Below are 71,688 nucleotides of genomic sequence, written 5' to 3' on the forward strand. Positions count from 1 at the left end.
AATTTCACTGTAGCTGCCAGCTCTGTCATCCCACAGACAACCCACCTCAGACCTTGTGCAAGTCTCTGGGAAATGCAAATTGTATGTCATAGCATTTTCAAGTGGAGAGTAACCATAGAGATCACAATCCAACACAGATACGTTCTACCTATTTTTATGAGAGGATAATCCTTGTAGGTCAGTCTTTCTTTGTAAAGCCCTTTTCCTAAGCAAACGACATGCATGTAAGATGCAAGGGGCTGAAGCAGACAAGGCAATAGAAGAATTGTAGAGAATGGGTTCTTCTGAATGGCATGCATCCTTTGTAGGAGGAACTGCCATTCTGAAGTAAGCAGGAGAAGGGAACTCTTCAAATTGGACACCGCTTTCAGTTTCTGGGTCTCATTCTCCTCACCCCTCCTGCCTTCAGAGGGTACTTCCTATCTGTCCCTTCCTCCTGGCCTGTCAGCCTTCACTAGCTAGCTGTTGAACGCAGACAGCCTCTTGGCTTCTGAGCTTCGTTTATCTCATCTGTTCAACAAAGGCCCCATTTAAAGGGATGATCTTAAAGGTCCTTTGCAGCTCCAATACGTTTTTTATTCCATAATTCCAAAAAGCCAACGGCAACTTTGTATCATCAAGACCTAAAAGGCTGCCAAACTCATACTGATGATGCAATGCAAGGAAGAGGAGCCAGTAGACAAAGAACATCCCAGAGTCTCATTTGCTAGCCTTAATACTGTCTCTCCCAAACAGCTCTCCTTCCTCCCCCCCCCCCCCCCCGGTACCCACCCCTTACAGTAGAGGGCGGGGCCAGAGCAGCAATCATCAGAGAATTAAGGACAGGCAGAAGGGGATGGCTGTGTTGCAGCAGATGGAAAAGATGGTTAATTAAAGGACTTCGGGACTTAATCCCACATCCCGCCTACCCCCACCTAACTCACCTCCACACCTCCCTTACCCTCTCCTCTCTAAATCCCACTTAGTTGATAGCCAAGGCTAACGTCTCTTCTAGCTCAAATATAAGTTAATCCTTATCCATCAAGAACTTTTTAACCAGAAAAGGCCAATCCTTCCCACCAAGGCTGATAGTCTGTTTTGTTTCACTTTGCTTTGTTCTGTTGTTGGGTTTTGTTTTGGTTTACCACACCCCTTCCTTTTCTGATCACAACCAACCTCACACCAACCTAGTCCCACCTCCATCAAGAAGTGTAACCTCCCTACAATCTCACCTCACTCTGGCCAGTCTCCTCTCTCTGTTAACATCCGTGTCTCCATGTCCCTGCAATACATGTTACTCCATCTTCACTGCTCAGATCTCAAGGAGGCAACTGTTGGAGTCACCAACGCAGGTCAAGTCAGACCTTGTTCAATATTGTCTAGGAAAAAATAATAACCACCCAGATAGTCAAGAAGTGTCCAAGAAGCAAGCAGATTTCTTATCCAGAAACAGTAAGAGAAAAATATTAGAGCATACCCAGACCAACCTGCAGGGGTTCCCTGAACAGTACACTCTCAGCCTCAACCTCATTGCCTGTCATTTAGGTAAGACTTTACTGGTTACAGAGTATATTCTGCAGGCTGTCTTCAAGTTCTTAGATGACAGGGGCATTACCTACATCACCATCAAGAGTTAAGAAACCTTGACATAGGGAAGGAAAGATTACCCAAACATTAAAGACTAGCCCAAGAAGGCAACACAGAAGATAGATGGACTGGAGGTGTTATTAAAGCCACCCACCAACATGCCACTTCTAGAATGAAGCACCACACACTCTTCCACATGATGCCCCATGCTGTGTCTTCTGCATCTAAGTGAATACGAAACCTGACTTAGATCTGCTAACTTCCTTTGGGTCAGGTATTTTTTTTTTTTTTTAAAGAACTCTTAACATACCTAAAATTGGCTGATTTTCAGGATTCTAAAATTTAGAAACTTATTCCCCAAAGCTAAATTCCAACAAAACTAACCCAGAAAGATCCTTTTCTGAAACGTACCAAAAACTCTTCCAGAGACAAACTCGAAGAACAGCAAACACTGGGGACTTGGGACCCTTGAGTGTAGCAAGCACACTATCTTCTATATAATCTTAAAGATAAGAGCTGAATTCTTTACAACGTTTCTTGGTCTATAAGAGGATTTGTGGGTCTGTCTTTCAACATGGGTTCTTACTAGCTAAAAGTTGAGAAGGTAAGAGTCTCTAAAAGACTGAGAAGAAGGGGTATTGAAGGGTAGCTGGGGGTAAGGGGCCCAAGAGAGAACACCAAGTTACTTTGCAGGACACTTCCTTGCTTTAGTGTTTGGGATGATGTCTTTGAGGAAGGCTTAAGAGAGATTGAGTTCCGTGGCTTCCTTGGGTCTGCTTTGCAAAGGAGGTTACCTGGAGTCACAAATTGTTGCTGGATAGATAAGTAAGAGGATCTTGAGGAAGAGGAACTGAGGAAGTTAACTCTTAGGAGAATAGCTTGAGTAAGGAGGTACCCTGGGGAGGTATCCTTGGTCACAGTGCTGATAGGGGTGTCCTAGCTTTGGGGATCCCGGTTGCCTAAGGAGAAGGCGGGGCCGGAGGATCTCAGGCTAGTGGGCACGCCCTTGCCCAGGCCTGCAGTGGACGCTCTCGCCAGCTGGCCCACCGCCCTGCCCACCTCCCCTCTCTCCACCCCAAGCCTAAGAGGGGTGCGCGTGGGGTCCTACTGCTGAGCCAGCTCCCTCCCTTTGCTCCACACCCGAGTGGTGCTGGAGGAGCTCCCGGGGGAGAAGATGGAAGGCACCACAAAAGCGCGGAGGGGGTGTGGGAGTTGGGGGGGAGTAGGGAATGCGGCATCCAGGCCCCCCCGCCACCAGCCCAGCCCCCCGCCACCCCCCCTCCACCTCCAACCGAATGGTTTGCTCCGAGCGCCCTATTTAATCCCGGCGACTGCAGCAGCGCCGGCTCCCTCCCGGTACCCGCCTCGGCCCCGGGCTTGGAAGCCGTTCCGGGGGCGCCCTTTTGGACAGCGACGCCGTCTACCCAGTGCACCCGGCCCCAGTCCCCGGAGATCCAGGCTTGCCAGCGCCCAACCGGGGAGGTGGCCAGGAAGCGCGATGGGGGCCCCTTCCGCCCTGCCCCTGCTCCTGCTTCTCGCCTGCTCCTGGGCACCCGGCGGGGCCAATCTTTCCCAGGACGGTGAGTGAGGGAGGGGGCGGCGCCAGGGGAGGTGACCAGTGCCCCGAGGTGGGGGTTCAGATTGGGAGTCGGGCGCAGGGAGCCTGTTGGCTTTGTTTGGAAGCAAGGGTTCAAGTCGCCAGCCTCTTGGAATACCCTTGTGTCTGTCTCTGAGCATCGCTGTCTCTGAGGACCGTGGGGTGTGCCGGCGTGTGCACCCTCCTATGTATGCACACGGCCGACTGTGTGTGTCTATGTGTGCAGCAGGGGTCTGGATCTCGGGGGGTTGCTGTCTATTTTGAGCAGCCGGGGTCTGGATGTGTTGATGTCCGTGTGTGTCTGGGTGTGCGCGTCTATGTTGGTGTCTGGTGCTGCGTTTCTGTGTCAGAGTCTGTGTGTATGTCTGTGTCAGTGTGTGTTGGGGGCGGAGTGAGATTTGTCGCTGTTTCAGTCAGGGCGTGTGTTGGGTGTTTGTGTATGTATGTCTGTAGGGGTTGGGTGGCCAGAACGATCCCCCAAACTGCTGTATGCAAACATTTCTGCTCCCCCGCGCGTCCCCCACCCGCCGCGGAGCTCTGAGTGGGCAGGGAAGGGGGCCTGGGTGAGGCTGTCGAGGGGGGCGTGGGCAAAGGAGAGGGGGCTTCTCCTTGGAGCAAAACAACAACACTGGGCGGAGGGGGCCCAGTTTGGCTCTAGTCCTGGTGGTGGCAAATGTGGGAAAGGAAACCTATACTTGGGTGCGGGGCAGCAAAAGGAGAGAGCAAGATATTTGGGGAAAAGGATCGATGGAAGCCCAAAGCTTTCCTGGGCTGAACATCAATTTCTCCAAATTTAGGGTGGAGTAGCAGATTAGCCTCTTTGCCCCAGTCTGCAACTCAAACCTTTTTGGGTTTGTAAAGGTAAAGAGGTGAAGGAAGGGAGTTGGGGGGTGAAGAAAGGAGGCGGGGCCAAGGGAGAGGGGACTTGGGGAAGAGCCCCTCCCGCCCCAGGCCAGGCTATGTAGGTCAGCGCTGTGGGGGCACCTCAGCCTTCTTAAAGGCTGCTGGTGGTTAATGGAGTGGCTTGAAGAACTGTGTAGAAATGAGAAGAAGGGCGCCCCAGCTCAGAGCCTCAGGTCCCCGGAGGAGGGAGGACTGAGGGACTAAAGGAATGCATCCTCCTCCTCTCTTCCTGGGCCTGTCAGAGGTGGGCTGGGTGGGGGAAGGGGAAGGGTACCGGAACCGGACCTCTGCGGAGCAAGGGGAAGTAGGGAGAGTAGAGGGAGGGTGGTGGCTATGCCCGGCCAGATGCCAACGGGGGAAGAAAAAAAAAAAAAAAAAACAGAAAGAACCGCAGGGGAGGAGAAAGGGGAGGTGGTTCCTGGGCGATGGACCCAGTGGCCAGCAGGGATGGGCACAGGGCGGGGCGGGGTGGAGAGGGGAGGGGTTGGAACTGGGGAGGATGATGTAGAGAATTTCATCTCAGGAAAGCCGGCTGGGAGCCAGGGTGCTGGAGGAATAATAGCTCCACCTTGCCTGACCTCCTCCCCTTATCTTGTCTCCATCCTGGTAAAGGAGCTTCCCCTGGTGTGGGGACCCTGGGGATCCCCTCTCTATAGTTGGTTGGCTGACTCCTTCCACTCTGTACTCCCCAAACTCCCTGAAGGGAGTTCCTACTGTCACCACAGAGATGGCAGTCTCTTCCCTTGTACATGGAATCCCTGTTCCCAGAGGACTGCACTGGTGACCCTACTCACAGAGGAGATGAGCAGTCCTGGGGCACCGTGGGCTTAGTGTAAGGCAAAAAAAACAAAAACAAAAAGACACTGGATGTTTGTGCCTCAGTAATGAGTCTCCTATAAGGCCTTAACTTTCAGTGGAGCCCCTGGCTTCTCCATACTCACAGCTGCATCAAAGAGGCAAGTGCCCAAACTACCATCCCTTAGCAATGGGAGCTAAGAGTGCCAACCTAAGACCTGAAAAGATGAAAAGGTCATGTCAGTAAGCTTCAGGCTTTTCTCCTTCTAGAACATGAATAGCAGAAACTGGAGTAAACCTGTTCGGTAACCACATCTTCCTTCACCCAGTGCATGATGGCTCTTTCTTGGTCTTCAACTTGGGTGCCTAGCCCCTAACTGATCTTCAAGTCCAAGTACGGTATTTCTCAGCTTAGAAATACCGTAAGAACAGAAGCTTAGAGGAAAGAGGGAAAAGATGTAATTTCTGTATGAAGAACTGAAGAGAATGGGGCAGGAAAAGGGAGAGAGAGTTAGGATACCCTTTTCAAAGAAAAATCCAGTGAAGCCTCCTTAACATCTGTGTAGAGTGCATACTTGCACTGATGTCTGAAACATAGCTATCAGGTATTCTCTATTAAATTAATTCTGTACCTTGAATTCTGAATCTAAGAAGTGAGCCCCCAGTGATGGGAAATAAGTGCATAATTATACACTCATGAATGCCAGTCCTGAAGGCCATTCTGATTAGCATCATGAAGATGTGTCTAGCACCCCTGAGTTCCTGGGGCTCCTGAGCAGGGTGCTAGGTAATATTTAACTCAGCCTGTCATGTTTGACCCAGACTGGGAGAGATTCAGAGTGAAGACTTCAGAATAAGATAGTCCAGCACACTGAAGGTTAGATGGTCAAAGGTGCTATGACTGGAAGGCTAATTCCACTGAGAATAAGAAAAACAAACTTCATGTGCTGTTGAGGTGTAAAGCTCCCTTGGGCACAGCATAAATATTTAAGACTCATAAAGATGAGCGGGATTGAGAAGCTGAAACAAGGCAGGGCCAGCAAATGCTATCTGAACCTAGCCATTAGTGCTATGGCCACAAGCTGAGGAATTTGCCACCTGCCCGCCCTTCTGGTCTTTCTCCACTAGTACTGGCAGACGTTGGCAGCTACAGTTTGAGAAACACAAGGCCTGTGAACTTAAGGCACCCTGTGGTCATGTCTCTGGTGAGCAGTTTGACATTCAATATTGTGACCAGCCTTCTTACGGTTCTTTATTCCCAGGTTATTTTCAGTACAGTGATTTAACCCAGTAGATAGACAACCATGCTTTGCTTCAGCCCAGGTTATAGAAACTTAACCTTTAACTGTCCCACACACACATTTTTTTCCTTCCCAATGACCTTCTGTCCACTGCCATGCATTCTGCAGCCCCCTGGCCAGATGCCCAGTGTGGAGATCATGCCCAATGTGCCGGAGAAGCCCAACATTCTCTGTAGTGCTGCCCACGGATCTGCTTGGCAGATCTGCTCCATTGAGTTTCTGTTCCTTGTTATAGCTGTAAGAGTTCTGTCTGTTTTTATTTCTGTTCTCTTCTTGGTTCCAGCTAGAACTCTTGGGAAGGACACACTCTCCCTTAAGTTTTGTACCTCATCTGACACAAGGAAGTAGAGGCCATCAGAGAGACACAAACGTGACATAGTTAATTCATTGAATATTCAGTTTGTCTAATATAGGATGCTGAAAGGCTACCCAGAAATTATGACCAGACACCTTATCCTAAGTTTGGCCTAGGCCTAGGTGGCACTGTTGGTTTTGGTAGTTTTCTCTGGGACCCTGATTTCTCATTCATTAGCCTTTGACCCATTCTTGGGTTCTCTGTATTCTTTAAGCTACACCTGGCTTTTGCTACAGTCCAAAATTCTCTGCCCTCCACTGAAAGTCAGCTAGGCCATCAGAGCGCTCTTGGGCTTCCTCTCTTCTCTCTTCCAACTGAGGAAAGAAGACATGGTCCAGTTTCAGCACTGACATGCTAGAGATATTCAGCATCCACTTGAAGTGGGTGACTCATAGTTCTGCAGCCATAAAATTCCACAGATGGCATCTTTTTGGTTTTCTGGTCATTTTGAAATAGCAGACGGGACATGATGCCATTGCTCTGTGAATCCTTAGATTGGTCTTAGACATTTCTGGCTGCTACTCACTGTACTTTTTTTTTTTATCTGATATGTAGAATGGTGTTTAAAGCTGCTTTTTCTTAAGTCATGTGGTAGGGTAAGAATCTCACAGTTGTCAGAGAAAGAAAACCCTTGGGGCTGTGCCTAGTCACATCCTTCACTGTTTCCTACTCTGGTGGAGCTGCCTACTGGCTCCACAATCTTTTTTTTTTTTTTTTTAATCTGAGTCTCAGTAAAGAAACGTCATCTAAGGATGGCAATCTAAGCTCCTGATTCTCCTGGAAGCAGTCAGTTTTTTGCTGAATGAAAAATCCAGAGTATTAGAAAATTGGAGTAATTATATCTTCTCTTTTTGTTTGTATTTTTTTCTCTGTAGTTTGGGGGATTTAAACTGTAGACTCGTGAATTCCAGACAAACTCTCCACCACTAATCTCTACTCTAGCCCAAGATCTTCTTTTATTTTTATTTTTAGAGTCTAGGGCTTCCTGTTTAACCATTGGCTACGGACCAATATACTGGAACATTTTGCTTCCTGTATGGGGTCATGTCCTAGATGTCCATCCATAGACTGTGAGAATAGCAATCTCAATCCCCATAGGGATGCATATAAGACAGAGGGAGGAAGAGAGGGAGAGAGGGAGAGAGAGGTGGGGGGAGAGAGAGAGAGAGAGAGAAGTCTGGTAAGCCACTAGGAAAAGTTTCAAGTCTCTAAGAACTCAGTCAAATTAAGGATAAACATGATATCATTATAAAATGGAGAAGATCATGTCTCGAGAGCAAAGGCCCATCTCTGCTGCCAGGATCAGCAGAAGGGATGGGGCTCTATAAGGTCAGAAGCAGCTGGTGCTCAGGCTCTTACAACTATGCAAACAAAATCCCAACCCAGCTCACTGTTATACATGACAAGGAGGTCCATTCATTCTGATCCTGGGGGAAAAAAATCTCTGGGGAAAAAAAATCTCTCAGGAGTAGACCCCATACAACTATTGAGATATTTTTCCATACATAGTGGCTCATTAAAGCTACATACTCATCATTGAACCAGCAAGTATTAAAAATTCACTCATTAATTCACCAAAATTACCTTAAGTATAAAAGCAAGTGACTAATTTCTCCAGTAAAACAGAGGGCTTTAAGCCCTGTTGACACCATTATCATTTTGTTTTGTTTTTTGAGACAGAGTTTCTCTGTGTGTCAGCTCTGGCTGGCCTGGAACTTACTTGGTAGCCCAGGCTGGCCTGGAACTTATGGCAATCCGCCTGCCTCTGCCTCCAGAGTACTGGGATTAAAGGCGTGTACCACCACTGCCCAGTGGGCACCACTTATCTTAAAAGGCCTGGTCCCATGTCTCTTCTCCTTGCATCATCAAATATTAACTACTTAGAGAAAATTGGAGATAATCAAAACATTTGGGCATGCCATATAACATATCTGATGCTTACACACATTTTGGCTCCTTTGTATCCTAGTGTTTCTGGAGGTCATGGTTCACAGGAACTGTATGTTATTTCCTTCATTAGACAACAGTCCTAACTATATTTTTAATAACTTGTAGCAAATTAAAACCTCCTTCATCACCACTAACACTTACTTGCTAATGATCAAAAACTAAGTCTGCTGGTGGTCCTCGAAATCCTGAGTGCATACAGCAAACGAAGTCCTTTAGGGGGAAAAAAATGATGGATGCAGCATGATCCTCACAGAAATCGGGCGTTAAGTTCTGTGAGCACTAGAGCCTTAACTTGTGATGCCAAGTCCCAAGTCCTTTTTCAAATACACTACCTGTGCTTTGAGCTCTCCATGGTGCTGGCCCCTCATGGCGACACTCCAGGCACTGCTTGTTGCTCTCCATGGTCCTGCTCTACCTTTCGCTTTATGATCTCTGCTCTGGCAGTGCAGTCCTCAGAACTGGCTGAACTATTTATTCCTCCCCCTGTCAGAAACACATGTGGCCCTGATATTTTAAAAGGGAGTCCAAACCCTGTTACAGAGATATGGCAAGTCCTCATGACTAATCACCTCTAGGAAGGAGCCAGAAAAGTAATTCTCAGGTTATGGATGTTCAGGAAAACTGGGGTCTACAGTGTCCTCAGCTGGCCTTGAGATAACTGTTTTCCTGTAGCTGGAACTACAGTTAAAAACAGAACTAGAGATGTTGTGTTTTAGGTTGAAATGGCATTGCTCCTGTACAATGGTCACGTATACTCCACCAATGTGGAGTGTAGAATGAGTCCTCCTCAGTCATAAGCATGCAGTCCTCAGTGGCACCCTGAATCTGATGTCAGATCTACCTGTCCTGCTATAATGCTTGCTTTCCTTCTGTCCTGGACCTCAGTATTACAAACATGACATGTAATAACATTTGAAACTAGGTAATAGAGAACCCTAACATATGTGAGGCATAGAAACTAAATATCAGAACCCTGAGTCATTTATTCCACTTTCATAGCCATCTTTTATGGAGAAAAATTGCCTTAAACATAAATATCCCATCCTGCATTCATGTCCTTTGCCAAATCTCAGTAGCTGCATCTTTAAGATGGACTCTCCTACACATCTGCCAATAATTTGATGACATCAAGTGCCACCCACCTAGCCAGGAGTCTAAACTATCTCATGTCAATTTCTACATGAATGACCTAGAGAAGTGTCTAGGAAACAGGATATCCAAATGAATTTCCAGGGTGTCTCCTTCATTTCCTCACTTGAAGCAAGAAGAGGCTTCATTCATCAAGGGCAGATAATGTAAGTGATTTATCTCTATGAGCCAGCCTTCTGGAAGATAGGGCTGGGGTTACAGCAACAGCTGGAGTATCTTGCATCCACTCATTTCCCTGAGCACTCTGCCCTAGTGAAGAGAAGACCTGTTTCAAGAAGGATTCAAATGCAGAGATTTTTTAATTTTTTCAGTATGTCCTTCATCTCTGTGTGGAATCTTACATCTGGGAAGGTGTCCAGGAGAAATATATATATATTAGCCTGCATTTGCTAAAGACTTATGTTTCTCTTCCCTAGCTAGACTTGTACTAATTGTGTATTGATTGCTAATTATAAACACCTTTAGCTCATTTACTTTTAGCTCAGGGTCAAGAAGGTCAGGAGTATCACCTTGCCCTGGGGAAAAGAAAATGTGATGGAAACCTGTGTCCCAGCCGTTTGTCTATAAGTTGACCACTACCTCCTGTCTCTCTTCCTTGTCTTCTAAATGGTCTCAAACATTAGCAAAGTAGCATGAAGAGCTAGTACTTTAAATATCAGGTGATATTCAGAATAGGCAGCACCTTGCTCCATGTGTTTGTTTGTTTAGTTTACCTTCTATGCCTTGGCCCTTTGCTTCCCCCAGAGCTTGACCCAGGTTAGGAAGTTCCTAAATATGAATTTGTTTATGGAGCCTCTGATTTAAATATTTCATACCCTCTAGACACGCAGGAAAACTCTGAGTGCATCAGTGACAGGCAATGTGGAACTTGCCATCATGTCCATCCTCTCAAGAACCTGAGGCCAAGTTCTTCCATTATAAAATGAAGGGCCAGTTTTGCCATCTGCTCCTAACCATTTGTCACTCAACAAATATAAAATTACAGTGGGACAGTGGCACTCACTAGTTCTTACACTTCCTAATAATGACATTTTTCCAAAGAACATAGTATATGTTCCCCCTCCAACTTGCATCTTATAATCTCACACAAAAATAAAACCCAGCATCACTAAGCCCCTGAGCCTTCCATGTTTTCATTTATCCTCAACTGCTGTTAATGCCAAGTCTTTTCTGGTTTCCAAGCCCTGGAGTCCAATGTCAGTGACAGATGGACTAAGCCTCAGCCCCGGAGAGGAGAGGATTCTGGTCCTTTCCTGGGGAGTCTGAACAGAAGAAAGAGACTAAATTCTGCTTTGGGGGGAAGCTCTGAGGTTAAGCCATATGGTTTTCTGGAAGTGAGGGGTTCTGATTAATATGAGCATGCAAAAGGGGCTCTGTATCTGGGTCATAATAAAAGCTGTGTGTCTGTGACAGAAAATAAAAATAAAAACAGGCTTATGAATAATGAGAATCATAGTGTGTTGAAGGACACATGCTGAAGGAGAGAAAAAGGATGACCAAGGTGGAAAATGCAAGCATTTTAGGGAGCAAAGAGGAGACACTCAATGGAGGTTTAAAAAGAGAGAAGGAGGGACCTTTCTGTCAAAACAACATTATTTGCCATTTTGGGGACTGTGAGATTTGTAGACTTGGAAGAATGTGTCTGTCTCATAGAAGAGTTAAACTCCCAGAAAAGCACAAAGTAAGGCTAGCATGTACAATGAGGAACTCTTAAAAATACAGATTTTCTTTTTCAAGTGATAAGAATGAAGGGGAGAGAGTCTCATTTAGGCTTAGGGGAATCAGGGAAACTAGAGTAGTGTGAGTGGGTGTGTAGAGCGGAACACATTTTTCTTCATGTAACACTCCTAACCATTGCCCTGAACCTGTCATTCACACCCTGCCTCTGATCATCCAGTGAAGGGAAACAGTAAAAACAAGTCAGGAATATCAGAACCAGCAGAGATAAATGCTTTCCTGCCTGCCTCATAACAAATTAAGCTTTTCCACAGCATTGTTATCCTTCCACACCAAGTCATCACCCTGAAAGATCTAAAGCACCACCTAAACAGCAATGGTTGGGCTGGAACCCTGCAAGAAAGGGAGTTTGCATGTGCATGCAGACAGGTCAGGTTATCCAGGCACCAGATAGGAATGGCAGGATGGAAGAAACATGTTGGAAGCCAGACTTGAGAGATCTCTCACCCTCAGGAAATCTGTTCTTTGCATGCTCAGTCTCAATTCATATCTCTCCATGCCCTTCCAAGGCACTAAATGAGTTCCATGTTCAATTCTGTTATGTTTCCTTTCCTACTTCTTTTTTTCTAATTTATTTATTTGTATTTTATGTACATTGGTGTTTTGCCAGCATGTATGTCTGTGGAAGAGTTTTGGATCCCCTAGAACAGAAGTTATAGACAGTTAGTTGTGAGCTGCCAGGTAGGTGCTGGGAATTGAACTCAGTCCTCTGGAAGAGCCCAAATGCTTTCCTGAAGTATGAGGGGTGCATATTTGCCACAGTTCTAGTCTGTGCATGTGTGTGTGAGAGAAATAACAAATTTTATTTGCTCAGGTTAAGGGGGCACCCAGAACTTTAGGGAAAAAACAAAAAAAACAAAAAACCAGGCTCTTGGCTATTGTACCAGAATACACAGCCCACATCCAACCTGCCCTGATTTCTGAAGAATGTGACCACAGTGGCAAGGCATGAGGAGATGAGGGACCAGACCCTGAGAAACACTGTCATCATCTCAGGTACCATCCTATACCTACACAGAACCTGTTCTCCAGCGTTCTCAGCGATGCATTCCAGTGCTCTGCTCCCTCCCTCCTTCACAGCCTCCTGCTGCTGAAGGCTAGCTATTTAGAATCCACACTTCCAGAGTAAAAAGGGCTATGAACAAAGAGCTGTTTAGGGTCCAGTGCCCCTCCTTTTTGACTCCCAACTGCATTTGTCCTTGTTACGACTCAATATTGGCTACAGAGGGGCTTGTTTTGGTTGGGGGCCAGCCCCGGGCTCCCTCTCAGCACTAATGCACCAAGAACACTGACTCAGTAGCAAATCAAAGCAACAGCTGCCCCCACCTCCTTTGCTGCCACCCACTTCCCAGTCTCTGCTCCTCAGAATCTTAACTAAGTCTGTGAGCATCTCCCCCCAGCCTACCACAAGCCCACTTCTGCCTCCAGAATTTTTTTCTTTCTCACTCAAGAATAGGACATGCTCCTCTGCTTTTCCCTCCCATCTAGTCTAACCCCTCTCTCTTCCACTTCACACTCAAGTACATGTTCCCATAGCTGTGAGATGTGCATGCTCCAGCAGGTAGATTCAGGAGCGAGCGCGCGCGCGCACGCACGCGCACGCACGCACGCACACACACACACACACACACACACACACACACACACACACACACTATGCACACAATCTTATTCTCATGACCACTATTTTTAGCTCCTAAGAACACAGAAGTGGCTTCTGCCCTTCAAATTCCTCTTTTGTGGGAACTCAAGTGTAAAGCTGTATCAGATGAGACTTCTTTGTCTCACCTCAACTTCTCCAACCTAATGTTAGACTCACTTCCCCTGAGCTTTGGGGTCTATCCCACATGTGGGATAAGAAGGAGCGTGGATAGCACCAGATAGAAAAATCACACTCAGTGGCAAGTGAACCTCTGAATTAGCTATTCCACAAGGGCTCCTATGATGTGATAACAAGTACAAAAGACCAGAGTTATAACCACAGCTCCCACTAACTGCCTGTGGAACTGCTTCGAATTCTTACACTTCTCAGGATTTCAGTTCCTCGTTATTAAAATGAGCAGCTGGACTTGGGGATGTGGTTCAGTAGTTTGTAAACATACATGCTCACATGCACACATACACTACACAGCAGTATTGGACGGACTGCTACTTAGGATTATATCAGCTCTGAAAGGCTATACTTGTGAAAGCCATGTTGAGTGAATTAATTATAACAGAAAAAGGAGAAAAATAATTGCACTCTGGTTCCCGACTCAGAAAGGCAATCTTCCCAGTCTGTCTGATAGTCAACGATTTTAGGAGTAACCAGCTCTGGCCATTAGGGGTCAGTAGAAAATACTGATGGAATATGGAATCTGGCTATAGAGCTTAAGAAAAGAGCAAGCAAGCATGCACAGGCACACACACCTTCATGACATCTTAAAATTTGATAGTTTTTAACATTTGCATATGAAAAACATTTTTGAATGGCTGTATTTTTGTTTGCTTTTAATTTTAGTGAGAAAAGGGTATTAACACCAAAATAAATTTTTCATTTTAATCCCATCCTCACACCTACCCTAGAGGAGCCAGCTATCCTGAGGATGCTTCTCCCCATTTAACCTGGAAAGCTTTTTGTTTTCAAACTGTTGAGGATGGAACCAAAAATTGTCCATGAAATGCATTATTAAACCTGTTGGAACATAGACTGAGTAGCTCCTAACCTGACTCTCAGGATCTTCTAATCGTGTGAAAATGGCACACTCCTCAACTCTTGAGTCTCTCTGGTCCAGGCTTTATACCAAACTAAGGGGTGAGTTAGCAAGACCGGAAGTTCCTGGGGGGAGGGAGAGGTGGAAATCTACCCTTCCCCCCATCTGTTTCCACTCACTCTCATGTGCCTCTCAGGAGAATCCAGTCAAACAGGGAGAGCGTAATGACTTTGGCCCCAAGAGGCTGCTTGACAAGACTCCAGAAGGAAAAAAAACCAGACAGCAACAGAGATAACAGAGGGTGGACCAAGAAGGAGCAAAGTCTCCTCTCAGCAACCCAGTGACAAAGAGATCACCAGTGGAGCAGGGAGGCTAAGATTGGAGGTCAGCAGCTGAGGCATGACTGAGCTACAAAGTTCTGAAGGGCCCCTGAGTTATGGAAGGCGGGGGGGGGGGGGGGGGGGGGTGTCCATGAGGACTTCCTGGTCTCTCTGCAGTACCAAATCTCATCCCAAAGGAAAAAGAAGGAAACACATCTGAAAAGATGAGGTGCCTAGAAATCAGAATGACCTCCCCCTCCTAAAGCCCCGCCTCCCTCTGACTGTGCTGTAGGGTCCAGGTATTTGTGAACGGGGATCTAAAGAAAACAGGCAGAGTGAGACAGACACGCAGAGCGGGAAGAGACTATAGTGGTAGTTGTCAAAATTCTAGTCTAGAAACTCAGGGATGATTTTGGTAAATGTGGCACAGTCATGGCTGCCAAAGACCAACTGTAGGAAGTGGAGTGTAAAGAGAGTCCTTTGTGATGTCAGTGACTCCTCCAAATCTTGGAGTTCTCTTCTAAGTCAGGATTCAGATGGAACTGGTCCAGTTTCCTCCAAATGCACATTCAAACATTTACTCTTAAAGAAAAATGTGGCTCTGAGGATTAAAAAAAAAAAAAACTTCCAGGGGCCAAATTCCAAGTCTAATTTTGCTATGACCGTTCTCTGCTGTCTGTGACCCGCATATGCACGGCCATTTACTAAGCAGCTGAATTGAGTGAGATTGTCAGGTCTGGGAGCCTAGCAATGAGACTCCTAATTGTGACTACTCCATTTGAAAAGAGAGTCAGTATCCTGGGCCACAGCCCCCAGTAGGTTTTTTTGCTTGGAGATAACACTTCTCCACCCACCTGTCAGGGTAGTCGTGAGGAATAACAAGTAGGCTGGGCTGAACAGTATTTTTAACTCTGGAGTTAGAGAACTGCTGAGTCATCACCATCATCATCACCATCACCATCATCATCAACTCCTACTCAGGGAGCTGTTTTTCTCTAGAGTCAGGGAAGCGGGGCTCCGGACACAAACACCAGCCAGGCCAGATGCAGTCATGCAGCCCAGAGCTCGCTCCCCACTTCCACCATCCCAAATGTGCACCTGTGACACTGTTAATAGTTCTGCCAATACATTCTAGATTCCCAGAGCAAACAAGGCAGGGGGATACATAAACCAAACAGTCAAGGGTGATGCTGGCATACTCTCATATCCTTTCCTACCAGTCACTTAAACTGCAGGCATAATACATTTTTATTCATTTGAGTAACTCACTTATTTATTCAATAAATATTTATTGAGCCCTCACTATGTGTGAGGTCCTGTGCTTGCGGTGAAAAACTGAGTCATTGGTGCCAATGTATGCTTTGAAGAGACACATTATTAAGTCTGCAGTCCCCTGCCTCTGCTAGTCCCAGTACAAACAATCAGAAGGAAACCAGTATAGGGGAAAGGATTACTTTGTCCTTTAAAATGCTGAGAATTCTAAGGCTATTAGAACCCATGGGTAAATAAAATAAGAGCTAAGAAACACCCAAAGCGATTGAGAGCCAACGAGATAACCTTTTCCTTTTAACCCTAGGTGCTAGAATGTGATGGAACTATAAAGCGATTTTGTCAAAAGTTTTAAATAAACACATCTGTTGTTTGGTTAACCAAAGAGTCCCACACTGTAAAACAATTAGGGGCAGACAAAATAGATCCCAAAGTATGGAGTGAAGGCAGATTATAAAATCTAGTTGAAAGCATAATTTACTAGATGCCAATCACAGCACCGCCACCACCACAAGCATCCACTGTAGCCTGTTACTCTGAGTTGAATCATTCTTCAGGTGAGCGTTGTGAACATTGTCTAGGTAAGCCACCCTTAGCCAGAAATGTAACAAAGCCTTCCCTCATCTATTCCCAACCCACCAGCACACACACAAAACACCTACTTCCGCCTCCTGAGGCAGGCAGCGGTGGGAAGATGCATAGAGCTTGGCCTTCTGGCCAGGGAGACCTACGATTAAAGCTTGTCCCATGCTAACCCTTACTAGATGCATCCCATCATTCCCTAGTTGCCTGCAGTTATGCCTGTGGGCCTCTTAACTTAAATCTTGAGATTAATACTAGGTTGGAGTGGGGAGGTTTGTTGTTGTTGTTTTTAATATCAAGTCTTGTCTTGTAGATATCTAGCTGTCCATGTGTAGGTAGCCCTACTTGGCTGACTTCTTCCTGTGCTTTCAGATTTGCTATGTTCTCCGTAATCACAGATTTTTAAGCTCTGTTCTCACAACAGAAGATACTCAGCATCTGATTCATTTTAAAAATAAATATTTATTAAGCACCATCTATGTGCAATATGCTATATTGGAGCCAGTATTGATAGGAAGGTGACTCAGATGTCAACTGTTCTTGGAGGGTCTTTATGATTTGGGAAGAAGCAGCCCCACTTGCAATGCAGGGAAGAGGGGCCACTGCATCATGTGAGCAAGGCAGAAAAAGCAATGCCGCTCAGAAATATGGGGAAGAATTCCCATCCAGGCCACCGAGCAAGCATTCTTGAAAGAAAAGCTACACAAAGTAGGCTGAAAAGCTACAGTTAATACCTGTGGAGATGGGTGACCAGCATTAAAACTGAGTTATTAGAGAAAAGGGAATGGACCCAGGATGGCAAATGTTTTCAGTGGAGTTCTAAATATCTCCTATGTCTAGAATGTGGGACCAGAGAAATGGAGAAAAGACTAAGTTGACAGGTGGGTTGACATCAAACTGTACAGGACCTTGAAGGCCAAGCTAGCCAATCTGGGTATTATCTGCGGAAAAATGTAAAGTCAGGTACGGTTATGACTCAGTAAAGTACTTGCTGTGGACCTAAATTCAGATTTCCAGCACTCACGTAAAAAGCCTGGCGTAGTGGCATGCATCTAGACACCTAGCACCAGTGGCTAGGGTGGCTGCACACACCTTTCTAGAAAAATTAGGTAAAGAGCAAGTAAGATGGTAAAGAAACTGACCTCCAAGACTGACGATCTGAGTTCAAATCCCAGAACCCCTATGGGAAAAAAGGTATCTGACTCCTGCAGGTTCTCCTCCAGCTTCCACAGACACTATGGCATGTATTCCCCCCCAAGTAAATTTAATTTTTAAAATATAAGCTGGAGAATGAGTGAAGAAGATACACCATGTAAGCTTCTGACATCTACATGCACAGCTATATGCACATGTAGGCATATACTTATGAACCCACAAACCCACATACAACTCTCTCACACACACACACACACACACACACACACACACACACACATTCAGAGAGAGAGAGAGAGAGAGAGAGAGAGAGAGAGAGAGAGAGAATAAAAGAATAAAATGGAAAGTCAGAGGTGTGTGAGTAGATAACAATGTGACTAGTAAGACTGATGTTCCCTAACTCATATGATCAAGACTGGAGCTTTCCTCCATGGTTCTCCCCACGTAGGGAGAGTGTTCTTCACCAGTGGCTCTGTGCCAGCAGATCCTTCCAAGGTCCCTGAGTAGAATCCTTACTAACTCCACTTCAAAGTCCATATGTCCCCTTTAGAAACTCCTCAGCTTCTTCCCTTTCCTGTCCAAACATTTTGAGGGAAATCACAGTGATGTCATAAATGACTGGCACAATTTTAATCCAAAGATAGTTCAAGCTTTTCATAAAGCAGCTTATACAAATTTGTGCTACTTATCCATGCTCCTGATGATAGTGTTACAATCACTCACCTGCTCCCCTAGGAATGGCCATTCAGAATGTATTACTAGAAGCCTACAATTTCATAAAATCAGGAAACTTTCAGACATATTAATGGAATTCCCAAGAGTAGAGATATAAGATCACAAGTACGTTTTAGGATTAGGAGATATGCCAAGCACACCCCCAAAGAAGGGGGGAGCAATGTCCCAGCCACACAGTCTTAAACAATTTCCTAAAACACTACAAACCAAAGGGAATTCTCTGCCAACACACAGAGGCAATAAATCATGCACATCCTAAACATGTCATTTATTGAAGGTTATTTGTTGCTTTCTGCCTCTGAACAGTTCAGCTGTGTTTAAACGATGTACATCACCATTTTACTTATGTATCCTATGCAGGAAAAAAAAAAAAAAAAAAAAAAAAGCGCACCATCCAGAAGTGGGAATGGGGAGATGACGGACAAGTAGGAGCAAGCAGAGAAGCCACTGAGGAAGACGCAAACAAAGACACAGATGAAAGAAGCAGGAGAGGGGGGACCTGGCACTGGCTCTGCGTGGTTAGATATGCAGAAAGCCTGGTGCTGAGGTGGCAAAGCACCGGACTAGTCACAGGCGCCAAGAGCGCACTAGGGCGGAAGTGTTAAAGACACGTAGGTGAACATGGTAATGTTTCTGCCCTTAACCAGCTCGGAGTTTAGACACAGAGCCTGGTAACCAAACACGTGACAGTGCAGTGTGGGCAAGTGCTCTGGAAAACAGGGGCTGTTCAAAGTGGAGAGCCCCACAGAGGTAGAAACTGTTCTTGAGGGTTGTGCCCTTTGGGTTCCTTTGGGTGAGCCAAGGACCCCTCTTCGCATGTCAACTTTAAAAGTGATTATATCTGGCTGCCTCCCGCTAGCAATTGTTTTGAGATTAAATGAAACCGTGGGTGAAAATCCGCTCCGCAAACTAAAAGTCCCACACTGAAGTGTAACAAATTTCCTCGGTCCGTTTAGGTAAAAGCCTGTGTAGTGGTTTTTAGATTGTGTGCTGAGTTACCAATGCCCTATGGAGGGAGCATAGACCCTTTACCCGGCTCCTCCCTGTCCCGCAAGCACCCCATGCCTTAGTACAACCCATCCTGTTTCCTACTTGATGTTGACGCAGCACACTCCAAAACGTATACAATAACATGAAACACTCACCAATGTCCAGTCGTCTCTATCCTTGGTGTCCACACAACAGGACGAGAGCTCTGCACCCGGGTACTGCCTCTCTGCTGCAATTGAGAGTCCTTTTCTCTCATCCTTGCCTCTCCTCATCAATTCTTCTTTTGCCTCTCCACTCCTCTTTTCCTGTGTGAGATGTAGCTGGAACTCTCAACGCTACTCAGAACAAAGTAAATTCGCAAATCTTCCGGAGCCCCAGGTCAGGAGCCCTGAGGAAGGGGGGCTGTTTACACCGCAGCCAGCCAGCCCCAGCAGGTCTCTCTTGGAGCTTTATCTGATGCTGGGACTCTCTCGTCCCGCCCCCCCCATTTCCCTTCCCCCATTCTCCCTTCCCCCTTTCTCCCTTCCTCTCCCTCATCCTCTTTCTCAGCTACTCCTTCTTCTCTCTCGCTTCTCCACTCACCGGCTTGCTTTCTTTTTCTTGTGATTCATCCTGTCCCTTTTTTCCTCCGGAAAAGTCTATAGCCCACTTCCCCCCCCCCCCCCCGCCCAGTTTTGACCCACCCACCTGCCCTCTCTAAGCCCCACCTCCACTTTCTTATCCTCCCCCCCCCCACCCCGGACGTTGGCGCCTTTGGGACCATTGATAAACTTCTCCCAGCACTGCTGCTATCCCAAGAAGAGAAGCAGCTCCTGTGTCTGCTCAGCAACTGATGAGCTCACTGGATTTTCGCAATGTGATTGGTCACTCTAGGGCTCTGTGGCGGGAGATCTTGAAAAGGTGTTTAGCTGGTTTCTTTGTCCCTTTGCTGTTTCCATTTGGTTTGGAACTGTAACCCCAGACACTACTGGATTTCACCAGAGTGTATAACAGCGATCTAGTCCTCAGAGAGGTGGTGCCTATTGCCCGGGTAACAAGGTTTGGTTGCGTCAGAGGCAGGTATGCGCTCAGTGAGGCAGAGCCCTGGGAACCTAGTACTCAAACTTAGAATCTGAGCACGGAATGTAAGACAGTGGAAAGCTGTAGTCCAACTTCTAGCCCCAACTAGGATCTTTCTTCAGTAAGGAGGGTGTCTCACTTAAAGAGCACCGGATCTGAAACCAAGCATTCATTTCTAGTCTCTACTCAATTTGTATGACTTTGGGCAAGTCATTTCATTCTGCTTTCACTCGGCAAAACAGGAATGGCCACACCACCACTTTTTATAAGGATCAAATGGGAAAAAATATGCTCTAATATGTTTAAGCCCGATGTCGTGTTAGTAGATAATGTGGTACAACAAAAAGAATCCTAAATAAGGAGTTTATAATGTTTTTGTTTTGTTTCCGTTTTCAATTTTTCAGTAGTGAGCCCCTCTCAATCTTTTGGGGACGTCTTTGTCCTCATTTGTGAAGTGGGCAAACTGGGCTGAATGGTCTCCAAGTTCTCTTTGACTCTAACACTGTGTGACTGACAGATAACATTGCTATCATCCTCCTTTAAAGGGCCTAGCAGAGGAGAGCCATCTCCTTTTTCAAAACTCTTGCTAATGTCTCACTTTCTCTTAGGTATGTTGGTGAAGCTACTTTCCCTCGGGGCCTAGCCCCTCCCACACCCCCACCATGGAAGTGTAGACCCAAGCTATAGTAGTGTGCACAGGGTTCATCCTTGATGCAGGTTCTCTCCCCAGGCTACTGGCAGGAGCAGGATTTGGAGCTGGGAACTCTGGCTCCACTGGACGAGGCCCTCAGCTCCACAGTCTGGAGCAGCCCTGACATGCTGGCCAGTCAAGGTGAGAAACCAGGCCCTTCCTCTCAATGTCCATCCTCACGTCATCTCCCACTCATGGTACGCCACCCATGTTCTCACTCCACTCATTACCACACAGCTTCCTCCTTCCCATTCGACATTTAGTTGTTAGTTCTGCACCACCACCACCACATTGCCATGCACCAACGCCCTCCCTCACTCTGGTACAGAGACCTCTGTAACCCTACACCTCTTTCCAAAAATAAAGATGCCTCCAGAGGAGTGGATTACTCAAAACAAAGAGGTCTTGGAGAGGCATTGTCAAAGAGGATTTCTTCAAAGGAGACAAGGACGGAGGGATGGGGGGTTGGAAAGTGATATATGTCTATTGCAAATGAAAGGCCTCAGCCACCTTCCATTGAGAAAATCGGAGAAAATTTCACTTCCATATTTGCTCAGTGACTACACAATAATCTCAAAATCCAATCATAACCTTGACTCTCCTTTCAGAGGCTCACTTTAGAAAGAACTCCAGTGACAAGAGCTCTGTGTTGGGGACAGAACCGAGTTACAGTGTTGAGAACTAGTGGGCTGCTCTTAGGAGTCACTTCGCTTCTGTTGCCTTACTTACTGCCTGTGCCTATGAGATGAGGGAATTGGATTCCTGGCCCCAGTGAGCTCCCTCACTTCCAGCTTTTACAATTCTAGGCAGGACTAACCATCAGGCTTCATACTCCAATTTGGAAACTACCAGTCCTTAATGGTGTGTCTTGCTTGGCATAATTTCAGCATGCCTTCCCTTCTTAGGGCTTTCTCTCAGCTAAGATCACTCAGAGTGTATTTTCAAGTCAGGTGACTAGAGAAGTTGGAAAGAAGCAGGCAGGTGGGGTCTGTGAATCTGTGACAAAGGGAGCAGCTGGTTGTTTTTCTGGCGCCCTGTTGAGAGTGTGGTAAGCATGTTTCCTGGTTTCCTATTGAGCAGTGGACATTGCTGGTTGAGGAATTCTGTGTCACAGAGCAGACTTTTAGATGTTCATGAAGCAGAGAAGGGAGATGATTATTTCAGATTAGTTCTGAGGAGGTCACTGATGTTGGGTCACTAAAAGAGATTCTGAAGATAAGAGAATCAATATTAGGAATAAGAATCCATGCTGTGGGAACTTAGCACAATGCGTGGTGGGGGAAACAGATGTCAGTATTGGAGAGGTTCACAGCTAGGCCTAAGGAGAAGGTTCATTTGGCATTCAATTGATTTACCCAAAAGATACCTGGATTTCTTCCTTCCTCCTTTCCTTCCTTCCTTCCTTCCTTCCTCCCTCCCTCCCTCCCTCCCTCCCTCCCTTCCTTCTTTCCTTCCTTCCTTGCTGCCTTCCATCCTTCTCTCTCTCTCTCTCTCTCTCTCTCTCTCTCTCTCTCTCTGTATCTATCTATCTATCTCTCTATCTGTCTGTGTGTGAGTGTGTGTGTGTGTGTGTGTGTGTGTGTGTGTGAGTATGTGTGTGTATGTTTTATTTTTGATGGGTGTATGCAGTCCAAGTTGGCCTCAAACTCAGTATATAGCTAAGGATAACCTACAATTTTTGCTCCATCTGTCTCTACTTCCTGAGTAATGGGATAACTTACCTGCTCCACCACAACCAGTCATTATAGTGCTGCAGAGATCCAGTCTAGGGCTCTCTGAATGCTAGGCAAGGACTCTATCAACTGAGCTTGTGTTTTGTTTCATTTCTCTAAGTAGAAAAAAGTTAGAAAATATGCTTTCAGCACATTGAGGGGGAAGCTTCAGTCTTTTATTCTTTAAATAATATCAGGGTAATGACTTGGGTTTGTATTTGGGGAGACAGGAAGACTTACCAGGATAGAGAACAAAGAATTGGATGTGGTTGTGCATACTTAGAATCCCAGCACTTAGAAAGCAGGGGCAGAAGGACTTCAATAGGACTTTGATAAATTCAAGACCATCATGAATACATAGTAAGTACCAGGCCAGCCAGGGCTGTATAGTAAGACCTTGTCTCGACAGCACTACAACAACTAATAATCATAGTAAAATCTGATGATGGATTTGATGATTGGATTGAAGTTATTGCTAGAAAAAATTTAAAGTACGTTAAAATGTTTCTGTTCTTCATTTCTGTTTTGTTTGTTTTTCTCTTTTTGTATAGATGAATGTGCACACCAAGAGCTGGTTTAGGCTTTTCCCCATTTCAGTTTTTGATGAGTAGTCATAATTGCCCGTAATGGTTTTGTTCTTACAATAGGTGACAGGATGGTAACACATAGGATGGCAGATATGTATACGTGTTCTCAACAATGAATGGTAGAACCATATCTAAAAAGACACAGGTGGAGTAGTATGTTTAGATTCAGATTCCTTTATCCTTTTAGTGTTTGTGACCCTATCCGTTCATCCAACATTCAATAAATGATGACACTTTCTGTGTATCCAAAGTGAGAGAAGATCAGGTCTGTCTCTCCTCTACTGCCACAACCACCTTCACTCATGAAGCCCCAAGAGTATACAGAGGCCAGAATGCCACAACCACCTTCACTCATGAAGCCCCAAGAGTATACAGAGGCCAGAACCTTGGATAGCCTGAGTTAGATGGAATGGAATGTGGCCCAGTAACGGGTAGACATCCTCAGCAATTCTCACGAAACTAATCACACTCTACCCTTGCAGATAGCCAGCCCTGGACAGCTGATGAAACTGTGGTGGCTGGTGGCACCGTGGTGCTCAAGTGCCAAGTGAAAGACCATGAAGACTCCTCCCTGCAGTGGTCCAACCCTGCCCAGCAGACTCTATACTTTGGGGAGAAGAGAGGTAGTGTCTCATGAGTGACCTTTCTCCATGGGAGTCATGGGCTAGGAGAAAGGGACAGCAGAGGCTGAGGGGAATTGTCTTTGTAGTCCAGAGGCTGAGAGACACAAGGTATGTTATTTGAAAATGCAATCAACCGTGAAAAATCAGCACTACAGCTCTGACCTTAGCCAAGTGTAGTCTTATAGGTCTTATATAGTCTTATAAAGTCCTGGTGTAGTATCACCCTGAAGAAGCCTTATGAAAGCTGATACCAGGCAGCCCCAGGCCTTCCTAAGTAATTACATATGATACAGACTATACTGGCCTATTAAGCTACTGTGTCCAGTGACTCATGAAAGTCACTGAATGATTCTGTCCTAATTTAGGAGGGTTTTTTGTTTTGTTTTGTTTTGTTTTGAGTTGGTTTGGTTTGTTTTTCCTCCACCCACACCACTCTACTCATCCCTTCTTCTCAATGATGGTAGCCCAGGAATGGAAGGTAAACATGTAAGGAAGGTCCTGGTAGAATCCTGACTCTCAGTTCTGATTTCCCCAGCCCTTCGAGATAACCGGATTCAGCTGGTTAGCTCCACTCCCCACGAGCTCAGTATCAGCATCAGCAATGTGGCGCTGGCAGACGAGGGGGAGTACACATGCTCCATCTTCACCATGCCTGTGCGGACCGCCAAGTCCCTCGTCACCGTGCTCGGTGAGGCTCTCAGACCCCTGTGTCCCCACAGCGTGCTGCTCTGCAAACAAGTCTCCCTCAGTTGGGCCCCAGAGCTTCCCAGAACCAGGCAGGCTTCCAATAATATCAGAAAAGTTCTGCACATTTCCCCTTAAATACAAGGAAAACGCCGTTCTGATCTGCTGTACTCACTGTTTGATCTGGAACAAATCTCTTTAAGCATAAACTTCATAATTTATAGCAAAGAATGGCCATTCCATTTCACTCCAAAAGTTATATGTGGAAATGCAAGGTCTATACAGAATATCTAATTCTAATTTCCAAGCAAAGTTCTTCAGTTGTTTGAATACAGTTATCTTCATTCCTATATTCTAATTTCCATCTCTACTCTCCTGAGCCTTTCACTGTCTATCTGCATGGCCACCTAACTGGACTCTGGGGTATCCATTCACTATCATGCTTTAGGCACTGCATCCCACTCCTCCTGCACGATCATTCTTCTCCCCTTAGTCTTCCCATCTTGTCCTCAGGAAGTAGATCCAAGAAAATGTTGACCCTTCATGCATCTACCCAACTTTCCAAACCAAAGTAGAGCTCAGATATCCTGTCCCTCATAGAGGACATGTCTACAGGGAGAGCTTGAAGTGTGACTTCATGGTGCCTCTCCTTCCTATCCTGGCCATCCCCTCTCTATGGCAGGAATCCCACAGAAGCCCATAATCACTGGTTATAAGTCATCCTTACGGGAAAAGGAGACAGCCACTCTAAACTGTCAGTCTTCTGGGAGCAAGCCTGCAGCCCAACTCACCTGGAGGAAAGGTGACCAAGAACTCCATGGTGAGTAGTTCCTGCCATGGGGTTATAGGAATGAGGTGGTGCAGGGAAGGAGTGTGTGTGTGAAATATGTCTATTCATGGCACATAAGACATAGTGGAGATGACAAAAGTGAATGACCTGTGGACGTCAAGCTCTACATTCTCTTTATACATTCATATCCATTTCAAAAATTTTCTAAATTTGTCCATGATAGAATCTGTGGAGCCTAGACAGTATCTGTATGTTAAGATACAGTCTGTCGGTATATACTGACAGTGTGTCTCGTGTGTGTGTGTGTGTGTGTGTGTGTGTGTGTGTGTGTGTGTGTGTGTTTCTGTCTATCTGTTTCTGCATTCCAGGAGAACAAACACGAGTCCAGGAAGATCCCAATGGAAAAACCTTCACTGTGAGCAGCTCAGTGTCATTCCAGGTTACCCGGGAGGATGATGGCGCAAGCATCGTGTGCTCTGTGAACCATGAATCTCTAAAGGGAGCTGACAGATCCACCTCTCAGCGCATTGAAGTTTTATGTATGTCATGGGCTTCAGGGTGAGAAGGACCAAATCTGAGGTAGGGAGTGAGGAAAGGAAATGTGTTGCCGTCTGCACTTGAGGCAACATGCACAGTTAAAGTAGCAAGGCTTGAGGAAAAAAATGCCCTGCGGTAAACATTGCAGGCTTTGTCTCTGTGAGTTGACTCTGCTTGTGCTGCAGGAGAGCAGCCCCAGACAGAGGGTAAACAAATGAGTTGGGCTACATTCCAATAAAACTTTATTTACAAAAGCTCGCAGCTGTCAAGGATTTGGCCCATGGGCCAAGTTTATGAGCCCTTGGGCTACACTTGTGAAATGGAACTAGACTGTAACCTATGGAGGTAAGTATAGCAAACCCAGAGTTTTGGGATGTAGCTACTGGTCTACACTCCACTACATGTTGGTCGTGTGGTGTGAAGACAGCTTCCCTACCCCACCACCCCCACTGATTTTGGTTGTTTCTTTGTGAAATGAGAGAGGTGAGCATGGCCATCGTGACAGCCTCTTCTCACTCTAACATTCTATGACACAAGAGGTGTGGGTGGGAGAGAAGCACAATTCTCTCTGATCTGGAAACATTCCAGGGACTTTCACCTCCCAGTCATTTCTCTACTTGCCCCAGTTTCATGCTTTTCCTTGGGATTCAGTTGTCAGAATCGCTGCCTCACACCTCCACACTTCTTCATCCTCTTTGTGGACTCTGCCTTTATAGTAGTACCAGTAGGGAATGTCTGAAGAAGCTGGGATATTTGCAAATTTTCATCTGAGGAAATCGGGAGACTTTTCAAAGGAACTTTCCTGTATGGGAAGGGAAAGGAATAATTGAAGTGTAAAGGCTGAGTGTGGAGGCATGGACAACAATGCATTTCTTTTCCTAGTTTACCAAAAGGTTGGGGAATTTTCAAAAGTAGCTAGAGCTTTTAATCTCCTCATGGAAGACACAAGCTGATTAATTTCCTAACTTCAGTGCCATTTAATCAGTGTCTAGACCCTTTATTCAAACTTTAACATTAGTTAATTTTGAACAGAACCATAGTCCACTTGGATGAATGACATTCAAGGGACAGGCAGATGACTAGCCTTCTAGTACCTACTAGCTGTATGGCCTTGACCAAAGCATTTAATCTCTCTGTGAATCTGGCTTCCTATCCCGAATTTAACTGAAAAGAAATGGAATAATATACATGAAAGAACTCTACAAACTTCTAAGTTCTAAATCTCTATAAAGTATTTCTGTGTTTACTAGTTCCAAGTGTGAGGCCCTGGGCCTTGGCAAGTTCTCTTGAGCCCTGGTTCCCAGCCATAACTAAAGAGTACTTAAAGTCCCCAGAGTCCTCTCTTAGATACCAGGCCATTTGGCTATTGCTCTGCAGGGTTCCCTTTGGCCTGTGATCAGCAGTCAGACAACAAATGCTCCATTCCAGGTGCTATGCTAGAGATCTCTTTAGCTGTGAAGCCTTGGAATGCCCGTTTTTCTCACCTGACCTGGCTCTCTTTGTCCTGTATGATTTAACTGAAGCATGTTCATTAACTGCTTATTAAGGTTGGCTCTGTCCTTAGGGATAGTGCATCTTCTTTATCTGTGGTTCCAAACCAGCATCTGCTCACATTGTTCTAAGCCACCATCTGGACCCAGCCTCCTAAGCAGCCTTTTGGCACCAATGACAGATGTCATTATTCCCTCACAGAGCCATCCAGATTGTCTCAGGCCTTTTTTTTTTTTTCCAGCCAAAATTTGACCCCTACCCCTTGCTGTTTCTATGTTCTCCTTCCATGTTTGGACTGGCCATTCAAGGGAATGTTTTGTGTTCACACATGGCCTTTGCTCCTAAGCTCCCTCACAGAGCAGACAGAATGGAGAGGTTACGACTCAGTCAGTGTCAAGTTCACTTTCCTTGTTCCATTAAAAATATGTATTAGTTACTGTCTATGTGCCAGGTAGTTCGCTAGGCATGAATAAACCATGGGTTCTCCTCAACTGCTAAGACATCCCGTAGGCCCACCAAGGACAGGCCTGCTGGAAGGCTGAGAGGTTGAGATACACCAGGTTGCTGTCAGTCAGGGGCACTCATAGTCTGTGTCCACAAGAGCCAGGAGGAAAAAGGGCTTGTTCACAGCCTCTCGGACTTCTGAGACTTCGGGAGATAGAATCTGTAGCATGTAACTAGATGATTTCAAGGTTTTAGGGATCTCCTATGCAGAGTGGGGAGTGTAGTGCTGACGTCATATACTTCTCCACAGACACACCGACAGCCATGATTAGGCCGGAACCTGCACATCCCCGTGAAGGCCAGAAGCTGTTGTTACATTGTGAGGGGCGTGGCAATCCAGTGTAAGAAGAGCAGACTCAGATAACCCTCCCACCCCCTGGATACCCACTGAACCATACCTCCTACTCCCCTAACTGTACAACAGCACGTCTCCTTTATTTCTGCTGCAAAGCAGCAGAAGTGAGGTTGGAACACTCCCTAGCTCAGCTCCTTCAGTTCCCCTAAGGAACAAAGTTACAGTAAGATATGGATCAAAACATCTCTACCGTCTTTAAATTGTACCTAAGACTGATACCCCCACACCCGCACCAACATCCACCCTGTGGCCCATACAGCATCTTAAGCTTCCCCATGCAGTTTCTGACTTCCCTGTTACCAGTTTGTTTTTAATTCCTCTAGCCCTTTGGTCCAGGCCATCCTGAACACATCTCATCTTTCCATCTCAACAGCCCTCAGCAGTACCTGTGGGTAAAGGAAGGCAGCGAGCCACCCCTGAAGATGACCCAAGAGAGCGCTCTCATCTTCCCCTTCCTGAACAAGAGTGACAGCGGTACCTATGGCTGCACGGCCACCAGCAACATGGGCAGCTACACAGCCTACTTCACCCTCAATGTCAACGGTGAGTCTCTGACTTCTCTCCTCCAACATCTCCCTTCTTTGGCTATCTCTTGCTCTCCTGACAGCAACCCCCTACTCTTGAGTGGTAGTAGGGTGGATGGGAAATGCCCACTACTGGAAAGCACTGCACTTAGGCCCTAGGAATGTGTAACAATGGTCAAGCAATATAAAGAGGGGCTCCCACTGTCTCTGTCTGCAGACAGTGGCTCCTCTGGAACCATTTCTCTCTCACCTGATGGGGAGAATATCAGCTTCTTTTAGAGGCCCCTCCTGAGTACACTTGTGCTTGCTGAAGAGCTCCTCCTCCTAGGGCTAGATACAGCATACACGCCACTGCCACCACTTCCCTTCTTAAGGACCCTGCATACGTTATGGTTTGGCAAAGAATAAAAGAAACAAGCATGCACTGTGCCTAGAGATGGTCAGAATCTCTCCTCTGATGCTTCCAAAGGGACAAGAGATTGCTTCTTTCTAAAATTCTTCTCAAAACCTGGAACCACCAGGCACCTAGACTGTTAGGTTGGTCAGTAAAGTATCTGCCAGTTGTAGCAAAACAAAAATAGGTGTGGTAGCTCCCATTTGTAATCCCAGTGCTGGGGAGGCAGAGACAGTCATTCCTACTTGGTGAGCTCTTGGCTAGTGAGAGTTGACTGAAATGACCCTATCTCAAAGAGTCAGGATGGAATTTCTCTGGCCTCTACAGTTAGTACGTAGGCATATGTGCACATTCACACATATTTGCACGTACATACAAACAAACACAAAAAGATACAGTCAAACCCAGCTTCAAGGGAAGTGACAGGCTAGGACAGAGATGGCTTTAGAGGGAGCTGGTAGGGAAATCTTTTTTTTTCTTGTTTTGAAGACACCAGAGGCATTGAAGTTCCTCCAGAAAGTCTTCAAATCTTTCTGCAGAATAGGGGAAATGCTGAAGAAACTTCATGTTCTTTCTTCATTTGAAATACCCCGTAAGGCAGAGAATGGGGTGCTTTAACACCCAGAATCCCAGGGTTGAAAAGAGCCCTAAGTGCTTGGGACCAGAAAGTCTACATTGGTGATTAGCAGTCCTAAGCCAAGCTCGCACCCCCATGAGCTCTTCAGCACAACGGAGCTAGTGTAAGATTCTGAGAGCTACTACAACAAGGCACTGAGATCTCGGCTCAGCCCCCGGATCTCTCCAGACCATTTCTCATGGTGACTAGCAGTGAAAGAAAGTTTATGTGCCCCGCAGTTGGTGTCTTGTTGATCCTTCTGCTCTGGGATTAAAAAGCTAAGCAGGAGTAAATTGACTGCTGCCAGTGCTGACGCCTGGTGGTGGAAGGAGTTACTGCAGCCTCTTCAGGAATCCTTTTCCCAGTGAAGACTTGCTCGTAATGAAATGAAAGGTACTCTACCTGGAGATGGAGGGTGGTTATTGACAGCCCCAGAGGTCAATTTTGACCGTGGAAGACTCTGTTTGTCCAATAACTTTTTACTTCTATAGCTTCTGGAGCAAATATCCAGGACTGATTTCCATGGTGGACCATGCCTCATGTTTCTTCCCTCATCTTCCCCTAAATCATGTCAACACATTTGTCCCATCATGGAACTCCTGAGCCATCCCCCATAGCCCTCCCAAGCAGATTATTTAAAGATTTATTTATTTATTATGTACACAGGAGAGGGCACCAGATCTCATTACAGATGGTTGTGAGCCACCATGTGGGTGCTGGGAATTGAACTCAGGACCTCTGGAAGAGCAGTCAGTGCTCTTAACCTCTGAGCTAACTCTCCAGCCCCCCCCCTTTTAAAAAATGATTTATTTATTTTTATGTATACAACATTCTGTCTGCATGTATCCCTGCAGGCCAGAAGAGGGCGCCAGATCTCATTACAGGTGGTTGTGAGCCACCATGTGGTTGACTGGGAATTGAACTCAGGACCTCTGAAAGAGCAATCAGTGCTCTTAACCTCTGAGCCATCTCTCCAGCCCCCAGAACATTTTTTTTTAAAGAAGCATAGATGATTTCTTTTCAAATAAGACACAGGAAATCAAGGAACTAAAAAGCCTGAGGAAACATAAGCAAGGGAAGAAGAAAAGTATAGGAGTTAATGAGGCTGTAAGACTGAAGCTGAGTCCAAGGAAAAACAGGAGTTCTCCCATGGATGGAGGAAATACAGCTGTGGCTAATGTAACTGTGGAGACATCAGAACTGTCCTGGGCTTGTGCATTCATCCTCAGACATTTGGGTTTCTGACCAAGGTTCAGGTTTTTATTGACATTCTTGGTCCGGGTTGTACTATGAGATCAGTCCATACCTATTACAGAGGGTGGATTTCATATACCTAATGGAGGGAACACTAGCCATCATGGGATAAATCAAACAAGTCTTGTGCACAGACCTTTAGACAATGTCATCGTAGAGATGAAGCCCTGGGCCTCCTTCCTTGGATGGGTCAGAAGATTGGGTTTTACTGAATCACTAATCTTCCTTTCCAAGAAGGAATTACTGAAGAAAAAGACCAGATATATTCAAGAGCATGTAGATTGAGGAGCTAAAGGATAAAAGAAAGAAATACCTGGGAGCAGAGACACCAAATGCTATCTGATGTGATAAGGCAGTTGTATAGGTCACAGCTCAGGCTGGGATAAGGATGCTGGAATAGAACCTGAAGTCTTGGGTTCATCTTAGAGAAGGTGGGTGGTTTTCTAATTCATATCAGACTGTAACTTTGCTCTCTAGGGAAATTTACAAGTCTTATACAGGATGGCACAGTCTAGCATTTTCTTTGCAAGGTGCTTTCCAACTACTTAATTCCTGGATCCATCAGTTTTCCCTGTTTCTTCTCCATCTGATCTTAAGACTGGAAAAGTGGCAAAGACACCCCTAAAGGAACTTGTACAGAATACCAGACAGGATGTGAAAAGACATGGGAGACACTCAAGGAATAAGAAAACACTGATGTATCTCTCTCTCTCTCTCTCTCTCTCTCTCTCTCTCTCTCTCTCTCTCTCTCTCTCTCTGTGTGTGTGTGTGTGTGTGTGTGTGTGTGTGTGTGTGTGTGTGTGTGTGTGTGTCTGAGAGAGAGAGAGAGAGAGAGAGAGAGAGAGAGAGAGAGAGAGAGAGAAAGAGAGAGAGAGAGAGTTGGAGGGGCAGAGTAGGGGATGGAGAAGAGGGAGGAAGAGGAGAGAATTTTGATATTGATCACAGACATTAAAGTAATTATCTCTGATTAAGGTCAAGCTTTGATGCCAAGAAAGCAACTTGGATAGTGGCTGGTTTGTTTATTGCCTGTTGAATACATCAATTTTCCTTAACAATTACTGCATTGCCAGCATGGTGATACTCACTAGAGCACAGACTAAGGCATGTCCCCTTGCATACACCTCCTGAGTTCTCTTGATGTTAATGTCTCTCTTGGGTATTATCCAGGGCTAAATCAGCATTCGAGTTAAAAGTCCTCCCATCCCCAGGTCTAACTGTAAGCCTGTCATCCTTGCAGATCCCAGTCCGGTTCCCTCCTCCTCCAGTACCTACCACGCCATCATTGGAGGGATTGTGGCTTTCATTGTCTTCCTGCTGCTCATTCTGCTCATCTTCCTTGGACACTATTTGATCCGGCACAAAGGTCAGAGGCATCAAGAGGACTTGGGTGTGTGGGGAGATCAGTTAGGGAAGGACAGACAGTAAGAGGGCTTCAGACAGGGCCCTGAAGACTCATTCAATCCCTAAGGGTGTCTGAGAAAGAAATACAGCCAACACATGCAATGCCAATGCTGTGATCACTGAGCAACAGCAACCCCACAGTCAAGGCTGATCACTTGGTTAACATCCAAGTACAATTAGACCTGCCCACTCAGGCAGCTGCTTCTTGCTGCTCTACATTTGGCTGAGCCCCTTCCTTCTTGCCCTTGTCTTCTTTTCCATCTGTCTGGCTTCCTTTCCTCTCTTTGATCACCTTCCTCTTCATACTCATTCACATTTTTTCTTTTCTCTTTGTTTTACTTTCCCTTATGTTCTGGAATTACATGCAGCCAGCAGCCTAGCTGTCTAGCTAAGATTGGTCATGCTTAAGTCATATCTCCACTACATGTACACACACACACACACACACACACACACACACACACATCTCTTTGATCCCTTGCCTACATTATAGATGAGATTTCAGTTAAAGGTAGATTTCATTATTCATGGGGGGGTGTGGTCAGGTGAGGGATGTTGGCAGCAAAATGCAAATTAGAGAAAGTGGGGAGGAAGAGAGCTCTAGGCAAGAGAGAGATGAGATGAGCAATGTGTGAGTGGGTGGGTAGGAAAAGTGGGCAGGGTGGACTCCAGAGGCTGAGAAGCTTCTGAAAAGAGGAGCTTCTCTCTCCACACAGGAACCTACCTGACACACGAAGCGAAGGGCTCTGACGACGCTCCAGATGCAGATACGGCCATCATCAACGCAGAAGGCGGGCAGTCAGGCGGGGATGACAAGAAGGAATATTTCATCTAGGGGCACCCACTCATCTCCTGTGCCCCCCAAGGGGCCCCATGGGGACTGCTGGGCTGTCACCAACCTGGACTTGTACAGAGCGACCCCAGGGCCGCCCCTCCCGCTTGCTCCCCAGCCCACCCAGCCCCCTGTACAGAATGTCTGCTTTGGGTGCGGTTTTGTACTCGGTTTGGAATGGGGGGGGAGGGAGGAGGGCAGGGGGGAGGGGTGGGCCGCCCTCAGCCCTTTCTGTGGCTTCTCTGCGTTTGGGTTATTATTATTTTTGTAACAATCCCAAATCAAATCTGTCTCCAAGGCTGGAGAGGCAGGGGCCATGGGGGTGAGGAGAGCAGCAAATCTGCAAAGTTCAGAGAAGGAAGTTGGAGACTGAGAAACACCTGAGGCACAGGGCTGGTTTGCAGGTGGGGGCTTAACACGGCCCTCCTTCCATTTTCACAGCCGATCTGCCTCCCAGGTGTCTCCAAGGAACCTGGGAATGGCAGCAGGGGCTAGTGGTGGCTCTACCTCTGCCAGCCATGTATTGTGAGCTAAAGACAGGGAGACAGGTGTCACACCGACACCCCTCTCCCATTACGTAAGAAAGGAATGAGTAGGAGAGTCCTCAAGAAGATGTGAACTGAAGATGGCATGCAGCCACACAGGGATCCAGGGCTTCACACGTCCCTCCCAGAGAGAGTAGATTTCCAGAGAGAGAGAGAGAGAGGTTGGAGGAAATGGCCCTGTCCATCCATTGCCCCCACACGATGAACGAAGCTAGGCTCTTTTCACAGAATCGGCCCTTGGGGGACAGCAGAGCTCAGCTTTCTCTCCTAGCTCCAGCAGTTGTGGAAGAGGCACTGCTTCTGAGCCTGGACAGCGTCTGCTCCCCCCACCTCGGAGGGGCCCCTCACTCTTACCCAAGCCCCTGGACTGTTGCACGGCAACCGCTCCTCTCATGGCATTGCTCAGCAACGACTCCTCCACCCCATGTCACCCTGTGCCCTCTTCTGTTCCCTGTGCCAGCCCTCAGTCCCTCCTCCCTCAGCAGCCAGGCAGACATGACAACAAAATTACTAAAAGGAGCTTCGCTGCAGTGAGCTGTTTCCTGCCCAAACCGAGGGAATAATGTGAACTCTGTGCACGTGTGTGTGTGTGTGTGTGTGTGTGTGTGTGTGTGTGTGTGTGTACACATGTGCGTAAGTATGCATGGGTGTGTGTACATGTGTGTTTGTGTGAACAAGAAGCAAAGGGATTGAGGAGAAGGACCAGGGGTCTAGGGTGGGTGATAGGGCATGGAACATGTGAGGCATGAGGTGGGCTTTGGGAGTGGATGGTTCCTAGTCAGGGTTTGTACCTCTTCTAGGGGGCGCTGCTCTGTCCTAGTCATTTCCAAATCACTCTTGCTGCCTATCTGAGAAAGAGGGAAGTTCCAGAATGTGATTTGCCCAGCTGTGCATTTTGTCCCTCTCTGAAACACCACTCACTCACCATCCTTCCCTGGACCTCCCATCTCTGAGCCATGGAGCCAGGGCCACAGCCTCTGCTATGCACCTCTCAAGCCTCTCCCTGGCACTGACTCTGGATTCCCATCCTTTGGACCCAGTGGCTAGAGGACTGGGTCCCCATCTCAGCTTTTGGTTTACTGTCTTCCTTCTATGGCCAAGCTGGTTGCTGTGGAGATGAGATTGCTCACCCTCTCCATCCTGGCTGGCCCTTCCCTCAGACCCAGGATGCTCTAGGCATCACTCTTCCCCTCCTCCAGCATGTCCTCCCTGCTCTGACAACAGGTGTGCAAAATGGGGCAGCTGCAATCCAGCAGGCCTGCCTACTCCTTCAGTTCAGGTAATACTTTTGTGAATCTTCCAGCCCCTGGTTAGGGTCCTGGGTACCCCAGGCAGCCCCTCGCTTAAGCCAGGGATTCTCCTCTTATAGCAGCAAGGGAGCCCTGGGCCCCAGACCTGTCCAGGCTCCTCATCTCCCAGCACCCGCTTTTGGGAAAACGACTTTTTCTCCTTGAGCTGAACCACTCTGTCCATATTACACAGAAGCCATATTTGTACTGGGCGGGCGGGCGGGGCGGGCAGAGGGGCCGTTGTGCTGTGTGTGTCTGTCTGTGGGTGGGGGCGGGGGAAGGGAGCAGGGAGGGGATCGTGTATCTTTATAATCTTTCTAACGCTCCTGTGCTAATCTCAGAGGGGCCACCCTCAATATATCTGGATTATCCGTGTGGTCAGGCTGCCTCCTTTCTGCTGTTCACACTGCTGACTGGGCTGCATGTAAATAAGGGCTGCCCTCACGTCCCTGGCACCTGGCACCCAAAGGGTATTGCATCCTTGCCGTGCCACACTTTGGAGCATCTGTGTATGGAATCAAGGGAGAGAGTGTCTGAGTCATTTGCTTCCCAGAGAACATTTGGATTTGAAGCCGGTCATCCGACTGCTACCCTGTCACCCTCTGCCCAGCAATGCTGGCCAACACCGTGATGGAGGCGAAGGCCCCACCAACACCATCCAGGACGGAGAGCATCACCACTTTTTGCCAAACTCCCTTTCTGGCTCTCTCCTGTTAAACCTGAAAGTCCGACCTGTGTACTCATCCTTTTGCACCTCAGGTTGAGGGGATTAATGAGAATCCACCTACTGAACATGTATTCCATATTTTTTTTTCATGGCCAGAGAAATACCAATTCTACCTCCCATTAGAAACTTCACTCACTGCTAAAATGACAAGCCAATGAACCATTCTCGCAGTCTGTGTGTCTCACAACAATATGAATAGAGATTACCCTGTGGGCTATAGTCTCACATTAAAGTATGCTGTCCCATGGTCCCCCAGAGCCTATTTTGATGTGTCAGACCATGTGTTCTGCTCGGTGTGAGAGATGCATTCATTGAGTCCATAGGTGGTAAGGCAAATGCCCAATTGCTCCCTGAAGGAGAGTCGTTACACAGCCTTGACAGGCCTCCAATCTTCTGTCCCTCTCACCCTGAAGCACCTGTTCCTCTAGATAGCAAAGCACACACCCAGGCACCACCAGCAGCTAGCACTCAGATGGAGACACACTGATACCCAGCACAGGGACACGGGTAAATAAGTGCATTCCCCTGCTCATTCGGCCACACACAAAGGGCCTCCATTTAAATGCATATTCTCAGTCTGGACAGAGCCAACAGCAAATGCCTGTAGCACAACTTCCCTGCAGAACAGGGGAACTTTTGAACTCTTTCCTTGGATCTTATTCAAAGGAATAGAGAACAGAGAGAGTCATCAGATGCCTGGTCACTCTAACTTCCCAGCACCTCCTTCTTATCTCTGCTTCATATGTAACCCCTGGCCCCTCATCCTTCCTTGTTCCTGAAGGGTCCTCCCTTGCTGGAAAGCTCACTGACTTCTTCCTTGCCACTTTTGGGAAAATCCCCCCTTTTGTGGCTTTCACCTTGTTATTTTCCCGAGGTCATTCTGACCAGCCAAACCCAACTTCAAAACAGGAAGCTCCAGGACAGTAGCCTGTGTTAGCCTAAGGTTTAAAGTAGGCAGTCCTGAATGTGACCCCCACATATATCCCAGCTCTGCCCAGAACCAGAGAGCACTCATTAGCCCTGGGTGCTTATCTTGGAGCCACAGCTGCTGACAGAGTCCTGGCCCTGTACTCTGCCTACCCTGAGCCTGCTGTGCCATGGGGAACTGTCTGCACCCGGTGAGTGTGGGGGCCGTGCTCCATGACCCTTGCCTCTGTCCCACTGTCCCATTCCTTCTACTTACTTCTCTGAATTTCATGCCCTTCCCTTTTTGGACCATTCCTTATCCCTGCATTTCTTTCTTCTCAGTTTCAAAACTTTCCCCTTTCTTTCTGTACCTCAGTTTCCTATCCCCAACCCATTTGTTCTCTCTCTCTCTCTCTCTCTCTCTCTCTCTCTCTCTCTCTCTCTCTCTCTCCCTCTCCCTCTCCTTTAGCCGGTCGCATAGTGTGCAGGTTTCTCCTCACTTCCCTCCCTGTCCTGCTCTTCTAAGTCTCCACACAGCTCTGAAGAGGCTCCTCTGTGGCTCTGACCATGATGGTTCTTCAGCTTCCCTTATCACCCTGCCCACTGTACCTACCCACCTCCTGGAGGCAGATCCCCTGTTCTCCAAATCCAAGCTCCAAACCCAAGTGTACCCCCCAGCCTCTTCACTGGGGTGCCAGATGCCCTCCCTGACTGACTGTCCCTTCCGGGTATTCCCTGTAGGTGGAAACCTCCTTTTCACTAGACCAGAACGAAACTCAGTGGTTTGTGGATATTCGGAATTATTTATATGAAGATTATGACTCCTATGACTTTGCCGGTAACTACAGCATTGGAGCAGCCGCTCCCTGCCGCTCCTGTAATCTACTGGACAGTTCTTCACTGCCCTTCTTCATCTTCACCGGTGTCCTGGGCATGCTGGCAAGTGGTGCCGTCCTCTTCGCCATTCTCAAACCTCTCTTCCACTGGCAGATCTGCCCCAGTTGGCCTATTCTGGCACAGTTGGCAGTAGGCAGTGCCCTCTTCAGCATGGCAGTGCCTGTCTTGGCACCAGGGTTCAACACTGCCCATAGCACAGGCCTGTGTTACCTGGGCTACTGGGTCTGGTATACTTCAGCTTTTGCCCAGGCTCTGCTGATAGGGTGCTATGCCTGCCTGAACCCCAGACTGAATATAGGTCAAATCCGTGGCCTCACCTTGGGACTCACTGTGGGACTTTGGGGAGCAGCTGGCCTGTTAGGACTGCCAGTCACCTTGGCCAGTGATGTTTACAATGACCTCTGCACCCTTGCATCCAACAAAAACCTGGAAGCTTTGAAGTCCACACATTCTGCAATCTGTTTTACCATCTTCACTGTGTTCCCACTGGCTCTTTTGGCAGCCAACGGGCTGAAGAAAGCATTGGGCAAGGAATCAGGCCCCTGGGTTAGCGTCCTGTGGGTCTGGTTCATTTTCTGGTGGCCTCATGGGATGGTTCTCCTACTCGATGCCTTGGTGAGGTCCAAAATTGTGCTTTTGCAATCATGTCTATCCCAGCAGATTCTAGATGTGATGCTCAACCTGGCAGAGGTCTTGGCTGTGCTGCATTGTGTGGCTACACCCCTGGTCCTGGCCTTGTTCTGCCACCAGACCACCCGTAGATCCTTGGCTTCTCAGTCCCTCCCTGCAAGACAGTCTTCTCATACAGATGCCTTTGCAGGCAAAGCCTAGTTCTTTCCCCATGTGTCAACCCAAATTAAAGTCTATACTGCTTTTATGAAGCGGGTGTTTTCTTATTTCATCTGGAGTTAAAGAGAAGGAGAATGACCATGGGGCAATATGAAGCCTGACTTTCCTGTTTCTAGAGCTGCCCTGGAAGAAAGAGAATGGTGGATAAACATCCCCAGGGGATAGAGACGTTCTCTTGAGGTGAGTGATTACTGTCTTCTTGTGGGAATGGAAAGAGAAACAATGGCGTGAGTGGAGAAGAGGAACACTCTCTAAACAAGAAGGCAAAGCTTAATGAGCAAAAGAAGAGAGGCCATTTCAGAAAATAAGTCAATAGGTCTAGAAACCAAGTTGCGGGGGCAGCGGGGGGGGGGGGGGGGGGGGGGTGGCGGTGGGGACAGATGTAAGTGGCAGGAAGTAAAGCACAAAGCAGTAGTGCTGTTCTCCTGTCTGACCCACCCAGACAATCCTTGTCTTCTTTGACCTCTGTGAGTGGTGGGAGGAAATGAAAGAAGTATGTCCAGGGACGTTGGGGAATGGCTACCCTGTTAAGGTTGCCAGTCACATTGACCAAAGATGTTACCATAGCCTAGTCTAGGGCATGTGCCAGGAGAGTGTAAAAAGCTGCTTCCTAGGAGCTGTCTTTTGCAAGCGAATTCTTCATCCTGACGTGGACACCCCTGCCCAATCTTCCCATCTCTCTCTCTCTCTCTCTCTCTCTCTCTCTCTCTCTCTCTCTCTCTCTCTCTCTCTCTCTCTTCTTCTCCTTCTCCCTCTCTCTATCCCTTCTTCCCTCCCCTTCTCCCCTTCTCTCTGCATGCACGTATGCACACTTGAGTTTTTTTTTTTTTATTACCATGACCTTGATTCCTCTGTATGCTCATTTCTCTCTGTGTGTGAATGTATGCATGCTTGGATGAATGTGAATCTCTCTCTCTCTCTCTCTCTCTCTCTCTCTCTCTCTCTCTCTCTCTCTCTGTGTGTGTGTGTGTGTGTGTGTGTGTGTGTGTGTGTGTGTTCTTACAGGTTTCTTCTTCATCATGACCCTTATTCCTCCTCCTCCTTCCTCTCTCTCTCTCCCTCCCTCCCCCCCCCCCTCTCTGTGGTGTGTCTATACATCTGTCTCTCAATCTGTTAGGACCTGTAGTATCCATGTTACAATAGAGGCATGCACGCAGTGAAATGTGTCTATGCATGCTTACACGCAGTCAGTATCTGCAGTACACATACCCATGTGTGTGCACAAACCTCTTGCAGAGCCCCCCTCCCTAACTTAAATCTGTGGCACCTGTTCAGGGTGTGAGGGCAGAAATCTTTATTCAGTAAGTTCATTTGTCTTGCTGTTTATGTCCAGCATTTTTGTGTGTGGTGTATAGAAGAAAGAGATCGTGAAGGTAGAAATGGTGAGGCACCTCAAAAGGAGACACCCCTACTCAATCCATCTTGGGGCTCAAATTGCCCAAGTTCCCCTTTCAAAGCCCAGCTCTCAAAAGAAGCCTTTTCCTCACACTGGTCTTTGTGTCCTTCTCTTATCCACCCCTAGCATCCTAGGACATCTGTCCCCCACATTTGCCTACTTCTCTGTCTGTTTCTTTGACTTTAGAGGGTTGTCTTCATGCCCTGCCCAGCAAAGCTTGGGTAGTGTTTAGGAGGATGACAAGCAAGACACTACATATGCAGCACTCCCGTCAACAATGATTTCACCCTCTACCTGGAAAGACCACACATTTCTTCCAGCGACCCACCTCAAGCCCACCCAGGAAAACTTAAGTGGATACTTCACATTGCATCCATCTGACAGTCTTTCCATACTTTCAAAGATGCTCTCTACTGTCTTCTTCCCTAACATATCTGTGAATGACATTCTGGGTTTAAGGATTGAGAGTGAAGTGCAGGAGAGGGCCAGGGATGACTTAAAACATCCTAGGCTGGAGGGTGCAGAAGGATCAGGGAATTTTGCTGGGTGGGTGCTTTGACAAAGACTCTAAATCTCCCTCCTCTGGTCTCTTAGCAACCACCAGGTTTAGTTCCTGATTGGTGCACCATAAATTGAAAGGCGGGGTTGTGGGACCGATTGAGACGCGGGAGACATTCTGAAACATAAAGGAAGAGAAAGAAAATGAGGAAAAAGGAAATAATTTACAAGCCTAAATTATGCTCAGGTCTCTAACCATAGTGATGGTGAATGTGTCCTGGTGTTTTTTGTTTTCTATTTCCTTTTCTGTTTGCCCCCCCCCCCCGTCCCCCGACACACACCCTAGACTCTCCAACTGCTCTCGAAATCATTCCAGATGTTGCTTTCCTCTCTTACAAGGCACTGGATTTAGATGCTGACCTAGTTTAAGGGGTGGTAAGGCTGTTTGGGCTCCCTCATTCTTCCAATGCTCAGGGGAAACTTGGCCTAATACCACTAGGGCTGTCTGTTCTACCTCGATCCCACACTCCCAGCTAGATCTCCCTCCTGCTCAGTCTGGGTTGAGTCTTGGTGATAGCTGACAGCTATCCCATCTCTTGCAAAAGGAAGGCAGAAACAGAAGCCAGCAACTGATAAGAGGTCACCGTGGATTGAAAACAAGACCGCTTAAGCTGTCTGCTCCTCCTCCCCCTCCCGCACCCTTGCCTTCTTGCTCCAGGCTCTTTGGGACTGCCCTTTCCCCGCCATTATGTATACTGCAGCTGGACAGTTCATCCTTATGTCTAACTCTGACCTCAGCCAATTCTAGAAGCTTTCCATGGGGACCTGCTATCCAAACCTATTTAACCCAATGGGTACCACTAACCACTCTAAATTGGGTTGGAATTTGGCATCTTTTGTGCAACCCTTCAGGAATACAAATTCTGTTTCCTTAGAATTTAATCTAAGAGTTGGCAGGGATTTTAGCTGCGTGTGAGTTATTGGGCCTCCTGGCTAAGAGGGAAAAACAAAAACAAAAAAAAAAAAAAACTTCTCTCAGAAAGATCAGAGTCAGGGAAACAAGCTCCCAGGGATGCATAACGCCCCAGGGAGGGTCAATTTACATTAAGGCAAAAAAATTTTTTTTTCTTGAGGAAAGTTTGAACATCACATTGATGCTTGTAATTCATTTATTTCTGGCTGAGCCCCACCACCCTAGAGGATTTAGGAAACAAATTCATGTTTCCTAAATCCTTTCATCCACCACCATACCTCTACCCTCCTTCCCTGTCTCCCAACACCTTTCTTCTGCAGCCTCCAAGGAATTCTCACCGAGAACTTCACTGGGATTTCAAACCCAATTCGTTGCCAACTCTAATTGCCAGGAATTTGCATGAAAACCATCCTATGCTATCTAATTATTCTGACAACAGCAGTCCTCCGTCTGGGCACAAGGAGAATCGCAGTTTTAATTAACAATAATGCACCTTGCAGATGAACGTGATGGTTTAGGTTAATTAACAAGTCCAAGTGCCTCCAAACCATCATCTAGACATTTAAGTGATTTGGATAGGAGAGGTATGGAGCATATAAGGGGTGGGGATATTTTTTTAAAAATCAGTTCAGAAAAACATTCCAGTTGGTTTTTAATCTCTTCTATAACCATTGGATAGAGGGAATCTCAAAACAGAATTCCCAGATATTTGGGTTACAAGGTTTGGGGACAGCACACTGATGCAGGTCAGACATCTTTCTGCCACTTTCACATTTAGAATATGCTTCCCATACTTCTCAATACACGACAGGGTCAAGTCCTTATAATTCTCAGGTATCTCTAATTTCTTGTCTGTTTGCTAATTTGATTTCTAGCATGAAAGCACGAAAATCACTGACATTACTTGCTACTTTCCTTTGTGGGTCTTTAGCACTCGGTTGGGGCAGGTACCTAAAGTTGCTTATACCCAAAGACATTCCACACAGTATCTCAAGTCACTCCCTTGTCTTCCCCATCAAGAATGATTGTTTGCATAGAATTCTTAAGTAGTTTTCTGGGTGCTAGGATAAAAACATTCCACATAGCTTTAAGCTGCAGCCTTCGTCTCTCTAGTCTTGCTAATAGCATGTGCCTTGTGTTCCCCTGAAAATCAACTCATGTTTGGTGGGGGTAGAGAAGGAATACACATCTTAGAAAGTCTTGTGGAAGTCACAGAGTCTGTCTTTAAGAACTATACTATCATACCTCAAAGTTGGGATTTAGTTCCCCATACTGCTCTTGTAGTTCATGGCTACTACCGTGCCCACTGTCTCAGAATGTTGGTTGTTAGTCTGGAACTTGGCTTTTCTTCTTGTTCTTGAAGTTTTATTCCTAAAGGCAGTTTCTCAATTCTCTGTGTGGGAAAGTCCCTTCTCTGTGCCAGTCTTCACATTTGCTATACATATCTTGCCAGAACTCTCTTTCTTGTGTTCTTTGTGTGAATGACAGCTCCCAATCCTTGGAGTCTCAGAATAAACATTAATTCCTTCAAATCTGACCTGGCATCCAAAGGGATACAGTTCTAGCTTCCTCATGGAAATCATTTTCCATACCAATTATCTTGGATTATGCCTTGTTCGTCTCTCTCTCTCTCTCTCTCTCTCTCTCTCTGATTTATTATTTTGTGTTTATGTGCACATGTGTGAGTGTATGGATGTGGATGCATGCACAGATGGAGGACAGAAGAGGGTGCTGAAGCTGGAGTTACAGTTGGTTGTAAGGTAGGACCAACCTGTGGTGGGTCCTTTACAAGAGCAGCAAGTGCTCATGGAAATACCCCTGCCTCAGGCTCCCAAGCCTTTAATCACCTTCTGTTCTCAGCCATTCTTCTCCTCCAGAGTCAGTTACAAGGCCCTGGTCTTTGGCTGCCACTCTCTCTTCACCTCCAGGAATTATTTATTTATTTATTTTTTGCGGGGGGACAAATTAAAAGAAAGACATGTTGGGATTCTAGGCATGAACCAACACACCCAGCTGATGCTGTTTCCATAGCAGCAAGAATCCCACCCCAACACTGTCTTGGTTATTCACTTACTGTCTGACCAGCATATTTCTCATCCAGCCTTTCCTTCCACTAATAGAGATTGAGCTTCAAGAGTACGGGCCTGGGCATTAACACAGTCAGACATCAATAAGTATTTGATAAATACATACGCGAATTAGTTCATTTTATGTATCTGAATAAAGCATAGTTTCCCACACTGGAGGGTTCATAGCCATCTAGTCCTGGCAGGAACAGAAACAAACAAGCAAACAATTGGTGGAGAAATCTGTAAAAGCAAAACAAAAACAATCATCATCAACAACAATAAACCCTTTCTTCCTCTGAGACATGTAAGGTGTTATTTCATTATTTCAGGGTCTATGACTCCCTTTCTGTGCCAATCCATGGCTAACAGAACTAGAGGATTACACTATGTAATGAACAAATACATTTGTTCTTCCTTCGGGGGCTCTGCTAGGCTTGGGACAGCCGGGAAAAGGAGGGAAAGGCCATCATTTTTCATCTGCCCCTGAGGAAAAGAGAATCATGGACACTCCCTGAAGTTCTTGCACACCGAATCTTCCTTCCATTGGCTCCAAGTCATATTCAGAGTCCAGCTGCCTCCTCAGTTTTCACCAGAGTCCAGGGAAGGGCCCACATTTCCCAGAAAAGTCATTTTGTTCTATGTGGTAACTTTCACCTAGTTTTCTTTACTAACTAATTTTAAGTTAGCATTCCCATCAGCCTTTCCCTACCCCCTCTCTACCTCTAAATCTACTTCCTTTCCTTGCCTTTTGTTCTTGGTAACCTTTATTCTTTGGGGGCAATTTGTCTTTCTTAAGTTCTAGGTACTTGGTCACATTAACTTTTCAAAGCATATAATGGGTATAATTAATGCCATGAGAGCAATGAGGAGATACAGAAAGAAACTTTGCAGTCATAAACAACATTGTCTTGTCTGACCCATCTGGTCCTTTTCTTCCTTCCTTCTTGATCAGGGTCTCTCAGTCTTCCATTGAACATCATTGGGCTTATTTGGATTCCAGGACACACATCTCCAGAGTCCTTAGTGGCCAGATAGTCTCAGCTAGGCTGCTTCTTCACAGCCAACCTCAGAACCCCTGCCTGTCTCACTGGCATGTCTTCCTGAGCAGACCAGGGGTGGGCATTTGCCAGCACACACTTTTGTAAGGTGGTTGGTGGTAGATTCTGGAAGCCAACACGCAGAAAACCAATTACCCAGAGCAGAAAGGACGGGTGTGGAGCTTGGAGCAAAAGCTTGCTGAAAATGAGTTGGCTCACTCTGTCTGTAGCCTGAGAAATAGGTGGGGGTGATTGTTTTTAATCAACCTAGAAACTTCCCAAAACGCAGCCACGGTTCCCTTGTTCTCACCACCCCTTTCCCTTCTTTCCAGCTTTAGCGAGGGATGTTTCTTCCTTCCCAGATTTAGTGGATCCATGGGAGGGGACTCACAGAAAGTACTGGGGAATGTAAAAGGAGCAGACAGAAGGAAGGACACCGAGTTAGCAAAACTCGAAAACAATAAAATTTAATAGAGATGAGTAGAAAACCTGCAATTCAAATGGAAGAGACCTAGCTCAACAGACAAAAGTCTTTATTTTGAAAACAACAACAACAACAACAACAACAAAAAAAGCCTTAGAGGTTTTACTTGGCTACAAGCTAAGGATGATTCAATCGTGTGTGTGGCAGCCAAAACGCTAATGCAGTCTCTAACTGCATTAGGAGATGCAGCATCCAGGACAAGGGAGGGCATCATGCCACTCTTGCCCTGACAGGATGTGTACAGAACGGAGGGCTCAGATCCAGGCTCCATGTGTTCAAAGGACCACTAGCAAAGTAAGCCTCTTAAAAGATGTTGACCAGAATCATGATGACCTAAGAGACCATGTTTTGGCTGCAAGGATGGTCTGAAGGAGTGCCCTGGAGGGTGTGTTCTGGAAAATTCGAGAAAATGCCTATCTGTGTTGAAGTAAGTGGAAAGTTGGGCTGTGGGGGGAAAATCTAAGATAGGTGAGAAGCTTCAGAACTGGAAATAGTGGATGAAATGTAGTAACAGCGAGAATGATGAGGGATGAACTTCAGGAAATGCCATCAATGGTGGAATGTCTGCCACAGAGAGGGGCTGTCACACTCTCACTGATGAAAGAAAGAAGGGGAAAGAGAAGGAGAGGGCAGATCGGAAGAGAGGAGCCTCCCCACCAACTCACACACATACATGAGCAGACTATGGCTCTATATTGCTTCATATTCCTTTCAGTGATTAACTGACCAGATATGAGCCATGACCTTACGGTGTCTAGAGACCAAAATGAAAAGTAGAGATTAAATGCATAAACACACAAATAAATTACAAATGTTACAAGATGAAAGGGCTGGTGAATAAGAAAAAATACAAAAGGGAAGAAATAATGCTATAGTTTTTTTGTTTTGTTTTGTTTTGTTTGGTTGGTTGGTTTTTTTTTTTTTTTTTTTTTTTTTTTTGTTTTGTTTTGTTTTTTTTTTTTTTTTGTGTGTGTGTGTGTGTGTGTGTGTGTGTGTGTGTGTCCAGAAAGAGCTCAAACTGAGGTTTGGCAAGAGAAAATTCAGAAGGCAGCACAGAGTGTCCTGTCCTTAGCCTTAGGGTGGAGCTGAGAAAGCTCTAACAACTAGCTTGCAAAAGCAAGGCTCAGAACACTCAAGGCGAGCTTTTTCAATCATGGAGTCCTTGGCTCAACCAAAGATATTCTGATTCAGGTTACTTGACACAAAAAAGCCCCAGGTCCCTCTGATAATACGTTAAATGACGTAGCTAGATGAAGATGCATTTTTTTAAATTCAGATTCCCAGGTCTCACATTGATTTTAATCTCTGTTTGTATTCTGGAATTAAACATCTGATCCAAAGCTCAAACAGTTTTGTTTTCTCTGTACCTGGCTTATAGAACAATGAAGGAATCCTTAGCCACATGTGGACCTGACCTGAATTTTTCCAAAAGGTGGGGACCAATCCTGGCACAAATGACTGCAGAAAAAGTGTTGCTGGTGCCTGGGGGCCCTCTAGTGTTCAGACGGTGTCACTTCAACTCCCACTTCTCTCAGACCCAGGCGGGTCCTAAAATCTACTGCTAAAAGCTCTAAAAAGGAGTCTTATTTAAAAAAAAAAAAAAAAAAAGTAAAGAAGCCTAAAGATGTGCTTTTGAAAGTTCTTCTCTGTAATTAATGTTAATAACAGAGGTGGGAGATCACAAGAATTGCTTTCCAAATTCCCTTTGCCTCCTCTTGCCTTGTGCTGGGTATTCTAAATTTAAACAAGGAGATTGAGAGATACACAAGCTTTATGGACTTAATAAACAATTCTCTAAGGATACCAGACATTAATTGGGAATTACAAAGGTCAGTTTTGTTCTATGAGAAAATGCATAATGTACTAGTGTGAGGTGGCTGAATTGAAACACTGGGCAGAGGTGTGGGCTATGGGCCCTGTGTTCTGTATCACCTACTTCTGAATTCTCATTTTCTTATCTGGGAAAAATAATGACACTTGCCCTACTTAGCTCACAGGTCTGATGTCAAGATTAAATGGGCTGACAGATGTTGAAGATGTAAAATCAGTTACAGCTGGGAGGAAATATGCCATAATTAGTATTAAAAAAGAGTTTGCCCTGCAGGTGATTGGGGAAATGTCCATTGTCTTCTGGGATCATTCCATCTAACTACACAGTTTTCTAAATATATGAGCATATGGGAAATGAACTTTTGGAAGTTACTTCTCCACTGTTGTCCTTGTAGCCATGACCTCAGATAGGCTACAAGTCTATCTGAGACAATGTTTAATAGCAAACTACAAGAAGAGTTCCTTTTAAATGGGAGCCAACAGGTGTGGGAAGGTGGTAGTGGTGGCTAGTTGGAGCTGGGCATGTTGCTGCCTTTGGGCTGGCTTGGACAATGTTACAGCATTATTTAGAGCAGATCATAAAATGTTGCTCTTCTGACAAACAGCAATGATCCCTCTGCAATTCCCTTCACCATACTAACCATATTTAAAGATCTTAAAATTATCCTATTCTGACTTATCCCAAAGTCTTGGGGTTCCCATCCCTTTCAGGATACTTAGTGTAGGAAGGAGGGGTCAGGGTCACTAGAAGAATGTTCTGGCTCAGTAGCCGAACTTGGCCCAACTCAACTAAAAGAAAGTAAATGCCTCAAGACTGACTACTTCAAGTATGGGCTGTGAGTTATGACAGGGGTGTCACCCAGGAACTTACAGGGAATACAGACTCATAGACCCCCACCTCAGATGTGCTGCTGAATCAGAATCTACCCCTTGATAAGATCCTGTGTGATGTCTTCGCATAATAGACTTCTGCACTGCTTGAATGAATTCTAGCAACTTCTCCGGGACAGAGAGGGAAGCATTCCAGTCTTCTGGAGGCCTCCCAGGCTCTAGCTTGACCCACTCTAAAACAATTCCACATGCAGACAAAGAGATTCTTATAACATGTCAACCAATTCATAAGGATCCATGAGCATCACTGGTTTCTGATCATCCTAGAGTAAGACCAAATTAAGCATAGGGCCCAAAGTCCCTACCCCCAACCCCCTGCAAACTCCTGGACCCACCCCCCTCACCTTGCCATTCATGCTAATAATATCCAGACATAATGGATGAAAACCATCCCTTGAAAGCAAGCTTCCTTCTTGATGGAACCTCTGTGTCTTTACATAGTATGGTACCACGGTCCCACTGTCCCTCAACAGCTCTCTTTATCTGGACAAGGCCTACTTGTTCCTCAAGACTTAGCTTAGGTTATCCCCTTTACCTATAACCATCCTCTGTGCCCTGCTGGTTGGATTGGTGAATTAGGTGTGCTTGTTTGCTGTGTGCTCCCAGAGCGACTTTGGCTTTTGGATGTAACCACTGTCCTTGTGGATTGCTCTCACAAGTGTCTTAGGCAGAGTCTGTGGCTTTCTTGTCTTTTGATTTCTAGAAGCCAGCCTAGTGCTAGACAGAGCACACATTTTAAATGTTGCATGTATATTAATATTAAGAGTATATTAATATCATATACTCCTATAGTAAAGGAAATGGGCCATTCCAACCAGAAGTAAGCAATTTTCCCAAGCATAAGCTGCTAGAAATCTTCAAAATCTAAGATCTGAACCCACGTCTGTGTTCCAAAAAGACTTCCAATCTCTTGCTCTTTCTTTCTCTTGCTTTCAGATGGTAGTGAGTCATAACACACACAGCCTCGATGTTCTGGTTCACATTATAAATTCAGATGTGACCTTCTGGGAGAGAGCGTTAAGTGAATCAGGTTCATTCTTGTACAGAAGATGGCTGAGGCCCAGAAACACCGAAGGTTCCCCTTTGTGTTCCTCAGTGCATCAGATACTGTCTTTATCACACTGTGATCTGGGTAGGGTGGGATGACAGCCATGGGGATGGGGTAGGAGGCAAAGGGAGTCTGCTTTCTCCACATCAGAGCAAACTGAGTCAAGCCAATCTGGATGCACAGTCATGAACCTACGAGGTAAGTAGAAGATGGACAGAAGGACAAAGAAGCTCTCCCCTCAGTCCCAGGGGAAGACTGGACGGAATCCCACACTCAGAGCTCATTTGCTTCTGGCCTCCCCACACGGGGCCACATCCAGATGGAGAAAATGGCTAAGAGGGTCTAGCATTTACATACATTTGCATTTGTTTACATACTCACATAAGAACAAGTAGTTCATTCTCCAGCAATTTTCGAGTAAATGTGATTATTGCCACCTTCAGGTTGTCACGGATAGACTTTGCTCTTTGCCCGCCCACGGTTCCTGAGCCCTGATTCTGGACATGCTGAGTGTGTGCCAGTGCCGTGGGCAGGGCACTGTTCTAAAAGAATGCAGGAGCACAGCACACAAGCACAGAGGTGACAGGGACAGCCTGCAGTCAGGGCAGCTCTGGCAAGCACACTTGCACTCCATCTCCACAACGCACCGTGGGGGCTGTTCGCTGCTCACATCTGTCCTGTTCATGCGAGAATAACAGCTGCACTGATTGGATGTTCTCAGCAGGAGACATGCTTTTTCACCGTGAAGGTGGCAGTGTTAACAGTGAAAACCTTTCTGACTCAAAGATGGCGGGCAGATGAGGAGCATTTCGTGAACATAAGCTATGATGCCAAACCTCAGGTTCCCTGGGCCCTTTAGAGTAATTTCCTCATCGCCATTATGCTAAATCCACTTACCTTTTCTCATGAAATCAGCTTTCCCTACTATTTGGCTCATGCTGGATTCTTCCCAACAGACTTTTAATGGGGCTGAAGAAGACCCAGAGGGGAAGCCCTTTCAATCTTTTAGGCCCTCAGATAGTCCCCAGGCCCTGCTGGATGTTTAGAGAACACAGGAACAAAGGACCAGGCAGTTCTTTGCAGCTCTTCTTGGCTCTGAGAGGAGACTGGGGCAAGGTCATCAGGCTCTTCCCCACAGCGATCAATGAGTGAACAATTTAAATGAGAGCGCCATTTTATCAGCTTCACAGATTGAAAATCCTCCTGTTTAAATTTGTGAAACTACAAGTGGACGGATATCTTCTGTGTGTCATAGTCAGCCCTGAGCCTGCTGTGCTACCATGTACATTATTACCATGTGAGTTACCACGGGCATCCAGGGGGCATTCCATACTTATTGTCTGTGCTGCTGTTGAGAGCTTCAGAAACTGAAAAAAAAAAAAAAAAATTAGGAGACCCACCATCTAGGAATGCAGAGTCTATAAAGAAACTTGAAATGTTTGTTAATATTTAATAGCAGAAGTCATGCACGCAGTGGTTCTCTTAGTTTGGACTGACTGCAATAATAAAATACTGTACCCTTAATGGTTTATAGACAACAACTCGGAAATCTCTGGTGTCTCTTCTATAGGGGAACTAATCCCACACCTTTACATCCTAGTTACTTCCTAAACTCCTCACTTGCTAAACTCTCATATAGGGGGGTGGACTTTCAGTACGTGTGTGGGAATGGAAGGAAGCAGGCAGGGTACAGACACCCAGTCTAGGACAGTCATTGACAACAAAGACATCACAGCTAGAGATTAAAGTTCTGTTCTTTTGAGATGAGGCATGAAACTTCCCTGGGTCTCTGCTGAAAGTAGACTCAGAAGTGTCTATTGCATAAAGTTACAGGTAAGGTTAAGTTAGCTAACATGAAAAGAACCCAGCACATTATTTGGCAATAAGTAAGATTCTAAGATGTTAACAAAAATAAACAAATAAACAAATAAATAAGGCATAATTAAGTACTAAAATACTTAGTGATTTAAAGTTGTACAATTGTCAAAGTTACAACAACAACAAAACCTACCTTTAAAACTCTCTAATGCAATGTTTCTCAAATTCGTGTAGATTGTTGCCAGTTTTTGATTTCTTTTTTTTAACCTGGGTACAACAAAATGTAAAATCAGAAATATAATGTAGTGGAAAACTATTTTTCCTCTGATGTGGACATCCAGATTGAAAGATCACTAACCCAATTATAATGATTAAATCATTCATACAATTAAAGAATTTAAGAGTCCTTTCATCAGCAGAGCAACCTTATATGCCATCAACTTAGCTCCATTTGAACTGTGTTTCTAGAAATTTCTATGTGCTCTAGAGCTCAGATATGGACAAGCAAATACACCTTACCCTTCTTCTGCAGGATTGCTCTTCTAGTCTTTGAAGATAGAAACTAGAAGGGAGCTTGGTACCCAGGGTAGAGCCTTTGATTTAAAGCAATTACACCTCTGCTGGTGTGTTCGTTTCCATCTAAACTTCTATCAAGTGGGTGAGGAATGTTTACCTCTGAAGAATGTTGTGGGGACCAAGGAAGACATAGATGAGGTGAGAACATCATAAATGATGAAGTGTTGTACACATGCTGTGTCTATTAGTAAGACTCAACCCCATAACCATCGAGAGGTTTTCAGAAAGCACAGCCTCAGTTTTGACTTCTCTGAACACAGGTTGAATATGATTATCCAATACTATCTACAAAACATTTTACCCAGAATTGAGCATAATCTTCCAACCTAGCTGACTATATGAATCAAATGAACCAAAGAACCACGCTGGATGTTTTTTGGGGACCTAGATCCTATGACTGCTCGTCCTGTGTGCCTTTTAAACTCGGTGCTCTAGTTCGGGACAGCAATCTGAGCACAAATGGATCTTGTTTCCTTTCTCATCAGCCCATATTCCTAAGATCCCAAAGAAGCTAGTATTTTGGGGGAAAAAAAAAAAAACTAGTTTAATTCTGCATACTTTTGCTTCAAGATTTCAACAGTTTTAAAACCTATCCTTCTCAAGTTAAAAAGCCTTCTTGGAGAAAATGACAACAAAATAAGAGTTTAACAGATCTGCCTTTTTTGACATTTGTTTCCACTTTGCCACATTTATAACCTCTCATTAGTGCTTCTTCATTTCACTTGGAATATCCTTTTAAAAGCTATTTGAAACTATTACTCCTACCCACAACCTGTGCATTCTACCCTACCTGCAACATGATGTCCTGCGAGGCTGGGGGAGAAGTAGAAGATGGGAATTAAGAACGACCACTCTCAGCCGGCTGGTAGTGGCACATGCCTTTAATCTCAGCACTCAGGAGGCAGAGGCAGGTGGATCTCTGTGAGTTCGAGGTCAGCCTGATCTACAGAGCTTGTTCCAGGACAGCCAGGGCTACATAGAGAAACCCTGTCTCAAAAAAGCACCCCCCACAAAGAATGTCAGCTCCCAACCCAGTTTATTTAGGTTCAAGTTTCGAGTTTGCTACATATTGGTTTTGTTGATCTTGGGACAGTCACCACTTTATTTCCTAGAACCTTCATCTGAAAAATAAAGACTAAACATTATATCTGCTTTATGTTTCTCTGAGGAATCAATGAGTTCATACATGGAATGGTGCTAAGAGAAGCATTCAGCACACAGTAGATACCTACTGAATGTTAACACTTCATTGACATTCCAGGACCTTGTGGACCTTTCTAAGTTATGCTCCCTCCTTATACCTTTTGTACAAGTCTTTATTCAATCTGAGTTCATCAAAGAGATTTTTATGGATCCCCATGGGTTTTGTTAGCTGCCTTCTCCTTTCTTTATCAGAATAACTCATAATTATTTTATTTGAACTTCAGCTCTTAGAAGTGCCCATCCCATTAAAAAATTCCATTATTATTTTGAATCACAGGTTACAAGGTCTTTTAATTCTTTGTTTTGAACTTCCAGAAAGCTGCGTTCTTAGTGTCTGGGGTCCACCAAAGGGAATAACTTCATTCATTTATCCATATCACACCCATTTACAAAAAGGAATTGAGATTCTTGTCATGTTCTATTTTAGCAAGGGCCATCCTATCACTTAGTATTAACTTTGGGAAACAACATAACCACTGTCCCTTTAGTTGAATATCATATACATATTCTTATCTGGGTCCTTTTTACTGGTCATAATTAAGTCTTGAGTAGCAGTCCCCCTCACTTCTTTCTCTACCTACTGAAAGATGAAGTTGTCAGCAAGACCAGATAAGAATCATCAGCTCTTCCACATGAGCATTCTAGCAGATGCCAGGCGGGCTGAAGTTCCCTGTCTCCACTAGATCTTGCCTCCCTGCCAATTTTTGCAATTCAGAGAAAAGAGATTAGAAAGATATCTATGTGCCAGTTTGCACATGGGCCTGTTTTATCTCCTCTGTGACAATGAAAAGTACAAGAAGGCTCCCTGTTCCAAATAGTCTTCATAAAGGCCTAACATTCTACTGTTAGTTAGTCAACTGCTATCTGGCCTGTAGTATCAATTTTTTTAAGAGATGAAGCTTGAAAGAAACATGTTTAAGACTCCTTGGGCACTTAACTGTACTCATTGTGAGTCAGGGTATCTGCCACACCTCCACTAAAATCTACCCCTTATCCAGAATGCCTGAGGAAACTACAAAGTGCTTGGGTTCCTAGGGGACTCCCCATGCCTCTGGCTGATGCTGGACCCTCACACCCCTGGATGATCATTCAGCTTAACTGAGCTATTGGCTGTTGGTTTGTTAGGAACATTTCTACATATCTTCCATCCTCAGAGTATTTTTTGATACCCCAATTAGCCCCCATGTCAGTTAAATATGGTTATTTGCAGTTGTAATAATTGTGCTCGAATTAAACATGACTTTCCTGAGGGCAGAGGGCAGCTTTCTGAATTTCTCCGGGCATCAATGGAAATTAGTAAAAGAAGCACAAATGTATTGAATATCTATTATGTGTCAGACTCTGTTGTTAAAGGTAAAGAATACAAAGATGAACAGAACAATGGAAGCTCTTAGAAACGCCTTGCAGATGGTTTATAGAGGCATTAAAAGGATCATAGTAGCATAGTGTGGCGAATATAACCCTGCAAGCTGCAGAGTACGGAGGAATGGCCCCAACTCAGCCAGGGAGCAGGAAGGACAGAAATCCTGATTGCCAGGGTTGCTTCCAGCCAGCCCAATGCAGAACTTCATCCTAAAGCGTAGTAAGAACAGACAAAGTGGGGGTCAAGATCATGATGGGGAATCTACAGAGACAACTGAACCAAGCTCAAAGTACCCTGGCCAGCGGGGTCTTCAATGGGGACCTGAAGTGAGGGACAGTGAATGAGAGGGACAGGAGACACAAAGAATGAGAGCAAGACAGGATGTCTGATCAAGCTCCAAAATTTTACTTTCCTCTTAAGGCGTATATAGGCGAGGACAAAGGGGGTGGGGTGCAAGCAAGGAGGGGACTTAATCATGGGTTGTTTGGCCAGCAGGGAATGTTGCTATGTGGATTATCTATCTACTTTTGCCACACTGCCTAACTGCAGCGTGGTCACCTGATTTCTGAGAAGAGGTTCTGGTATTTGTGAGAAGAGGTTCTGGTGCTATTGAGACTTAAGCAAGGCCTAGATCTAGGAAAAGAGGAGAGGCAGCATGTGTGTCAAGGGTCACTTAGGCTTATGGCTCCCATCACAAAGGATCTCATGAACTTTAGACTGACAGCTGTGGAACCCACCTGGGACTGAAGTAGACCCTCTGCATATGTGTATCTGGGTCTGTTTGAGGGACCCCTGGCAGTGTGATCAGAATCTATTCCTGGTGCACGAGCTGGCTTTCTGGATACCATTACCTATGGTTGGACACCTTGCTCACCCTTGATGCAGCGGGGAGGGCCTTGGTCCTGCATCAACAGAATGTACCAGGCTTATCTGTCCCCCTGCCATGGGAGAACTTACTCTGTTGTAGGAGGGGATGAAGGGTTGGTTAGGGGGGGGGGGGGGGAGGGGAATGGGAGGAGGGATCAGAGATCTATGGTTGATGTACAATGAATAAAAAAATTAAATATATATAATTTTAAAAAGAACAGATAACTTCTCACTTATTAGAAGATTATCTTTGCCAAAGCTATATGTCTCCAGCCAGCTTGTCTCCTAGGCTCGGTGGGGGAGTTAGTTATCTAGAAGTTCAGCAGGTCTGGAGAGCTGAACTGTTAGCCAAATGGTCTGGAAATATTTGGGCACACAAGAATTTTATAGCAGAAGACAGCTGAAATATTAAAAGCTGGATAACACCAAATATTCATAATAAATGGCTTACCTTTTGACAGACCCTTGGCCTGTCAAAATATAGCTTTAATACACAGTTGAATCTCTATAATATATTATTGCGGCCTGCAAGACTACTGTACTGCCCAGGTGAGGTGCAGTGGGAATTCTGCCACTCTCATTATCCCAGGGTCAGCTCTTTCACCCACCCACATAGGCAGGCAGCAAGGGAGGCAGGTGAGGGGGCTGTCTTCTCCCCTGGCTCACTCCACCTTATGGCAGATGAGGGGGTGTAGCCAGATCTCCCATCCACTTTCTCAGGGGTGGATCACTTGCATCCCTGTCTACTGTGCTGCCTGAGCAAGGTGTAGGGCTTGCTCTTTTGAGTGTTGCAGCCAGTGAGGGGCAGTAACCAGTGACTGTTAATTCCTATTATTTTGTTGTTGTTGGAGGTAGTGGTGGTGGTGGTGGTGGTGGTGGTGGTGGTGGTGGTGTGTGTGTTTTGTTAAGTCTCTGCGATTTGTCTGTCTCTATTATAGACCTGTGGTGATATTGTGTTCCCCAAAATATTGTGCACACTACTAATCTGGGTTCAGAGGATAGAACAGTCACTAGATAGACATAGAGGCCAGAAAATGGTGGCACACACACCTTTAATCCTATCACTTGGGAGGCAGAGATCCATCTGGATCTCTGTGAGTTTAAAACCACACTGGAAACAGCCAGGCATGGTGATTCACACCTTTAATCCCAGGAAGTGAGTCTTTAATCCCAGGAAGTAATGTCAGAAAGCAGAAAGGTATACAAGGCATGAAAACCAGGAACTAGAGCCAAGTTAAGCTTTTAGACTTTTGAGCAGCACAGTTCAGCTGAGAGGCATCTAGTCTGAGGAAACAGGATCAGCTGAGGAATTAGCAAGGTGAGGTGGCTGTGGCTTGTTCTGCTTCTCTGATCTTCCAGCGTTCACCCCAATATTTGGCTCCTGGGTTTGTTTTTATTAATAAGAGCTTCTAAGATTGGTGCTACATAGACCTTCTGTTTTGACTCACATGGGCAATGCTTCTGCTCCTACAAAGACTAGGAAATTTCACATTCTATAATAAAGTAATAGAAAGGTTCTGTTGAATATAGTAGACAAAGAATTCAAGAACCTATTTTTAAGAGTATGAAGTGAGCAATCTAGAGGCAGATGGAAGTGGATACATCTGTTACCAAAGATCAGGACCTAGCCTGGTAAGCAGAATGGAGTTAAGGACTCTGGAAAAGGCAAGAAATTGAGCCTGTACAGGGAGGGATGCTAGCATGGTCTAGACACAGAGTAAGCAGGCCTATACCTAGATTGGGAAGCAGAGGATTGAAGGAGAAGTAAAGGGCTGTTGGAGCAATGAGAACTGTGTGAAACACATAAGAGAGCATGGGTTTTATCTAGTCTGCAGTGTGGACTGACAGACTGTTTTTAATCAGAGAAATAAGATGAGCAAGGTTCCATATAATTTAATTAAAAAGAAACCCTAGGCAAATCACTCTGGAGATTGTAGAGGCAAAGTGCCCATGGGAACAAATTATGAAGCATCCTTCTGTAATTGGTCAGATAAGAGGTGAACTGACCTGAACTAGGAAAGCCATGGGTTGGCTGGGGAGACAGTGTTGCAGAATATCTGGATCACAAAAGCAGCAGGATGAAACTGGGAGTGGGCAGAAGAAGGAGATGGAGAGGTCAGCAGGGATACCATGTCTGCCACATGGCAGGCATTTGATAAATATTTGTGCAAGTGTAGGTCAGTCTGGTAATGGTTGATTTTTTCTGTGATTGCTACTGAATGCTACTAAAAGAAGAATTCTAGTCACAGCTCATTCACTATGTGATATTGAGAAAGCCACACTGTTTCTTTTATAAAATGGAAATTTAACCAGATAAATCCTAACACTTTTTTTTTTTCCTGTTTGACTTAAACTACTATAGAGCAACACTGGAAACAGGACATATGACAGTGTTTTCATAAGAAGTTATATTCCAAACTTCAAATGAGCAGCTTAATTGAACTTTTGGAAGAACATTCTAATTTGAGGACTGCCATTATGCTCTTGGGTAATTTCCTGCCCCTTCCCACTGGATATGATTTCATTATGAACGTAAGTCTTATATGTCCAAAAAAACTGTAAGAGACTATGGTATATGTTTCAGATCACCTATAACAGTTGGTACAATGCTAGATACATCTTCACCATTAAAACTTTACTTGGTCTGTATTCCATCTCTTTGCAGGTCCTTAATTTTAATATCAAACATTTGAAGTATGCATTCATTCGCTCCTTCATTCATTCTTCCACCCAACTAACAGATGCTTATAGAATGCATAGTCAGATGCAAAATGAGTAAGACATCAAGAGTTTACACATAGAGTGAACAGTGCGCCAAAGCAGATAAGCACACGGGATGCCATAATGTATGCTGGGGAATGAGTAAAGCTATGAAAGAGATATAGATAAAGCGACGTGGCTGTCAAAAGAAGAGAGTAATTACTTCCAGTGAAAAGACAGTAGTAAAGGCAGATGTCTTTGGGAGATAATATACCAGTTTATGCCCACACAGAAAATTATGTAGCTGTTAGCTCTGCCTGCAAGTTCTCAACTAGAAGATCTGGAGATGGCTAGCTTGGTACTGGGGTATGTGCTAACCTAGGAGGCAGAGTTCTGATGGAGTGAAGCCTGCCAGACTAGTCTATGGTCAAATTCCACCACCTTTGGCCTAACAGGGGAAACTGTGTGCACAGGTCCGTAGATTCGAAATTAGAAGAATTCTGAGGGTCCTCTTAGCACAGGGCTCTTCATGTACTGACCTTTGATAATAGGCATGACTAATCTTATCCTGCAGGTGCCTCATCTGACGGGTCAATTCAAATGCCTGTTTAGCCTTTTGAAAATCAATAGACATGATGATTGTCGTTAATGCTATAGCTACTAGTCTCTGAATGCTTGCTATGGGCTGTGCAGCTGTCTAAATGCTTGGATGCATTCATCCACAGTAACCCTATGTAGCAGGTCCTCCCGAATATCCTTTTTCTAATAGGCAACACCAGAGTACCAATAATCATCCAAGATTATGCAGCCGGGAAGTAGTGGAACGTCTACTAAATCCAGGGACTTTGGCCTCTGAACCCATGCTGACAGATCATTATGCCCTCTTCTATCTTAGCAGCACTTTACGAACTGGAACATAGGGCTTTATGTAAACAATACTATTGCTCTAATGAAGCACCTCAGCTAATCCAGACAAAAGGTCACCAGAGGCAGCAGCAGTGGAAAGGGAAGGTACACATCAAACACATCTTTAAAATTTGTACTCATTTTCTTTTCTTGGTTGGTTGCTCGGGACATAAAACTACAAATTACACCGTGGACACAAACTTTTATCACTTAGGAAAAACTTTGATTTTCCAGTTTTCATGTTGCATCGTGCTGTTAAAGATATACCCCAGAAGTTTAAGGGACCAGAGTGAGGCCACAGGATGTGGAGAACTGAAAACTTTTTAGTGAGTATTAGCTAAGACTAGCTGTAAGCACCAATGTTATGTGATTTTTGTTGATGAGCTGAGCTCTTGTCAGGGTCTATTTCCTAGTAATTGAACCGTTCCTCTAAGCCAGAGGGAGACACGTGCATCTCTTGATGTGTACTGCTTCTGGTAGAAGATAGCAAGGAGAATCTCACTGCTCTGTCTGCATTATCTCACTTGTCCTGTGGCACAGAATATCTGAGAATACACCTTTTACCTTCTCAACATCTAGTGGCCGCTTTTTCTGATTAAAGGATAGTTTTCACTCTGTGGGGGTTTGTTTTGCTTAGTGGATTGATCTTCTTTTCTTTTTTTTTTTTCTTTTTTTGTTTTGTTTTTTGTTTTTCGAGACAGGGTTTCCCTGTTTAGCTTTGCGCCTTTCCTGGAATTCACTTGGTAGCCCAGGCTGGCCCCAAACTCACAGAGAGCCTGCCTCTGCCTCCTGAGTACTGGGATTAAAGGCCTGCGCCACCACCACCCAGCCTTTGATCTTTTCTTTTCTTTCTTTCTTTTCTTTTTTTTTTATTGGCACACTTGAGCACGTCAAAAATATTCCTTCAAGTGCTCTTCATTTGGAGGTCCAGAAAAACCTCAGCTAATGATGACATCTTAGGGTTCTGTTGCTTTGGGTTTTCTAAGTGTGTGAATCCAATCTGATAAAATAATTTAAACTGTTTTCCTGGATGAGAGTGGTGCTCTGTGTGATTCAGAGAGGACGTATGCTTCAACAGGAATTTAGGGTATTGGCACAGAGCCCGTGTAGAGATAGAGCCCTGAAGATGGGGTTCTGAAATAAGCTGATGCTAAATACAAAATAATAACAAAGCATAAGTAACACTGGTGATTATCTGAGGCTGGATCAGAGCCAGAAATGCTTTGGATTTTGAATGAGGGTTTCTTAAATGTTCTTTGGGCAAACAATAAAGATCAGATATACTGCAATTATTTTCCCCTGACTTTAGAGTGTGTGCAAATGTACCCTGGATGCATAGGCTCCAGACACTGTGTAAGTTGTGTGCTAGCTTCCCAAGGCTTTTTGACTTTAGGAGAAGGAAAACCTTTATCTTTGGGTAGGCCAGACTAAGCATAGGCTATAATCTTTCATACAGAAACCACAATTAACTTGAGAAGTGACCTTTTCGTTAATTAAATAATCAATGCATCAGCTCTTTAAACAAATCTTCATTATGCATTTCCATGATTACAAGTCATGGAGAAGGATTTATTTGGAAGAAGAGTGAGACTCTTGTTTAGACTGGATGCTACCTTGGACTTGGCAGAGAAGGAAGGTGTGCTCGCCTGTGAGTGCCTGGGTGGTGTGCTGTTTCACACCAAGAGAGAAGGATCAAGGGTATGCAGAGATGCATGCTGCTCAGCGACAGGACTCAGGCCCACAGTGGCAGCTCAGTCAGGACATAACCTTTTGGCTACTGTTCCATGCCCACAAGTATAGGATGTTGGCAGAGGAACAGGTGGTGCCCATCTGGGCTGGTAAAACTACCTGATTTCCATACACATGTGATGTCGCAGCTGCCCAGAGCAGCTTCTGGACAGAAGGCTCTATAGTCACTTTTGCCACTGAACACATTTCCACGACTGATCCATAAGGTGAGGGGAGTCTCTCCTCTAAAGAGCATGCTCCAGGCAGGACTGGCTTTCTACCCCTTCATTTCTTTGGTCCTTCCCTTCTCTCCACAGCCGTTGCAGAGGACAAAGTCACTTTACTGCAGTGAACAAGGCTCTCCAGATACAAATGCTGTCTGGGTGAATAATTTTAAGTACAATTTTATTTCAGCTTGGCATTTGCAGATACAAAAAGCAAATCTATGATTATCCCCATTCTGCTTTCTACTTTTCACTTTTATTCTCTGCCCATTCATCTCCAATGCCAGAGCTATTTTCTTCACTGTCCTGGGTCATTGAGGAGGCAGTGTCCTTTCTGTTTGCCCTCAGGTCTGTACTTAATTTTGAAGCCAAAGCTAGCAATTGCTTGATTCCAACCTGGTGAGTTTATGCTATCTACCCCCAAGATTTCCCCCAATGAGTTAACAAAGTGTCTGAGAGAGCTTTCAAGTATGAGCAAGCACAATAGGTACAGAATTACTGGACTGAGTAAGTGAGAATGCAATCCATGCAAAGGGTTCGAGGTACAGTATTATTGAACTCCTAAATGAGAAAGCTATCTATGAAAAGGGAGGTGGCTTTGGTGTAATGTGTCATTCATTGGTCATTTCCTAACTGCAGAGTTGGTTAAATGTGGGGAACAATATCAGACTTACATGTATGCCTTATTAAAGACAGAAAGAGCAAAGGTCTGGAATCTATGACAAATTCATTTAAAAGCATTTACTGAGGAACTCATGTCCTTAGCAACAATTGGTGGTTTTGAGCACTTAATGTGCACAGGACAGCATTCTAAACATAGTCTACAGCCTACCTAATTTAACCTCTACAGTGACTATCTGACTAAGGAATGCAAATTATTCCCATTCAAAAGCAGGGAACTTAAATATGGAACTGTGTGGATGGCTAATGTCATAAAGCTTACATGTCTCTAATCTATAATTTGAGTCTAAGGAGTCTGGCCTGAAGTACTTAATATCGGTTGTGAACTTATGTGCTTTGTGCTGTGCTTTCAAAAAAAATTAATGAATAAGACAAATGGCATATCTGTTCTTGTGGGGATTACTGTCTAATAGGAGAGATAAGCAAATGAGCAATTGCCATACATTGATAAGAGCTGTGATAAACTCTTGGCTTTTTCCTCTCGCAGAACATCCCTGGCCTGTTTGCTATCTGTTTCTTTTCCGCTTTGCCATTCAGCAAATGAATATCACATTAATCTTCCTAGGGAGGTAGATTTTCACATGTGTAAAGACCACAGTAAGCTAAACGCTCTTCAACAAGAACATCTCCAACCGGAAGAACGAAAAGGATTAAGGAAGTTTCCTCAAGTGAAGAAAAACAAACCTCAAGGCAAATACACTGGCCATTTTTACAGAGTGATCAAAAAAGCAAGTCACTGATGGTTCAAAGTAATCCTCAGCATGTGAGTACATATCCATCATCCATTCTGTACCACTGTTTGTGCTTCCTGCTGGGATACGAAGAGGAATTTCAAAACTTGGCACAAAAAGTCTGAAATGCCAAACTGAAAACTTCCCATTACTAAAGTGATTTTCAGATACTAGAGGAGATCAATTACCTCATTGAGAGATGTAAGTGGGGGGAGATACAGTGGTCGCTGAGAACTCAGCAACCATGGAGAACGCAGGGATACCTAACAATAATAATCAACCAACACTAATTTTATTCCTTGACTGGGGATTTGGTCAAAGTACAAGTGTTCGTCAGTCTAGGTTCTCAATCTTGCCACAGTTGCTTTCTAGCTGTTAATATCGGACAAAACACCTGAACTTGCTGAGCCAATGCTTCCTTACTCTAACGATGAACACAACAGCACACAAGACAAAGACACAAAGGACAGAGGGTATGTGGCACAGAACAGCAAAACATCGTTCTCTTCATTCAGTCTTTTATCTGTTGTCGCAAGGACTTGAGCAGTGGAAGCAGTGCTGGAATGCCGGTGTGAAACACAGAAAGAAGGACATCAAAGACAGCTGGGAAGGCTGTGTGTTTTTGGGTGTAAATGGCAAGAATGTAACCTGGACTAGGCAATAGAAAAATGACAAGTCTGAAAGAATGTCATTGTTGATGTCACTCAGTGACAGGTGAGGTTGGGTGCTGTGGCTCCAACAACATCATAAGTGTCTCCCTTAATCTCTTGGCTCTTACACGTCTGTTTGTGGTCTCCTCTCCTTGAGCGTCTTCTAGTCAATAATAAAAGTAGTCTTTGGTATTTGTAGGCCTCCGTGGTTCTCAGCTTTGACAATTTTGAGGTAGACATATTTCAGAAACTATACAATCTCTGAAAAATTCTCTCCTTCTTGGGCCATGTGTCTATTTTTGAATTAATCATTATTTCTAGGCAAAGGAAACTCTGAAAAATCACAGTGTGCAATGTGCTCAACACAGTACTGGGACCCCATTTCTCTCAGGACTAGAAGGAGTGAAGAATCCAGGTTAGGCAATCAGAAAATTCCATTGCACGAAACACAGTCCAGGATTAGGGCCTTGCAATTATTATGGAAGTCTTTTTAAAAACAACAAAAGCCACCAAAAATGGAAGTGAATGATGAGAAAAATATTAACCAGTAATGTCCATGATAAAGAACTCAATAAATGTTAGAGGTCCCGGCAGAGATAAAAGCAAAAAAAGTCTCTGTGACAGTTAACCTTGGCTGTCAATTGGCTGGATTAACAAACAGTTTTCAGAGAAGTAAAGCACCATTCTAGGTATTGGTAGGGAGGAGTGTTGTGGATTCCAGAGACAATTAGATCCAGAAGGCTCTCACATAATGGATGCTTTGGTTCACTGATAGATTCAGAATATGATGGTATTAGTAGGAAGTGATAAAAATACAGTAAGATGTAGGCCTGTGAAGGAAGTAGGTCACTGGGCATGGGTCCTAAGGGGTCTATGTATTATCCTGGACCCTTGGAACTTCAGCATATGCCTTACTCTGCTTCTTGTCCTTCCAGGTTTGAATTCTTCAGGTCTTCTTCACCCTCTCCACTTTGATGGACTCAACTCTTCGAGACGATGAGCAAATAAATATTTCCTTAATTTAAGTTTTTGTTTGCTTGTTGTTTGTTTTTGCCAAATATTCATTCACAGTGACCAGAGAAGAAGCTAATATACCTTGTCAACACTGATGCATATGTTAATAAGCTCAGCTTCTCATATTATTATCACGCAAATACTGAAAGATAACTGCTGGAGTCAGGGACATGTTTTAAGTTGTACAAAGTAATATTACCATAGGTCCTCACACTTTAGAAGGAGCTGGACAACATAAATAGCTAAAACTAAATCTGTTAAAGCGCATGCAATGTGCCTCTGCCCTTGGGATCTGGTGTCTAGTGGTGCTGGCCTAAGGAAGCAAAACCCTAACATCTGTTCTAATAACACCTTTCCCTCCTCCAGAGAAATGCTTCTTTCTATCTCCTGTCCTTGTTCTCAAAATAAAAGGCAATTGTGTACAAATATAATCGAATTGGTGGGGTATGGTGCTGTGAGATGGATATTCCCCAGCATGAGGAGAAGTTTGAATGGCAGAAGCTCTGAACAGCAAAAAACAAATTAATTAACTTGTCAAATTTGTCTCCACAGATAATGTGACTGCACTGAATCCTTGTATAGAAGATTATCATTTCCCAGTAGTGTCAACTGTCCATTTCCTTGCCTCTCCTTGCATTCCAATTAGTGATTCCACAGAGACTCACTGACTTGCACAGGTTGCACACAGGAGATGAGAATGTTTTGCAATTTTAAACAATTCATATTAATATTAAATGTAAGTATCTGTAGCCAATGTAATATGCATATCATTTAAGAAGGGTAATATTGTTTCTTTATAAACATATGCACATTGAATGTTCTAATTATGAGTAATTAAATACTTCTCTATTTTAAAAATTATTTTATCATTGTATATGTATACATGTTTTGCCTGCATGCACTTCTATGAACCACAGGCATGCACGTCTGTGCGCTATATCACTACCTGATACCTGAGAAGGCCAGAAGAACGCATAGAATCCTCTGAATTGGAATTACAGACAGTTGTGAGCTACCATCTGAGTGCTGGGGATCAAATCTGGGTCCCCCAGAAGAACAACATGTACTCTCACTGCTGAACCACGCTCCAGTCCCCCAATAAGATGTTTTTAATGTTCATTTATTTTTTATTTTGAAGGTGTGTAGACATGTTTGTACTCAGCAAGTTGGTGGAGGTCTGAACTTCCAGGAGTCAGTTCTCCTTTTCCATGTGGGTTCTGGGATGAACTCAGGTCATTCAGCCTGGCTCTAAGTGCCTTAACCTGCAGAGCCATTTTCATCGGTTCAAGTAGTTGAACTTTAAAACATAGTTTAAGTGATAGCAGTAAGATTTTAAAATACTAAAAATAAAATTTTAGCTCAACATAATTTTGACTTAAATGTTTGACGTTTAATAAAGGTGATCTTTATTTGTCTAGCAATTGGAATATAAAAAAATAAGTATTTTGGAGTAAAAATAGCCTATTTCAAGACACAGAAGAAATTCTGCTGATCAAATATTTTGTATTTCCTTTAATGAACTACATTTTAATGAAATACATTAAAATTTTGTATTCTTTGAAATAAAATGTTTTTTTTCTAATTCCTTAAGCAATGAGGATGAATTCTAGATTGTGATTGGTAAAGAAATTCTAGGGATCAGTCAGTCCTAAGAGTGCTGGCTGCCCTTCTAGAGGACCAGGGTTTGATTCCCAGCATTCACATAGCAGTTCACTGCTGTCTGTAATTCCAGTTCCAGGGGATCTGGTGCCCTCTTCTACCTTCCCTGGGCACCGTATGCATGTGGTGCAAAGATATATATGCAATTAAAGTACACATACAATAAAAATAAAATATAAAATAATTCAGTTAAAGAAATTTGAGCTCACTTTAAAAAAAACACAAAAATTTTATTTGAAACTGTAAACAGTAGAAATCAGCATTCTTCTGACTGCAAGACCTGTGTAAAATTGTGATGAAGGAATTACAAATTTTAATTTCATAAAGATTTAAATGTTTGTGAAAATAATACATATAAACAAGAAATGTAATCTTATTAAATCTATAACTTGATCAGATTAAAGTAGATCTCTGTAACTCCCTACCCTTTCCTAAAATAAGAATTTAATTGCTAATGAAAACAATGAGAATGAAAAGGGCAATTACTTAATTTAAATTTTCAATTTGAAAACACCAAATTAAGGTTTTTTTTTTTTCCTGCTTCAAAAAGTCACATTAGTGAAGTCATAAAATTTTATAACTAAGGAAAACTAAATCTCTCAAGTGTTACTGAGTGAATACTTTAAAAATAGCTATAGTATCCTTTGTGACATTTTATAAATATTTTGAGCAAAATAGGTTTTCTATTCAAACAATGTACCAGTGAGGGAATATTAGTTCCAAATTCAGCAGGTTTGTAGTATAATATGACATTGTCACTGGAATATACGTCCCCAGGTCTGCCAGTGCCTATGACAGTCTGTAGAACAATTCAAAGTTATGTGAAACATTTTTTGAGGTCTACCAAAGACAGACGATTTTGATGAAAGGTATTTCAGATTTAACCATAAAGCCACACTCCTAGAAACATGATGGGAATGGTAAGCAGATCTTACACCAAACAACTAAACAAACAGCCCCTACCAGCAACAGCAGCAGCAACAACAATGACAAAAACAGCTTAGTTAAATTCACGTTAAGCTAAAAAAAAAAAAAAAAAAAAAATAAGATCCTTAAACAAATGTTGAGTCATGACAGTTAGAAAATAGAGTGAAGTATTATTTATGCTATCCACATCCATCTAATAAGAAAAGGTGCTTACTAACACTTACGTTAGTCTAAGTTTATGAACACTACCAGACAACATTAAACAAAGTTCTTTAACAGGATAAAAAAAAAATATTGCTTAGTATTTTAGAAAAAAAGAATGTTCCTCTTAAATAAAAAGAAATTGCATGTGGAACTTGCCACAAAGTAGTACACCGTTAATGTAAAAGAAATTCTAGAAAGAAAGGCATTCAGAGCACTGGCATAACTCTGAAGGAAAGGTCTCATATATAAAAATTCCAGCATTACATTCTGTAGAGACCATTTGTAATTCCTTTCGGTATACTGATACTGTCTGAGAGAGGGATATCTAGACATAGCACTTCTGTGTGTTTCTTTACAATATTCCAGCACTAAAAAATTTAAAGAGCTTTAGTAATACTAAATCTAGATAATTACTTCTGGAGATAGTAAAGAATTATGATATAAATGATAGCAATCTATATGATGAAATTAAAATATTTAATAACACACTGTGATAAAGATAATTTATAATATTGACCTCATGACAATGTTTATAAATAGTACCCCAAATTATGCTTTATTTCCAACATTAAATATTACACTAAACATTTTCTTGTCAGTTCTAATTGCTACTGCCCGAGAAAAGCAAATTTTCTGCAAACTGAAATTAACAAAAACTATACAAAGACTACAGTAACTCAGAAAAATTGTCACTTGGCATTGCTCTCCATAAGATAAATACTGTATGAGAATATTGATTTAAAAAAACATAGTTATTGATTTTTCTGGAATAAAGGCAAGAAACATAAATTTCTTGAAATAAATGTGTATTTTATTTTTACCCAAACACAGCTACCCATAAAGAGAAATCTAGACATATACACAATAATTATATTCATTTATGGTATACTTAAACTTGAAGACACATTAAAATAATAACTTTATGCCTAATTTTAGTTTAAATTGAATAAAGATACACCTGGCTAGGTAAGTAAAGCTTTAGAACACATTTTATTTGTCATTTTTTTAAATTTAATTCATGTTTATACAGTTGTACAAATATATTCCATTAGTATTTTTCCATATTTCACATTCGTTAGGGGCAATCACAGTGCAACTGAGTAATCTTCCTTTCAATAAATTCAATCCCACTTCAAAAGATATGGAAAATCCAATCCTATCTCTTTGAGTTCTCAGAGGGCTATGTGCTTACACTTGTCTCTGGTTCCCCCTTCACTCAATTTATAGATTCTTTCTGCAAAGTGTAAGCCCTTGTTTATGAGTTTAAGTTGTTGTGCAGTCCACATTTCTTCCACTTAAAATTTCTCACAAATGGTATATGTGGGACTTCACTAAAAGTTAGAAAAGGTGATTTAGAGAAGTAGGGAAGGGGTACAGAAATTCTCACCTCCAAATGCATACTGGTCTCCTCACCTTCAACTACTGTTACATTCTTTTCTTTTCTTTTTTTTTTTTTTTTCCTTCTGGGACAATGAGTTTTTTTTTTTTTTTTTTTAAATTTTATTTCAAATTTTATTTTTTATACGGATATTTGTGTTTTAATTTTACATATCAGCCATGGGTTCCCCTGTCTTCCCTCCTCCTGCCCCCGCCCCCGCCTTGCCCCCAGTCCCTCCCCCCCATTCCCATCTCCTCCAGGGCAAAGACTCCCCTTGGGATTCATTTAAACTTGGTGGATTCAGTACAGGCAGGTCCAGTCCCCTCCTTCCAGGCTGAGCAAAGTGTCCCTACATAAGCCTCAGGTTCCAAACAGCCAGCTTATGCACTAAGGACAGGTCCGGTCCCACTGCCTTGGTGTCTTCCAAACAGTTCAAGCGAACCAAAAGCTGTGGAACCCCCAACTGGATCAGGCCTTCTGGGTAAGTGAGACTACTGTTACATTCTTATGAAGTGTTTCAAAGTTATGGCACCTGTATCTGTGGCATAGATTTCTTCCTGTTTCGTTGATTCCTCTGTTTCCAATCTTTCTCCCTATCTTTTCCTCACCCATTTCTCTCCCACATCCACTGCACCTTCTCTGCAAACTCATAATTAACTCTTTTATTGTTCAGCACTAAACGAAACCATCTCTAGTCTCTACTCCAAAACTGAGATCTAAGCCCTTTTTGACTGAACCAAAACCCACTAAGGTACTTTGAAAAGGGACCAGCTACATTGGTAACATAAAAGACCAGATTCTTTTTAATAAGATTCTTTCCTCTCCACACTCTTGATGGTAGCTAATGTTTGTAATAGCAGTATTTTTTGAACCCTCAATTTCATTATAAACAATTGCATAATACCACAAGAATATAGGCCTGTGACCCATCAGGACCTGAGTATAACAATATGGCTGGTCGAGGTGGGTGTTTCATCCATTCACAAAAATTAAACCAATAGCGTAACTTCATTTTGAAGAAAACTTCCTTGCACAAGAAAATAGACATGAATAAAATGTTGTCATGGATCCCAAACTCAGTTTTTATAGGCTCAATCGTGGGAAATAACCGGCAGGATGAAGGGTGTTTACTTAGCATTAGGATGCTCTTGTCTGTGAGAGCAGTGCTATTCCTCATTCCTCCTAGGGTACTCTTAGAGATTTGAGTTTGGGCCATAGAGAAATAAATTGCTTCAATTTATTGCCCTGTTCAAAGATACAGTTGTCTTGTGGAACATCAGGTCTTCCCAGAATATCCATACCCGCTGTAGGAGAAGTCAGTGCTAACTGGGGACGTTCCCTTTATTCTGTTCCTCTCCCATCCTCAACAAGACTCTTACATGTGTGTAGTACAGTCCTTGGTGCAAAGAACGCTTTGCAGATACTTATTCTGCAATCTTCCAATCCCTCCCACTTTGGGTGCTATTCAGATCTCTATGCAAGGCTTCAGAACACCACAGCTCCAGCTTTCTTTTAAGGAAGCCCTTCCCCACTGCTGCTGCATTCCAGTTCCCAGACACTCACACCGAGCGATCCTGATCAGATCAGGAAAAGGGTGCTGATGCAAGCATATTATCAAATGCTACTTAGTCCTCTCACTCTTTATCCACATTCCAGAGACCTAGCAATTCCACTTCCTAAACGTTCCTCCTCCTTTCTGTTTTCTTCTTTCTTATCACTCCATCATCCCTTACTTGGATTACTGCAACAGCTCAATAACTAGTCACTTCATGTCAGGGGTTAAGCTTCTTTTTTTCAAATGTTACCAGAGTGATATTTACAAAATGCCAACTGCATCATGTCATTTCCATGGTTGAAAGCTTCTAGTGTCTTTTCTCACAGGCAACTAGGATAAAGTTCACACTTATTGACAGGACTAATATGTCTTAATAAACTGTACCCTGCACACTGTGAGGCATTGGCCTTCTATATTTATAATGACCCTCCCTGTTGCTCACTGTGCTTTACTCTACAGTGTGCTATTTTCTTCTTAGGATACTACACAGAGTACTTTGTGTCTCAAACATTGTCATATTCTTCTGGGATTCCATTCACATCAGCCCCTTGTCTTGGAACAGTGATTCACTGCAAACACACTTCTGATAAATTTCCCCCTTTCACATATTTCTCAGTTGGAGTACTATGTACCACAAGAGCTTGGCTTGCTCCCATAGTCTGGACTAGGTATATCTATGTGTTTCCATAATTACCTCTTAACTTGTGCCTCTTTCTATAAAGTCTGTGCATAGGAGCTGTGTCATTTTGTGTATTTTACTTCAAACCCTTCATAAATTCTAAACAAACAGGGAATACCCATTGCTCATTTTCCTTTATTTTTACTGGCTGTGGGTATAATGCAATTGTGTATACTTACAGGATACCAAATGATGCAATGATAGATATATACAGTGTGGATCAAAGGAGCTCATTGAGACATCCATCCTCTCAAATATTTTCAACTGTTTCTCCTTTCAAACTGAAGTATTGCTCTTTTTGATCAACATCTTTCCATAGTTCCATTGCCCTGTTATGCTCTCTGCTTCTGTTTGATTTTTTTAAAACTTCCACATGTAAGTGAGAACATACAGCATTTCCCTTTGTGCTGATCTATTTCCTTAGATGCTGGATACAGAGCCACATCATGTAATATTTCCTCTGCTCAACTACTTAAATAATCCCAAATGGTAGTAGTCCTGCAGAAGACTCAAGTTCATGTCCAAGCATACATCAGGCAGCTTACAAGTGCTTATAACTACAGTTCTAGGAGATCTGATGTCCTCTGACTTCTGTAGGGAATTGAACACATGTGGTATACAAACTCATGAGGGCACACATACATACACTAAATAAATGCATGAATATTTTTGTAAGAGAACTTTAAGTTGAGCATAGTGGTGAAGAGGAGGATTTGGGAGGATTTAAGTGAAGGTGAATATGATCAAAATACATTGTATGAAATTTTTAAAGAATAAAATGTTATATTAAAAAGAAAAATACATTTATTAAGTATTTTTAAGAAATTTTATGAAATAATAGGTTTCTGTATGGATTCTTCAAACATCCTTAGTGCTATTGATCCCTCATCTTCTCTGTCCCTCTGCTTCCTCCCACCTTCCTCCACCAGCAAGTTTCCTGCCCTTTCCCTTTTTCCTCCCCCACCATCACCACCCTGTTCACAGCACCTGTGCTCTACCATCCCCCTCTCTAGAACTTTTTCATCCCCTACTCCAGCCTATCTGTATACTAATGTCATACACAAGGAGAAAGAAATCATAGAAACAATCACATTCTCAATTGATTTAAAAAATTAATAAAATAAAACATTTAAGAATAAATTTAACCAAATAGGTAAAATACCTCTACAATGAAAATTTTAAATCTTCAATAAAAAGAAATTGAGGAAGACATTAGAAGATGGTAATACCTCCAATGCTCATGCATTGGTAAAATTAGTATTGTGAAAATGACCGTTCTACCAGTGAGATCTATTCAGTGAGATCTCCATCAAAAATCCCCAGTAACATTCTTCACAGAAATAGAAAAAAATCTTAAAATTCATATGTAAGCATAAAACACCCAGATAGCTGAAGTACCCTGATCAGAATCCTGTGGAAGAAGAGGTGGGAAACGTGTTAGAGCCAAAAGGAATGGAAGATACCAAGAAAACAAAGCCCTCTAAATCAATACATGCAAATCATATAAACTCACAGAGACTGAAGCTGTATGCATAGGGACTCAGGGCCTCTGAGTATGTATTATGGCTTCCAAGTTTAGTGTTTTTAGGGGATTCATGAGTTCGTGAATGAATGAGTTGCTGATTCTTGTGCTTGTCTTGGGTTCTTTTCCTTCTGTTGGTTTGTCTTGTCCAAAATGTGATTGTTTTGTTTTAATCTTATAATACTTTATTTTGTTATATTAAAAAATAGAGTACTCTGAACATAAAGAGTAGTGCTCAAGAGATTACCATACCATATCTCATTATATTATAGAGTCATAGTAATAAAAACAGCACTAGGCTGGCATAAAAACAGATATCTAAATTAGTGGATCAGAATAGAAGTCTCCATCTTAAGTGCAAACAATTATAGTTACCAAATACAGTCATATATTTCACAAAAGTGACAAAAATACACACTGAAGGAAAGATAGTATCTTCAATAAATGGTACTGGGAAAACTGGACCTCTACACATAGAAAAATTAAAGTTTCATCAAAAGATGAAATATAAACTTTAGAGAAATGCTTAAAAATTTTCAACATTCTTAGCCATCAGGCAAAATAAAACTACTTTGAAATTTAGGGTACTAGTCAGAATGACCAAATCACTAAAATAAATGACAGCACATGCTGGTAAGGATGAGGGTCAAGAAGAACACTTATTCACTGCTGGTAGGAGTGTCAACTTGTACAGCCCTTACGAAAACCAGTGT

At 44.1% G+C, this 71,688-nt stretch overlaps 2 protein-coding genes across 3 annotated transcripts; both read left to right on the forward strand.

Moving 5' to 3' along the window:
- The first annotated feature begins 2,864 nt into the window (after positions 1-2,864).
- Positions 2,865-35,351, forward strand: Cadm3 (cell adhesion molecule 3). Of its 2 annotated transcripts, XM_036202106.1 has the most exons (10): positions 2,865-3,146; positions 20,887-20,988; positions 23,629-23,769; positions 24,305-24,457; positions 25,136-25,273; positions 25,612-25,782; positions 28,026-28,116; positions 28,504-28,673; positions 32,156-32,281; positions 33,036-34,226. In XM_036202106.1, the coding sequence occupies exons 1-10, from the start codon at positions 3,065-3,067 to the stop codon at positions 33,152-33,154; spliced, it is 1,293 nt and encodes a 430-aa protein (XP_036057999.1). In that variant the 5' UTR covers positions 2,865-3,064; the 3' UTR covers positions 33,155-34,226. The 2 variants fall into 2 exon arrangements, with proteins under 2 accessions (XP_036057999.1, XP_036058000.1); XM_036202107.1 differs by lacking the exon at positions 20,887-20,988 and having other exon boundaries at positions 2,866-3,146; positions 33,036-35,351.
- A 687-nt stretch (positions 35,352-36,038) lies between these two features.
- Ackr1 (atypical chemokine receptor 1 (Duffy blood group)) lies at positions 36,039-38,392 on the forward strand. Its single transcript, XM_036202108.1, has 2 exons — positions 36,039-36,830; positions 37,360-38,392. Exons 1-2 carry the CDS (start codon positions 36,810-36,812, stop codon positions 38,344-38,346), a joined length of 1,008 nt encoding a protein of 335 aa, XP_036058001.1. The 5' UTR covers positions 36,039-36,809; the 3' UTR covers positions 38,347-38,392.
- Positions 38,393-71,688: the final 33,296 nt, after the last annotated feature.

Source organism: Onychomys torridus, chromosome 11 (genome assembly GCF_903995425.1).
Source record: "Onychomys torridus chromosome 11, mOncTor1.1, whole genome shotgun sequence".
In the NCBI taxonomy this organism is placed as follows: domain Eukaryota; kingdom Metazoa; phylum Chordata; class Mammalia; order Rodentia; family Cricetidae; genus Onychomys; species Onychomys torridus.

What these genes read in the sequence shown, in the direction of transcription:
- Cadm3 (XM_036202106.1), top strand. Translation starts at nt 3,065, where the DNA reads ATGGGGGCCCCTTCCGCCCTGCCCCTGCTCCTGCTTCTCGCCTGCTCC. An exon ending in GTCCCTCGTCACCGTGCTCG is followed by an intron (nt 24,458 to 25,135) that starts GTGAGGCTCTCA and finishes TCTCTATGGCAG; the next exon opens with GAATCCCACAGAAGCCCATA. An exon ending in CTATTTGATCCGGCACAAAG is followed by an intron (nt 32,282 to 33,035) that starts GTCAGAGGCATC and finishes CTCTCCACACAG; the next exon opens with GAACCTACCTGACACACGAA.
- Ackr1 (XM_036202108.1), top strand. Translation starts at nt 36,810, where the DNA reads ATGGGGAACTGTCTGCACCCG. An exon ending in TGGGGAACTGTCTGCACCCG is followed by an intron (nt 36,831 to 37,359) that starts GTGAGTGTGGGG and finishes TATTCCCTGTAG; the next exon opens with GTGGAAACCTCCTTTTCACT.